The sequence below is a fragment of the Pleurodeles waltl genome, chromosome 12, assembly GCF_031143425.1.
Source record: "Pleurodeles waltl isolate 20211129_DDA chromosome 12, aPleWal1.hap1.20221129, whole genome shotgun sequence".
NCBI lineage: Eukaryota > Metazoa > Chordata > Amphibia > Caudata > Salamandridae > Pleurodeles > Pleurodeles waltl.
Genome location: NC_090451.1, coordinates 418,448,262 through 418,520,350, shown reverse-complemented (window position 1 = coordinate 418,520,350; position 72,089 = coordinate 418,448,262).

Below are 72,089 nucleotides of genomic sequence, written 5' to 3'. Positions count from 1 at the left end.
AGCCCAGCAGAGACTACTGAGACACCAACTGACTTGGCCCCAGCCCTACTAGCCTGTCTCAAGACTCAAAGAACCTGCACAGTGACGCATCCATTGGGACCAGCAACCTCTGAGGACTCAGAGGACTGCACTGCACCTAAAGGACCAAGAAGCTCCAGAGAACAGCGGCACTGTTCAGAAACTGCAACAACTTTGCAACTTTTAAGCAACTTTTAAAGAGACTCTCCCTTCCCGCCGGAAGCGTGAGACTTCACACTCTGCACCCGACGCCCCCAGCTTGAGTTCAGGAGAACCAACACTGCAGAGAGGACTCCCAGGCAACTCCAGTGAAGTGGACACCCTGAGTCGACCTCCCTGCATCCCCACAGCGACGCCTGCTGAGAGGATCCAGAGGCTCCCCCTGACTGCAACTGCATGGTAACAAAGGAACCCGACGCCTGGACCAAGCACTGCACCCACAGCCCCCAGGACCGAGAGGAACCACCTACCAGTGCAGGAGTGACCTGCAGGTGGCTCTCATCCTAGCCAAGTTGGTGGCTGGCCCGAGAAGCACCCCTGTGCCCTGCCTGCATCGCTTAAGTGACCCCTGGGTCCCTCCATTGCTTTCAGTAGCAAACCTGACGCCTACTTTGCCTACTGCAACCGGCCACCCCTGTGCCTCTGAGAGTGTGTTTTGTGGGCTTGTGTGTGCCCCCCCCAGTGCTCTACAAAACCCCCTGGTCTATTCCCTGAGGATGCAGGTACTTACCTATAAGCAGACTAGGACCGGAGCACCCCTGTTCTTCATAGGCGCCTATGTGTTTTAGGCCCTCCTTTGACCTCTGCACCTGACCGGCCCCGTGTTGCTGGTGCTGTGGCTTTGCGATTGCCTTGAACCCCCAACGGTGGGCTGCCTATGCCCAGGAGACTGACTGTGTAAGTGCTTTACTTGCCTGAGAAGCCTAACCGAACTTACCTCCCCCAGGAACTGTTGATTTTTGCACTGTGTCCTCTTTCAAAATAGCTTATTGCCATTTTAACCAAAACTGTGTGTACTACTGTTTTAAATCAAGGTTCTATACTTACCTGTGTGAAGTACCTTGCATTTTATATAAACAAACTATGGGCCTGGAGTTAAGTCTTTGAGTGTGTGTGCCTCATTTATTGCCTGTGTGTGTACAACAGATGCTTAACACTACCCTCTGATAAGCCTACTGCTCGACCACACTACCACAAAATACAGCATTAGTATTATCTAATTTTGCCACTATCAACCTGTAAGGGGAATGCTTGGACTCTGTGTACACTATCACTCACTTTGAGATAGTATATACAGAGCCAACTTCCTACAGTTATGTAGTTAGGGGAACATTTCAGTGACAGTGTAACTTCTTAACCTCAAAGACCAACTAGAATTCACCAGTTAAATGTTGCAGTGATATGTTCAATGTTGGCATGGAACATGTTATGAGTGTCGTAATATATGCATTAATTAGCTGTGCATGGCGAAGGTCTGGATTATAATTACATTAGGGCATGAGTTATAATTCCTAGAGATAACTCTAAACAGTGACTTCCAGTGTTTTTTTTTGTCTAAAACATTACTTTGTCACTGAGAGTTTCAACTAATTATAATGCCACTGTGTTTTCTGTGAATTTATAGGATTTTTTAAAGATAAAGTACTATTTTATTACCATATATAAGCCTTCATACAGGCAGCCAACCCCATCCTGCGAATGACCTTTTGGCTGTGTGCAGTGTGCTGCATATAGTTTGCTCCAGGGCCTGGCCTGTGACCAGGCCCTACTTCCAGCCCATTGGCCCAGTGTCTATCTCCCCAAAGCAACTTCAGGCCATTGGGACCCCATCCTCTGGGGGCCTTTTGTGTTTGGGATGGGGGCCTGCCGCCTCCTCCTGGATACACTTTGGGCCCTGAGCACCCCATCCTCTAGGATTTCTTTTTTTCTGTAAGGGGAGCAGATACACCTCAACCCTTCCTAAGCCACTTTGTCCATAGGGACCCCATCTTCTGGGGCCTTTGTGTCTTTATTAAGGGAAAGGGAGAATGCAGCTCCCCTCCCCAGGGTACAAAGGGTACAAACCTCAATGAGGCGCCTGGACCCCATACCCTGAGGCCAAGATTTTATTAAAGTGGTGGGGGCTGCATGGAGCCCCTTCATGAGCCTCTTCATGACCTGAGGACCTCATCTGCTACAGCTAATGTTTTAAAAACTGCAGAAGTTGCACTGCCCCATAATTGAACCCTAGTGAGGCTCTGGGGACTTCAACCCCTAGGGCCAATATTTTATTAAAAGGAAAAGGTGCCACTTAGGAGCATTGACAGGGAAACAAACATCTGCTCCACAGGAGCTCAAATATTTTTTTAGCTCTCACAGGGTGGTAGCAGACCAGTCCCTCTCCGTGCTCCTGCAAGCAGGGCAACCATATCCTGGAGAAGGGCTCTGTAGGGCACAGTTAGTGGAGCCAGGGCGCAGAAGATGGGGACTCTAGGGTCTTCAGTGGCCTGAGGAGCACTGCCTGCTCTGAAAAAATGGAAAAAAATGAAACAAAAACATTTCATTTTTTATTTTTGACATGCATCTCAGTTAAGGAAAACGGGCTGCATTTAAAATGTTTTTTTTTTAAACTGCTTTATTTAAAAGCAGTCACAGACATGGTGGTCTGTTGTCTCCAGCAGGCCACCATCCCTATGAGGGCGGACATTCCCAAGGGGGCGCAAAGTGCAACCTACCTCATGAATATTCATGAGGTGGGCATTTGCGACCCCCTTGCAAATCGCAAATAGTGTCATTGACACTGTGCAACATAAGGTTTTGCGACTCGCAAAACCAAACTTTCGTACATGTAGCCCTAAGCCTCCAAGACCTAAATCAGATGCCAGGAACATTGTTCTTCGTGTTGCTGGCAGCTAATCAGCGTGCTCACTCCCACACTAGAGTCCCTCAAACCCAACCTCAAGATATACAAATACATTTGTTCCCTAATACCTCAAAAACTACAGGTATTGGCCATGTAAGAGCATGGTGGCTATGGAAAAGAGTCAGCCTTAATTCAGGAAAAACAAATCAAGGCAGCCAGAAGCATTGCTACATTCAGCCCTCAGAAGTGGCACACATTCCATCTACAAATATTTGCTTGGTTTCAGGTTGTAGAGTTCCCCTACATATTACATTTTACAATATCCTCAATTTTTTTGTTTTATTGCATGACATTGAGCACAGGTCCCATATCAAACCCCATATTCTTGGGTACTGGAAGAAGGGTTACAGAGTCATACAGGGGAAACCCATACACTGCCTGGTTGTGCACAACTTGTAATTCCCAGCTGTAAGAGCTGCATCCAGAGTTCAGAAAAGGTCCTGCGGGGTCCTTATGTGTGCTCTTTGTATGTGTGTGCCACATCACTTTTCTCTCACATTTTCTGACCTCCTTCTCTTTTAGTGTCTGTATTCTCTTGCCTTAACATCCAATCTTTGGGCTGTACTATATGTCCCAACTAGAAATGATCACAATGACTGCTCCTCACTCTCTAACAGAGAGCAATTCCATTGGTGAGAGGAGGAGCGGATCATTAGAGGATGGGGAGGCATGACATAAAGACAGCGAATGTTTAATTATAACTATATAGAAAGCAGAAGAAGAAAATCCTAAAGTCATGTGGAGTAGTGCCACAATACCGAACCAACTTTAGGTCTTTTTTCTTTCCTTCCCACATTCCTGTGAAATATGTACATCAACTGATATCTTATCCGTTGTTCCTAAAGTTGGTTGCGTATTGTGGCGGCACACTTTAAATGTACATGTAGAAAGCGCTGGAGGGTGTGAAGTATAGAAGAACAAGTACAATCAAGGAGCTCCCTTTCTGTATGGCTCGCTCCTAACTCTTCTCTCCTGGAAAGCTGTTCACTTGAGTTAGCTTGGAGGTGGAGGGATGCACAATATAAAATTGTAGATAATCAACTATTTTCTTTCTACAAGTATGTCTGATGCTTCTTGGCTGTTTTCTAATTAGTTTTCACTGTATCTGACACTAACAACGACAAGAGATTTGACACATAATGCAGCAATTAGACAAAATCAAACTACCGAAGGAAATCATTTGTTATAATCAAAATGATTAGGTATCCAAATAATGGTTGCGCTTGTAAAGAAGTCACTGCGGTTGTGATGAACAAAATTGATAACAAAACATTTTGTGGTGGGTTTGTATTATGGTTACATTTTTCTGATAAAGTTTTTATATTTTTTTTGTTAATCACTCAATAAGTGATTTGTGCAGAAAATATAATAACATAGAAAATAATGCACGCCTTTGAAAATGTGATTACGAAGAGAGGCCGTCATTATTCACAAAGTGTACTTACTAGTGAATTAATATTGTGACAAGTTGAATATATGTAGTAGTATTTCATATGAAGGGTTATGCATTATGCTCTAGCTTTATTAACTGTGGGCCTTAACTTAGCGAATGTCTTGGCCTAGTTTGCCAGACCTCATGTCAATGCTGTATTTCTTAACGTGTACTTAATGGCTGTCCTAGAGAGTTAAACTGTGATTTCATTTTGCCTTTTTAAATGTTCTCACAACTGAAGTTTTCTCAGTGGAACCGGCTGTTAGATGATGCTGTTCTTTTTAATGTAACATTTTGTGTGTAATGCGTGTGAGACTGACTTTCTCAGGAGAAGAACGATGGAGATACTGACTAGAGTGGAAGCTGCAACAACATTGTTACCTGACAAGCCAGATGATGAGGACATTTGAGGACACACCAAACAACGACATGTAAACGGAGTAATGGTAGAATTCATAGATTTGGAGTTTTAGTATTATTGGATAAAGTGTGAACATAGGATTAACTGACCAATAGGGATTTGGGAAGTAGTTTTAGGAGTTTTGATTTAACAACACTGCACTGAGAAGAACCCATCATTCTGCATTTTGCCATTAGATTAATTGCCCATTTTCCTGCTGGCCAAAAGGTCAATAATTCCTTATGCATCTTGACAAGAGACGTGTTTAACTTTAATGCTTAAAGACTTTGCATTTTCTTAACTTTGATGCTGAATCCTGATGCCTTGCTGATCGACTGATGTCCTGAGGATGAAGACTGACTCTGCTTGCTGATCCACACTGAGGATAGGTATTATGAATTAGACTGTTAATTATTATGCACATTTGCTTTTTCTTTTCAGATACCAACTGCATTGTTTTGATAGAACCATAGTTAGATGTTTTTCCAAATTTGTGTTACTAAATTGTTTTGCATGAAGCCCAACATGCTGATGCTAATCAGATGTTAATTAAGGATTCTCACTAATGAAATTGTGCTAATAGAGAAATAATGCTTGATGAATTTCTTTGCTGAACTTAAATGTACGTAATTACTTTGACGCAGTTGACTCTTTCATTAATTTGCACTGTAACTGTAGAATGTGTTCTAGTTCAAGCTTTGATTAGATTACGTTTCTTACGCCGCTTTGGAGAGACAGTATTGTTTCTATATGTGTTCCATTTGATTTTGAGATTAATCTACATGACCTTAGTATTGTTAACATAGGGAAATAAATATTCTAACTTTTACTAAAAGGTGTGGTTATTCATGACTGAAAGGTCATGGTGAGTGACAATTACTGTCTCCATTGTTTATTAGTGTTATTGATGGTTGTTGATTATTGCTATTGTGTATTGATTATTGATTATGTACCGGAGCTATGTTAAGAACATCTTAGTTGCGAGTCAAAAGGTTTATCAACCGATTCACGTCCCCTTGTATGTTTACTTATTAAGGTCAGACGCGCTAATCCAAGAACCTAGTTTTATTTGTCAAGCAAGAATAGGTTATTGTATAGAGAAAGTACATAGAATATATGAAATAATGAAAAAGAGTGTCTGAATGCTGGTTGGTAGTGGAGTAAATCAGGTAACTGAATTGAGGGAAAGAGATGAGAAGAGTTAGGGATCATGATAGAATGACATGAATGTTAACATTGTTTATCACCAACAAGAATTTCCAGTCCACCGTTTTATTGCAACAACAAAAATTACAAACTGATTCCACACCTGAAGCCCACCTAACGGTTTACTCAGCCGTTCCACAACTTCCTATTCCACTGATGCTAATCCAGTGGCTGATCAATATTAATTTTAATCACCGCAGTCCTTTTTCTTAGGTTCCCGGTTAAATTCCTTACGTGTTACTAATGGTTATAAGCAAATACGATCTTTCTGACAAAACTCAAAAGGCTCTTCCCACCTATTGACATATCCTCACTACCTCAGTCAACTCTTGTCGCTTCATACAACAGCATCTGATACCTGAGAGCACTGGCAAACCCTAAACTCTCACTCATTCTATCAGATTAGTACCCGATCGTTGATTTGGTTAATTCTTAAATTTTCGTGTCTCTTCTTCTCACCGTTCTAGATCACTGGTTCTGGTGAATGTCTAGTGAGAATGAAATATTTAATAAGTGGAAGATTATTAAAGTACTTGCTAAGCGTTGTGTTATTAGCACTACAGCTGCAAGGAGCTGTCGAAAGTGTCTTCCGAAAACTTTTTCCAAACGCGCACTATTAGTGTGATAATTTGTGAGCCACGCGTATTGTTTTCACATTATTTCTGTTGCTGTGTGATAAAATAAGAGTTTCGGTTTGGAAAAATTGATTTGAAAAATACTGAAAACTGCATTAGTCTTACAAATGCCAATATTTTCTCAGAAAACATGCCATAAGTTCTTATTCAGCAGGAAAACACATTCTAATAATAATTCCTAACGTTCCAAAGAGGAAATTAGAATTGGAGGTATTTAAAAACACCAAGTAAATTCCACACCACAAAGTGTTGGTTGCTACTTGTTGCGATGAATATCTCAGCCTTTCCAGGCCTGAAATCCGAGCCTAACCAGTCATGAAAATCGTTAAAGAGAAATATAAGCGGGAAGGAAACTAAGCATAATAAGTAAACTGGAGAAAAAAGCGGGGAGGTGGTGCTACTGAATAATAAACAGGAAACAGAATAAGTACCATTTTGCAAATCTGCTGAGCAGTGTATCTTGAAATCCCATCCTTCTCTGTGTTCTTTTTCCCAACCCTGTTTGTATAATCTTTTTGTTGCGTTTTATTATCAATCTAACACCTTACTGATCTTGTTCATATATTCCGGACACAATCTTTTTTGAAGTCGTGGGTATTGCAAGCAAAGATGTGCATTCCTTGGGCAGCCATTCACATACATTGCATGTGTCTGAGCTACTATCTCTCTGTCAGCATTTTAAAGATGCCATAAATCTCATGTACCCAAGACAGTGGCCCTGTTTTCCTGTTTGTAATACAATAAATATTACAATGGAAATCACCAAGCCACAAAAGCCGGAACATAAAGAATGGACATATAGCAGGCAGCAGAGAGGATCCCTCTGGCTACAGAGACTAGCTGATGTAGTTAATGCATTTCTGAGCAAACTTTAGGCTCTTACTCAGTGTGCAGGTTTGTTTATGTTACGGAGGAACAAGCAAGAAAAAACAAAGAAGTGATATTAACTGACCAGTATGCAGTGTTTAATTTGAGCTGTGGTTGAATGTGGGTCCCACGAGCACTAATTTGTGGGGACTGGTATTTATTTATACTCATAGCAAGAGAGAGAAAATCACAAAAGAGGGAAAGTAGAAAAAAAGAAGGAAAAATATTAACACAGGGAGAAAGCTTAGATGAAAAAAAGAACATGCAGGACTAAGATAGAGTCAAAAAGTGTTTGGTGGTTGACTAAAGATACATGATGTGCAATTAATTATATACAGCCTTAGGATTCAGCACACTGACATACAATACCTCTCGCCATGAGCTTCTGAAAAAAAAAACCTTTGGGCCCCAGGACTGAGGGACACATTTAAGAAAAGTGGCACTGCACCTAGTTCAGTGCCACTGTCCTTGCACCCCATAGTGCACCACTCTTGCCACCATGTGTGCGCCATGTGTAAAATAGAATGTTTGACGCTATTGATGTACTGTTCAGGTTTACCCCCAACATTTTGGCACTAACCCTGAACAGTACTTAACGGCCCAATGTAGCCAATGGTGTGCCTCTTTTTAAAGCCTTCTCTGAGCAGGCATTAAAAATGCCGAAAAAAATGGCACAAAGAGATCTTTTAGATTTCTGTGCACCGTTTTTGCAGCCCCCGTAAAGGGGGAATGCCCCCCTTGCATACATTATGCCTGGTGCAGGCATAATGTGACACAAGGAATTACAAAGTGGCGCAATGCATGCATTGCCCCACTTTGTAAATATGGCACAGTGAATTTGACCTCGGCGGGCCACATTAGTGTAAACAATTTGATGCTAATGTGGTGTAAGGAGGCGCTAGGCCATCTTAAATCAAGGAAGAATTTGATTACAAATTATTTTACAAATTAAGCACTGCCATTATATAATTGTCACATTTGCAACCTCCTTTCAATTCCAGGAACCACACAATGTATTTGAAATATGACATTATAATGGATCTTCAGGATTACACAACATAAATGTTGCTCTCAGTGCCTTATCATGAAAATTCAGCCATGCTGTGTTTCGGTTAATGTACTTTACTGCAAATTCAACTTAACAGTTTAAGATTTACAAATATATGTTTTGGAGAATATTAATAAACTTAATCATGTAGGCCCATATTTACGGAATTGTGACGCAGGGCAGTGCAGCAAGTTACCTTGCTGCATTTCCCATGAGTCAAAGGGAAAGGGCAGGTGTACACCATATCTATGGCATTCCTGTGCTTAACCACTGTGCTAGTGTCATTTTGGCAGCCTAGCGCCAATGCAAGCACCCTTGCAACATGGTGCAATGGTGCCTGTGTTGCATGAAGGGGCACCTTCCTGCACAAAAACAATCCTGGGAGTCTTTTTCCTATTTCTATGTGTAATGCAGAATGCAGGTTTACAAGCTCTTCCAAATCTGGGGATGAGTCAAAATCCATGGGTGCTGTGTGGTAACACTTACTGCAATGCCCATGGAACATCTCCCTTGCGCAGAGTAAGGCAACACAGCGATTTACGCTGCCTTGCCTTACTCGATATCTATGAGACCATTCAAAGCCACGCAAAGTGGCTTTGCTTGGCCTCATACATATGAGTTCAAGGTTTGCACTGCTTTTGTGTCACAAACAGTGATGCATCAGTGGCACCAGGGGTCATTAATAAGCCCTGTAGTGTTTTTTATACATATTTGTGATGCATATTGTTAGATATGGGGTCTTTGGTTGACAGTCAGGTCACCCCCTGTTAAAGCAAGGACCATCAGTCTAGTCAGGGTAAAAAAGAGTCACCCTCAGCTAACCCCTGCTTATCCCCTTGGTAGCTTGGAAGAGCAGTAGGCTTAACTTTGGAGTGCTAGGTGTAAAGTATTTGTACCAACACACACAGTAAATTAATGAAAACACTACAAAATGACACAACACAGGTTTAGAAAAATAGGAAATATTTATCTAAACAAAACAAGACCAAAATGACAAAAATCCACAATACACAAGTCAGGTTATCAATAAAAATGCAAAAAAAAGTCTTTAAGTAGTTTTAAACACACACTAATGCTGTTAGCGTGAAAAAGTACCTTGGGTGTGTCAAAAATAACCCCGCACGGGCGAGGGCCCGTCAAAAAGGGCTAGCAATGCATTGATTCCACTCACGAGCGGGACCTTGCATTGTTTCTCCTTTCGCCCGGGTTGGGCGCGTTGTTTCTTCTCTCTGCAGGAAAGCGATGCATCGATCCGGTCGCACTCTCGGGTCCGGGCAGGTCTTGTGTTGTTTTTTCACACCCAGCAATACTTGAGTCGGAAATCCAGCCACACACTATGATCTGAAAACCCCACAGCACCGGTTTTGATCTCCCAGTCTCCGTCAGCGATGCTGCGTGTCGTTTCTCCCTCTCCGTGCGTTGATTCTTTGGTCACGTTTCCTGCGAGCATTAATTCTAACTGCGAAGCCAGCGGCGTGTCGTTTCTTCAGCCGCAGATCAGAGTCGCCTCAATCTTTTCCCCTCATGGTGCTCTGTGAGTGGATTTCCTTGTCTTCAGGCTGCCAGCTTCTCCTTTCAGGGTCCCTGGAACCAGATGGGCACCAAAGGGCAGAGTAGGAGCCTCTCCAGAGACTCCAGGTGCTGGCAGAGAGAAGTCTTTGCTGTCCTTGAGACTTCAAACAACAGGAGGCAAGCTCTAAATCAAGCCCTGGATATTTCTTCTCAAGATAGAAGGCACACAAAGTCCAGTCTTGGCCCTCTTACCTTGGCAGAAGCAGCAACTGCAGGATAGCTCTACAAAGCACAGGCAGGGCAGCTCTTCTTCCTCAGCTCTTCAGCTCTTTTCCAGGCAGAGGTTCCTCTTCTTTCCAGAAGTGTTTCTCAAGTCTGTGGTTATGGGTGACCTTCTTATACCCAATTTCTCCTTTGAAGTAGGCCTACTTCAAAGCAAAGTCTCTCTTGAATGTGAACTCCTGCCATGCCCAGGCCTGACCCCAGACACTCACCAGGGGGTCAGAGACTGCATTGTGTGAGGACAGGCACAGCTTTTTCAGGTGTAAGTGACCACTCCTCCCCTCCCTCCTAGCACAGATGGCTCATCAGGATATGCAGGCTACACCCCAGCTCCCTTTGTGTCACTGTCTAGTGTGAGGTGCAACCAGCCCAACTGTCAAACTGACCCAGACAGGGAATCCACAAACAGGCAGAGTCACAGAAATGGTATAAGCAAGAAAATGCTCACTTTCTAAAAGTGGCATTTTCAAACACACAATCTTAAAATCAACTTTACTAAAAGATGTATTTTTAAATTGTGAGTTCAGAGACCCCAACCTCCACATGTCCATCCGCTCCCAAAGGGAATCTACACTTTAATTATATTTAAAGGTAGCCCCCATGTTAACCTATGAGAAGAACAGGCCTTGCAACAGTGAAAAACGAATTTAGCAATATTTAACTGTCAGGACATATAAAACACATTATTATATGTCCTACCTTAACCATACACTGCACCCTGCCCTTGGGGCTACCTAGGGCCTACCTTAGGGGTGTCTGACATGTACGAAAAGGGAAGGTTTAGGTCTGCCAAGTTGGTACACTTGCCAAGTCGAATTTACAGTTAAAACTGCACACCCAGGCACTGCAGTGGCAGGTCTGAGACATGATTACAGAGCTACGTATGTGGGAGGCACAACCAGTGCTGCAGGCCCACCGGTAGCATTTAATTTACAGGCCCTGGGTACCTCTAGTGCACTGTACTAGGGACTTACTAATAAACCAAATATGCCAATCATGGATAAGCCAATTACATACACATTTTGTAAAGGAGCACTTGCACTTTAGCACTGGTTAGCAGTGGTAAAGTGCCCAGAGTAACAAAAACAGTAAAATCAGAGTCCAGCACACATCAACAACCTGGGGAACAGAGGCAAAAAGTTGAGGGAGACCACGCCAAGGATGAAAAGTCTAACAGTTATATTATTAATATTGTCTTCTGACATGCTAGATAGTGATTTCCAGTCTGTACAGACACCGTGTGGACACAATACCAGGGATGGAAGTGGCTCCAAAGGGTGAGGCATTCTACATGGAACTCTAAAGTTGCTTGGCAACACAGATGTAGGTCCTGCCATTTTTTAGCTTTATTCTTTTACTTAACTCAGCTTTAAATAGCCTCAAGACTCAGGAATCACTTTTGCAGCCCTCAAGACTCCAAACTATTATTTGTTTGGAGAACGGATTAAAGTACGAAATGTGTGCGGCAATAGCATGACCATAAATAATTTGCAATCAGTTTCCCTCTGGATACATTATTTATCACTTTTTTTGTCATTAAACTTCTTCTACTTTCCTAACCTCTAAATTGGAATTATGCTGTGGGAATTGTCGCAGCTGAGGAATCATGCAATAGTTCCTTCACATTACACAAATACAGACAAAAGAAAGCACGCACACACACCCACACACACATACCCATACACACATATAAACATAGATATTCTCCAAAACCTTAATGTATTTATGTAAGATTGGACACCAATCTTTAGGATGCACAATGTCAAAGCTTTTCTCAATCAACTAGTTCTTGGCTTCAACTGTATCATCTGGCGTTGATAAAGCTGTGACCGACCACGATCTATCCAATAGAAACACATTAGTGTACTGCCCCCTAAAGATTGTTGTTCATTTGTGTATAAAAGCATTAAGATTTTAGCTGCCCTGGGAGTGGGAGTCTTCAGAATAGTAACATGATATATATTAATTATGTATCTGTATCGATATCTATATTTACATATATATATCAATATCACTATCTATCTCTATCTATCAGTATGCACATTTCTATCTATATTATCCTTGTTAAACCTGGTGGGACCATGATTTTCAAAAAAAGACAGAGCCACGGCTCTACAATTGTAATAAACAGCATACTATTTAGTGCACATCTGCATGCATGGTTCATGCAATGCTGCACTGTAATGGGTAGTATATATACATACATTTATTTACCCATATTAAATAAATTGTAGGTTAAAAGCATGCGCCTAAAACATCACACTGAGTAGGGTTAGTGACTTGTAGTAAACTTGTTCCTCCATGGAATCACTATAAATGACAATCATTTAGATGTCAAATAGTTTTTTCTGAAATCAGTTACTTGTGAATGTGGTAATCACACAAAGCTCCAGCCCCCCCCCCCTCAGCACAGTACCCTGTGCATGGGTGGCAGGCCACTGACTGGGTCCAAGGGGAAGGGGGCCTCCTACAGGTACTTTGCAGGGGAGCCTCTTTAAGTTTTGTTATGCCACTGCCTGTCACCCCCATGCTGTTTCTAGGCACTATGCTAACTTTACCTAAAGCAGAAAACAGCAAGTCTGTTCTTAAGTTTCAGATATGGTTCACACAGCAAGTTAGTTGTTTTGTTGCGGAAGAGCAAGTTAGTTATTTTGTAATCACAGCTCGTTTGCGGAGGCTGGAACATAAACAGTGACGGCTGAATGCAAACTTTCAGCTGTCGTTTCCATCTAAGGTTGATGGTTTTAATGGTGTGACCCGTGCCTCGATACCCTTGCGCAAAGTCCTTCTCTGACCTATAGCCTGATACCAGAGTTTTTATAGGAACTGATTATCAATATTATCTTGTATTTCAAATACAATTATGGTACTAGCATCTACTTACTCAGCAATAAGAAAATCATGATGACAAATGCTGCAGCTTGATTATCATATTGGTAAGCTATATTTGGAATTTATAAACAATGTTTTAAAGTAGCTCCATAGAGAAAAAGAATTTGTAGCATTTACTTTAGGCCTGGGCTGAGTTCATGGAGTTCTGCTATGCGGAACTACGTGAAGGGCCAAAAAAAACTCTGCCGTGCTACGCGGAGTTCCGTGAGCAGCAGAGTTTTGGGTAAGACATGCTGTTCACACTGATTGTTAGTGCAGGACTTTTTCCCTCACTGTAAAATCAGCATGAGTGGCATCATGCGGACTCTGCGCAGAGTGCGGAGTGGGGAAAACTCCTTAAACTCCACTGGTGGAAGGGAATTCTTCACCCACCCCTAATTTAGATGCATGTCTAACATGAAATGAAGAAAATAAGTCTGAATGGGAATGGTCACAGTGTCCTTGACAATAGGAATAAATGGATTCTACTGTATTTTTGTTTGTGGTGACTGACTTTGGGAAGCAGATCTATGTGACAAGAACTGAGTTACCTTCCTGATAACCTTGGGAGGAGAAAGCATTGGATTTTTTGTTTGATACCCTTAAGCCAGAGAGACTCTGAAATCACAATCGTATTTCACGCTTTAAAATGATCCCCTTGTGCAACACCCATCAGAGACATAACTAGAACGAAAGAATGTATTGTAATGGAGGAGTTTAAAAACACAAAATGAAGAAAATATTTCTGAAAGGGAACAGTCAAAGTGTTTATGACAGTAGTAATAAATGGATTCTACAGAATTTTTGTTTGTGGTGACCAGTGGTGGCTGCCACAGAATGTGGGTGGCGGGGATTTAAAAAATATATATATATATATATTTTTTAAACCCACTTACCTGATCAAGTCGGGAGACACGTTTGCCTCCTCTTCACCTGGAAGCACACAGGCTTTCAGACTCCTTTCAGTAAATCATGACGCTGTTGTCACCAGCATGACAGCAGTGCCGTAATGGGTGTGAGCAGCCTGGTTCAGAACTCACAGAGGGAGTGGCACCCGTTGCATTTTCTCCTCCCAGCTGTGAAATACAGCCAGGTGGAGAATTGCAAACTGTGCATGGCTGTTTGGCTGACCCAACAATGCTGGCCAAACAGACATACCCACTTAAGGTGCACATACTACCACTCCTCCCTTCAGCCCTACCCTGGCTCAGCAAAAAATAAAATGATAATAACAATCCTTTATCTTCATTTCATTTTTCTTCTGCTGAAAGCAGTGGGGTGACACTCCTCCGCCTTAGCGGAGGAGCTGCCCTGACTTTGGGAAGCATATCTATGTAACAAGAACTGAATTACTTTCCTGACAACCTTGGGAGCAGAAAGCATAGGATTTGTTTTGTGATACCCTCAATTCAGAGGGCCTCTGAAATCACAGTCTGGTTTTACCTTTTGAATTGAACCCTTTGTGCTACACTCATGAGAGACATAGCTAGACTAAAATAAGTTGTTTCTTGAGATCTACCTATCTGCCAGATAGGGGTATGTGGAGAAAAAACACTGTCTCTAGCTTTCCCTTGAATGCTGATACTTAAAGGCTGTTTTAGGGCCCAAGAATTTGGCCCCTCGCTCACTTATTAGGACACATGAGTCCCAGTTGTGTCAGAGAAGGTTTATGTTCCATTGGAAGACCTGTAGCTTTTATACGCTTTTCATTGCTGCCACAAAACATGTGCATCAGCTGAAAACAGACATTTTGAATACCTGTCCCTGTGAAATGTCTTGTCTGTGCCTGGGGAGTGATGAACATTCAATGGACAAAAGGAATTTGCTGCATGTACCCCAGATGTGTATGCTATGGACATGCTCATGAGTCATGGCAATCTATTGGAAGGAGGCACTCACTGCAACACAAACTAAATTGAATGCTTAATCATTTTTGGAAATACAGAAAATAATTAGCAGAATGTTTCCTAAATGTTGGTACTTACAAAAGTCTGTCTTTTGAAGACTGGGACAAGTTACTGTGGTTCCTTGAAAAAGATGCAAGGTTGAAGCTACATTTGACAGGTTATTTACCTTAGAGCTTTCGATTACAGAGATTGCTAGTACAATGGGACTGCAAAAAAGTATGCAGCCTTATTGAGCTGTTTTCTTCTATACTCTGTGACTTACCTCACTGAGGATTTTCAACCTATATAAAATGCGTATTTGTCAAGGCTACTTTTTAACCAGAAAGAACCATAATTATTTGCCCATCTCCACTTTATGAAGGGACAGCCATGAAGAACACCAAGGTCCTAGTCTATTCCACACCACAGATCAACTTATTTTAGTTTTCTACATTTTGTTTTCTATTTCTTAATATCATTTTGTTAAGGTGCTGTTGTGCACAACCCACATAGATTGCTCTGTGGAAATTCTTATAGCTTTAGCATGTTGCCAAGGATGAGCCAGGTTTTCCTCACTGTCACCAGTTTACCTATGAGGAGTCAGGTTGATGGGGTTTTGTGGGAGCTCAATCACAGCCCACATCAATGCTCATGTGGTCAGTTCTTGAAATGGGGAGTATTGAACTCCATGGTGTACCATGTGCAGTGTAGAGTGATCTTTATGAGCCACCAAGAATTCAAGAGAAATCATGGCACCATGCTAAGCTATAGCTTTATACCATATGCTGTATTTGTCCCACAGCTATAATGTTTCAGGAAGATAAAGTGGAGTTTTTAAGGAGCACAATAAGATTCTGATACCAGAGCTTTCCTTGGGGCTGGTTGGCAGTCCCAACAGTGGTAACAGAGGTGACCTTTCCGATTATGGTTTTACATGGAGAGGATAGTCAATAACTTTAAGTAGATAGTCATGGATCATTTAAAATGGCTTTTAGATAATACTCATCTGTTGGGCATATCCTGAGTCATGGTAGTGGAGATCAAGGCTTTCCTGAAACATAAATTTGAAACTGCTGACATCAAAACAGTAGATGATGGTCAAAGTAGTGGTCTTAGACCCAATGGTGAGGATAAGAAAGATAATGCTAACAGTTCCTTATAAGCAGAAGATTGATAGAAAAAAAGAAAGAATGCGAGGTCTATGAGGAGAGGTTAAATTTTATCAGCAGAAATTAGCATTCAGGAGCAGAAATTACAAGATTACTTGAGATGATCCTGAGGAATTAGGATCATAGTCATCTATGATCCTCTTCTTTTTTAGATTTTCTTAAAATCTGGGCAATACCTCCAAGGTTTTGGAGCAGAGTCATATACCAGCCTGGGGTCTGCAATGGCAAGCAGGTATGGACATTAATCAGAAATGGGTATTTATGTGAACCTGCTGGAAAGAGGGAAGCAGGGTTAGCTATATTTGTAAGGGAAATATGGGGAAGAGACTGAATGAGTATGTTTAAACTTTTCCACATGAAGACAGTTTGCCTCTTAGGGAGGAATGCCATGTTTGGAGAACACATGAGAAGGGAAGTGTAAGGGTCAATAATGCATTTAAAGAGGGAAAGGAGTAAAGCAGGTTGAATCTTGGAACAAGGAGAGGTATTGATTTATTATCAGCTGGGTAGATCAAAAAGGATGGACTATGGATACAGTGCTCCACTGCCTTTTGGCTAGGTTTATATTACACACATGGTACATATTTGTACATACATGCAAAGGGTGCAAGTAGAGTTGAGATGTGTCGGGACGGTAGGGATATTGGTACAATTGAGTGTAAGAGGGTGAGCATTGAAAATTTAAGTTACATGGCAAATGTTAAGAACTGTGTGTGGCTGTAGGTAAGCACATGGGTGACAGTAAATTGAAAGCAACTTTGAGATGATATGTTTTAAGGTGTCAAGAGACACAGGAATAGCATTTTCTGTAGGTGATATGGATGCAAGAGTGATAGGACCAGATAACCTCAAATAAGAAACAGGTGAGTGTGGCAAAGGTACTAAATGGAAGGAATTTCACTCTAGTGGTAGCATGACCTTGCAAAATAGGCAGTACACTCAAGAATATCCAGGTACAAGGTGGGATTGGTAAACAGATGTCAGCAGGATGGAGGGGTTGTTGGATGTGCCCACATGCACAACACCATGAAGGTTGAGCAGAACAGCAAAGTTGAGTAGGTCCTTCTCAAACTTCTCTATAAATGACCTACATGCAATCCTGACATCTCTGGAAGACTCATCTGATGCCCGGTAACAGTTGAGCCACTGTCCAAGATTTCAACTTCATCTTCCCGATGAACCCATCTAAAAAAAATCATGTTTAATAAATAGTGACCATTTTTAGTTTAATACAGCCATGAGTTTGTCAACAGCAAATATCCCAATAGATACCCAGGAAAGAATTGTTGGCAATAATAGTTGTCAGTTAGGGGCATATTTATGTAGAAATCATGCAGCATAAAAAGTCGCCTGCTGTGCTGCACTGCTTGATAGGGAAAGTGCAGGAGTGTGCTGCATGTAAAATAATACTGCACATTCCTGCCTTTTTTCCAGTGATAGCGCACAATGTCCTGCCTACTGCAACACAGGCCCCCTTGTAACATGGGGAAATGGCACCTGCATTGTTAACAGGATTGCTTTTTTGCAGGAAAAGGCACAACATAATATCATGAGGCACATTCCTCTTTTTATGTGTGCTGCAGAATGTGAGGAGAATTAAACATATTTCTCCTCTTTATGCCTCATCTGGAGAGGATTAGCATTTTTACACATTCCCAGGTAATCTCGGAATGCACATTGTCTTCAAAGCAGACAGTGTGCATTCTGACAGTTCTTGGCAGGGGCTTCTGCACTGTCCATGCCATGGGCATGGGCAGTGCAGGGCCCACCCGTGACCCCAGCACTGGCTTTCCACCAGTATTTTCATGGTTTGTTTCCTGCCCCGAAAAGGCTGGCAGAAATAAGGGTTGTAGCTAGCCAGGCAGTGCTGAATTCAGCGCCACCATGTCTGGTTACAAGCCCAAATGCTGTCTCCCCATCAGGATCTTTGATCCTGGCGGGGACGGTGGTCTTTAGGCGAGTCCGGCCACCGATCTTGTAATGTGGTGGGCGGACCCCCACAACCACAGTGGTCCGACCACCACCACGGAACTGGCTCATAATGAGGGCAATAGTTTGAAACCCACTCCAATGAAAAGTAAACAGACATCAAAAGGTTATTCAGGATCCTGATCAGTCAGACACACTAACAGAGACACAACATTTCAACACCGGTGATCCTTATGATAATTATGTGTGGGTGAACTTTTAACTATGTTCATTATACTAAAGTTTGCAGATTTCAATTTAAGCTATATTTTACTTACGAAATTTTACATAGTATTCACCTTTGTTTGACTGATTTTAGCAAAAAATATCTCATAGAAATAGTAAAAATGCAGTCTAGCATAATTTTCTATTCAAACTAGTCTCCTACTTGTATCTGGCATGATTTTGGTAAGCAAGGTACGCTCTAATGTACAAATGTTACACAACTACCACAAATCACTCTTTAGGTTTGTATAATTTCACATAATTGCCCAATTTTCTACTTCAGAACGTGACAATTGCAATTCATTGTTCCTGCGTTTTTTGTTTCAAATGCTCAAAACCCGAATTGAATATGTGGAGGTATCAGATGTTTTACATTTCTACGTAGTTATAAGATGGGCTGATAAGGACCTTGTAAGATACATTTATCTGTAATGTGATTAAGGGAAGTAATCACATTATTTTGTTTAATTGTTGCTGCTTCCCTTCCCCACATCAATTACTCCACATTCTCTTCTGCATCTCTCCTCGGCCTCAAGCCCAACCAAGGATCGACATACAGCTTGTATAATCAACAATAAGATGGTTACCTACCCATTTGATAAACATACGCCAGGGCCAGAATTCTGAACAGTCTCTATTCCAACAACAACGTTATGGCCATCTGCCCATGACCGTAAGTCTAGAGAAGAATGTAAGGCCCATATTTATACCTTTTTAGCGCCGCATTTGCGCCACTTTTTGACGCAAAACTAAGGGCCAGATGCAGGAATCAAATAGCGAGTCGCAAACGGCAAAAATTGCCGTTTGCGACTCGCTATTCGCATTTCCCAATGCAGAAATGCATATTGCGAGTCAGTACCGACTCGCAATATGCATTTCAGAATCGCAAATAGGAAGGTGTGTTCCCTTCCTATTTGCGATTCTGAGTGGTATGCAATACCATTTGCGACTGCATATGCGGTCGCAAATGGTGTCGCAGTTACCATCCACTTCAAGTGGATGGTAACCCACTCGCAAATTGGAAGGGGTCCCCATGGGACCCCTTCCACTTTGTGAATGGACCCACAAATATTTTTTCAGGGTAAATAGTGGTCCAAGGGACCACTACCTGCCCTGAAAAAAAAACGAAACTAAAGGTTTCGGGTTTTTTTTTTAAGTGCGGCTCGTTTTCCTTTAAGGAAAACGGGCTACACTTAAAAAAAAAAAAACTACTTTATTTAAAGCAGTCACGAACATGGAGGTCTGCTGACGACAGCAGGCCTCCATGTTTGCGAGTGCCTAGACTCGCTATGGGGCCGCAATTAGCGACCTACCTCATGAATATTAATGAGGTGGGTCATTGCGACCCCATAGCGAGTCGCAGTCGGTGTCTGAGACACCGTACTGCATACCAATTTGCGAGTTGCAAATTGCGAGTCGCAGGGACTCGCAATTTGCAAGTCGCAAATTAGCATTTTGCTACATCTGGCCCTAAGTTTGCGCCGTTTTTGCGTCAAAAAACGGCGCTAAAAAAGTATAAATATGGGCCTAAGTATCTTGCTATATTGTTACCTACAGATGATTACACTGGATCTGCTTTGTGTGTTTGAGGGGAATCTTACAATGATGCTAAAATCCTGGACCTGTTTTGGGTTTTTATGAAACACTTTTCACTATACTAATGCTAATACTTTTGGCTTTGTCATTTTTGTTTTGTTCAGATCGCTGACACCCTTTTATTAGCTATCTGAAGATTTGGATGAACTGAGTTTTCACTAACCCCTCAAGATTCTTTCAGAAAGTCGCATAATGTACTGCTATTTCTTCAAAGCCTTTTTTCTACAAGCCCCACGTGCTTTGACTTTGGACTTTTTAAAGGTATGGTCGTCCTAGATTCGAGAGTGGATTAGCACAAGGCTTAATGCCCTCAAAATAAATTGCACTGCCAATATCATACCAAGGGTCACACTTTCCCCTCCCCATCATGCAGCCACGAAATGTAAGCAAGTAAAAACTTGACAAAGGCATTGACTTGAGCTTTTCTCTTGATTGTTTCATGGCTGAGAGAGCCCAATATTGATCTGAAATTCATTCTGCCCTTGTACCCAGTGGTACATATTTTGCTATTCAAAAGCATTTGCTTTTTGACAGGGTATGAAAGGGGCAGCTATGAAAGTACTGCTATTAAATAACTGTTTCTTTTTCGTTTGTAAGTTATTACTTTTGCTGTTGTCAGGATATCCATTTAGAGGTTTTTGTTGCCTTAATGGAGACGGCAGCGTGTGCAGAGGTTGACGTTTGCCTCTGTTTTTTCCACGCTCATCGCTTGAATAAAAAGCCATGGAGACAAAGTATTTGCAGCGCGAGGGCTGAGTGCAAATCCCCCTCAGCAAGCCCAACAAAGCTCAACAAAAGGCTCATTACGAAATGGTGGTGTTTGCTAGTCGCAGCCTTGAACAGAAGGTTAAAGGTCCTTCGTTAAGCAGAGACTATTCTAAACAGGGCCTGTGCTGAATTATAGAAATAAAAGGCAAATATTTGCTCTTAATTCTCGAGTTAGTTTATCCCAAGTGGCTGCCGGGGAAGTGTTGTGAATGATTAAAAGGCTGGATGGAAGCTACAAATTGCCGCTTCTTCCTCGCAGAACTGCACTTGTTGCAGCTGAGTGATGGCGCCCATCAGAGCATTGTGTGCACAGTAGAGCCGTCCTGCCATGACAGATAGACTGAGGTGAAGAGATCTTCCATCACTGCTGAAGGGCCTGTCTCACTGGGGGCTGAGAAGGAGCACGGAGCATGCGCTGAACAAGCTTGGCTGCTCCGCACACACAGTTGTTCCTGCTTTACCCCGTAAAGCAAACAATCTAAAATTTACAATAGAAAGTCAAAACAATAATCGAGTAAAACATGCAGTGTGCAGCTATCATGAACGTGGGACAGCTCACTTTATATTTAAATATATGAATGAATATACACACGTGAATGCACATACCCAAACACCTCTAGCCCTCCACACACACACACACACACACACACACTGATAAAGAAGTGACAGTATAGTTAGGTGTTGGAATGAAACTCGAGCTAACATTAAACAAAATTGAAATTCGCCAGTTATAGTTTAGTCAATTTAAAACTGAGACGAAATCCTGCATTGCTAATTCCCTTGCATTGTACATCACTCATGACATGTTCAAAGACATAATTGATGACATCATTGATCACATTTCTAAAGACATCACTTATGACATCACTGATGACATCCCTGATAATATCATCCATTGAGTGTGTCAGTGTGCCGCAGGCTTTGTGGACAGGAGAATCTCAACAAGCTAAACTTGCGCCCAATCTTCTGTCATCAATCAACAGATTGATCATAATCTCTGTCAATATGTAGGGCACGATACATGTTTGTCAACTCACCCACATTTACGGTATGCAACCATCTTTTAGAGGGATTCACCAGTCAAAAACACACAATTCCTCTAAAGACTTCAATTGGGTCACCCACTTTTAAAATTTCAACACCCTCCAAAAATGTTTGCACTTCAATCACCCTAATCGGATCACCTTCCTAAACACCTCACGTGACCCGCTAAGTTGAGACAAGAGGTTGACAGGCACACATTAGCTGCTGATCATTCACCTTTGGGCAGGCTCTATGGGCAACCCTCTGAAATTTAGTAAAATGCACTGCACACATTTTATAATTAGAAGAATGATGTACAATCTTACTGCGATGCTCTCGGCCACACTATGATTTAAACCATCTCTAAGTGAGTCACCTATACATAGTACAGTCTTCAACGATGTTGAATGTCTAAATCTTCAGGCACATTTTACGAATAAATGGCCACACCTTACACAAATGTGTAACTTTATATATAATAATTTGTCTATCGTACTGTCTAACAACTATTTAACATGTCAAAACCAAAAGGGGAAGTAAAAGCTGATGTTATTAGCAGACTAATTCCATTGTAACTGTAACAAAACAAAAATGAGAGTAGGCCCACTACTTAATTAGTTTCTAGTGTCTCTATACAGTCAGCAATGACATTGAGGGGCAGATTTATGGAAAGTTATGCTGCATAAAGTGCAGCGCCACTTTCCCTGCGCCCCTTAGCACCCTCCTACCTCCCCCATGTGTGCCCCGTATTTAAAATACGGCGCACCATGGCACAGGGCGCACCATGGCACAGAGTAGGGGGCAATAGCATAATTTCTCATGACGCTATTGATGTACTCTGCAGGAGTGGCGGCAAAATATTGGCACTACTCCTGCAGGGTACATATGACCCCATTCTAAAGAATGGAAGACCCCTTTTAATGCCTGCTCTTGAGCAGGCGTTAAAAGTGCCGTAAAATATTGTGCAAGGAGATCTTATAGATTTCTTAATCCATTTTTCAAGCGGCTTTAGCGGGGGAACGCCCCCTTTGCATACATTATACCTGGCACAGGCATAATGTAGCGCAAAGTTTACAGAGTGGCGCAATCCATGAATTTGCCACCCTGTAAATATGACCTAGGGATTTCAGGTCTCGTTGGGCCACATTAAGGTAAAAAATTATGACAGTAATGTGGTGCAAGGTGGTGCTAGGGCATTATAAATATGCCTCTAGGGGCCTTATTACAAGGCTGGCGGTCCAAAGACTGCCAGCCTCGCAGTGTCAGACCACTGTGACTGTGGCAGTCTGACTGCCACATTATGAGGTTGACGAGCAGACCTGCCAACCTACCACCATCCCCAACATGATCAAGTACAGGAGGCCACAGGGGGCTCATGGCATGGGATGGGCAGTGCAGTGGTCCCCCTGCCCAGCACCCCTGAAATGTGTGCAGACAGTGCATATTTCAAGGGTGCTGGTGTACTCTGCGTGCAGCAGCATTTCCGGTTATGAGCAACAAACAATGCCGCCGCACCTTTCCCATTGGACTGATGGGTGAGAACCTTGGTTCCTGCCCATCAGCCCTGTGGCAAAGTTGTAATAGGGCCAGGTTTCTGACTGTCAAACTCGTAATCAGTCCGACATCTTTATAAAAGGGACTATCTCCCACAAAAACGTTGTAGCATGCCTTATCATTGAGTCCTCACCATGAATGTAAGTACTTGTGTTATGCAGAGAGCCATTTAGATCATGTTCCCAAAGAGGGGATGTAGGAAGTTGGCTCTGTATGTACTATTTCAAAGTAAGAAATAGCATGCACAGAGTCCAAGGGTTCCCCTTAGAGTTAAGATAGTGTCAAAAAGAGATAATTCTAATGCTCTATTTTGTGGCAGTGTGGTCGAGCAGTAGGCTTATCAGAGGGTAGTGTTAAGCATTTGTTGTGCACACACAGGCAATAAATGAGGAACACACACTCAAAGACAATTCCAGGCCAATAGGTTTTTAGATAGAAAAATATATTTTCTTAGTTTATTTTAAGAACCACAGGTTCAAGATTTACAAACAATACTTTAAATGAAAGGTATTTCACTTAGGAACTTTAGGAACTTTGAATTAGCAAAATAGCATATACAGTTTTGACACAAATGGCAATAAGCTATTTTAAAACTGGACACAGTGCAATTTTCAACAGTTCCTGAGGGAGGTAAGTGTTTGTTAGTTTTGCAGGTAAGTAAACCACCTACAGGGTTCAAAGTTGGGTCCAAGGTAGCCCATCGTTGGGGGTTCAGGGCAACCCCAAAGTTACCACACCAGCAGCTCAGGGCCGGTCAGGTGCAGAGGTCAAAGTGGTGCCCAAAACACATAGGCTTCAATCGAGAAGGGGGTGCCCCGGTTCCAGTCTGCCAGCAGGTAAGTACCCGTGTCTTCGGAGGGCAGACCAGGAGGGTTTTGTAGGGCACCAGGGGGACACAAGTCAGCACAAAAAGTACACCCTCAGCGGCACGGGGCGGCCGGGTGCAGTGTGCAAACAGGCGTAGGGTTTGCAATGGAGTTCAATGGGAGACCAAGGGGTCCCTTCAGCGATGCAGGCAGGCAAGGGGGGGCTCCTCGGGGTAGCCACCACCTGGGCAAGGGAGATGGCCACCTAGGGGTTGCTCCTGCACTGGAGGGCGGATCCTTCAGGTCCTGGGGACTGCGGGTGCAGTGTCCTTACCAGGCGTCGGGTCTTTGAAGCAGGCAGTCACGGTCAGGGGGAGCCTCTGGATTGCCTCTGCAGGCATCGCTGTGGGGGATTCCGGGGGTCAACTCTGGCTACTCACGGGCTCGCAGTCACCGGGGAGTCCTCCCTGTAGCGTTGTTTCTCCACAAGTCGAGCCGGGGGCGTCGGGTGCAGAGTGCAAAGTCTCATGCTTCCGGCGGGAAACGTGTGTTCTTTCAAAGTTGCTTCTTTGTTGAAAAGATGCTTCTTTCTTGGAGCAGAACCGCTGTCCTCAGGAGTTCTTGGTCCTTTTAGATGCAGGGTAGTCCTCTGAGGCTCCAGAGGTTGCTGTACCCTGTGAAACGCATCGCTGGAGCAGTTCTTTTGAAGGGGGAGACAGGCCGGTAGAGCTGGGGCCAAAGCAGTTGGTGTCTCCGTCTTCTCTGCAGGTTTTTCAGCTCAGCAGTCCTTCTTCGTCTTAGGTTGCAGGAATCTATCTTTGCTGGGTTCTGGGAGCCCCTAAATACTCGATTTAGGGGTGTGTTTAGATCTGGGGGGGTTAGTAGCCAATGGCTACTAGCCCTGAGGGTGGCTACACCCTCTTTGTGCCTCCTCCCTGAGGGGAGGGGGGCACATCCCTAATCTTATTGGGGGAATCCTCCATCTGCAAGATGGAGGATTTCTAAAAGTCAGAGTCACCTCAGCTCAGGACACCTTAGGGGCTGTCCTGACTGGCCAGTGACTCCTCCTTGTTTTTCTCATTATCTCCTCCTGCCTTGCCTCCAAAAGTGGGGCCGTGGCCGGAGGGGGCGGGCAACTCCACTAGCTGGAGTGCCCTGGGGTGCTGTAACAAAGGGGGTGAGCCTTTGAGGCTCACCGCCCGGTGTTACAGTTCCTGCAGGGGGAGGTGAGAAGCACCTCCACCCAGTACAGGCTTTGTTACTAGCCACAGAGTGACAAAGGCACTCTCCCCATGTGGCCAGCAACATGTCTGGTGTGTGGCAGGCTGCTAAAACTAGTCAGCCCACACTGGAAGTCGGGTATGGTTTCAGGGGGCATCTCTAAGATGTCCTCTGGAGTGTATTTTACAATAAAATGTACACTGGCATCAGTGTGCATTTATTGTGCTGAGAAGTTTGATACCAAACTTCACAGTTTTCAGTGTAGCCATTATGGTGCAGTGGAGTTCGTGTATGACAGACTCCCAGACCATATACTCTTATGGCTACCCAGCACTTACAATGTCTAAGGTTTTGCTTAGACACTGTAGGGGCATAGTGCTCATGCATTTATGCCCTCACCTATGGTATAGTGAACCCTGCCTTAGGGCTGTAAGGCCTGCTAGAGGGGTGACTTATCTATACCTATAGGCAGTGTGAGTTTGGCATCGCACCCTGAGGAGAGTGCCATGTGGACTTAGTCATTTTATCCCCACCAGCACACACAAGCTGGCAAGCAGTGTGTCTGTGCTGAGTGAGGGGTCCCCAGGGTGGCATAAGACATGCTGCAGCCCTTGGAGACCTTCCCTGGCATCAGGGCCCTTGGTACCGGGGTACCAGTTACAAGGGACTTACCTGGATGCCAGGGTGTGCCAATTGTGGAAACAAATGTACAGGTTAGGGAAAGAACACTGGTGCTGGGGCCTGGTTAGCAGGCCTCAGCACACTTTCAAATCATAACTTGGCATCAACACAGGCAAAAAGTCAGGGGGTAACCATGCCAAGGAGGCATTTCCTTACAGGGGATATCCATAGTTAAAATTGATTAAAGCAGTACCCAGTGTTTTAGAATTTATTTCTCGAGTTCTTTGGCAAGAGATCAAAACAAGCATTAGATGTCAATGGGGACAATTAGCTCTTCCACATCTATCAAAAGTCTACATGTTTCAATCTGACACTTATTTGCACATATGGGTGTCAGCAAGTCTGGTGAGGACTCGTGGTAAGATTGACAAAGTCAGTAGTTTATTTGGTATTGTCTATGATCGCACAGTGAGTCAGAGGAGAAAATGGCTCCAATGGAGAAGCTTTGCACAAGGAAACAAGAACGTCAAAGCAGAGAAAGATCAGGCCTGTTGCGTTCAGAATAACTAACACCCAGGATAGGCAAGACAGGCATAAAGGAACAATAACCATAAAGGGAATATGATATAAAACACTCAGGAGCTCCACACATTAAGAGTCAGTACGTGTCTGATCCACAATTACTGTTAAAATCCTGACAACAAATACCCACATGAACTCAGGGTCTGTAAAGGTGACACATTTGATGATATTATAAAAGTAACATGAAGACAATACTTACAGTGGACTAGAAACAACACTTAGGTTGTCAGCTGGACAAACAAATCATGGCAATCAAAGTGGAACACGCAAGGTGGTAATAGCAAGGTCAGAGAACTAAAATACACAGCCACAATAAAGAAGGAGCTAGCAAGGAGGAGCATTTAACAGGAAAGAAGGAAAAACAAAGGGCACACTTGGCAGAATGAAAGTAACATACCTGTGAAGGGAAATTGACACTAGACAGCAGGAATGGGAAAGTAGCAAGCTGGAAACTGGAACAAAGGTAAAAAGGATGAAAGGTAGGGACTGGGAAAAGGGTACGTATAGAATGAGAGAATGTGCAAGGACCAAGGATGCAGTGAAATAGTGGCTGCTCAGGAACCAAGGTAACACTGTAGGCAATGCTAGCTCAAGAAATTAGCTCCAGCTCAGCACTCAGGAGTTTGCAGGAAATAGGAGTGACAATAGTTCAGAAACTCTGGAAACAAGGGGGCAGTCAAACAAGAACAATGCTACAATGGCCAGCGCTGGACTGAAGGAAACTGGGGCTTAAAAGAGTTCAATATGATCACATGCCTCAGGTGTGAGCAGGATAATACTTGCAAGCCACATGTGTGTTGAATTCCTCCACCCATGGGTGGAGATGAGGCAGTGAGCAGGCAATTCTAGGTATTACAGATTTTAGTAAGTGCAGACTGGCTCCCACAAAACCCAGGATGGATCCAGAATGAACTGAATTTTCAGAACAGTTCCAAGAAACTGGAAGTCAAATTATGCATACAAGTGAAGGTCTTGAAGCTTATTTGAACACCAGAAAGTCTCCCAGGTGGTGGGCATAACAGTGCATGGAGTGAACCATGGCAATAGGTCACCTGGCTTTCTTCAAGACCAAAAAAGAGATCAGTGAATTGTATAGTATGATATATGAAACACTGTCCAATTTGTTATCAGTCAGAATGCAGTCTGTAACATCCACTCATTTTTGTAATTCATATAAACCACACTGGAATTCACAGGTTAGTAATTCATCTCAGGACAGAAATCAGGGCCAGCAATGGTTGACCACAGAGCCTGCACCCAAACCCCCATGGAGTGGCCAACGTCCACTTTGTACGGCCTTCGGCTATGAACAGCGGGGGCTGGGTGCCAGATCTGGCCTGAGCCAGGCCCTGCATCCAGCCTGCTGCTTGGCCGGCAAATCCAGCTGTGCATGGGGTTTTACCACGCATAATGGGAGTTTGCAGCTGGGCCTGTGCCTAATCCACAGAGAGGTTGCAATTCTCCTAATTTTTTTATTATCATTTTTTATACAGTGATACTACTGCTGTATTAACAGTGCTGCAAGAGTACTGTGGTACCTCTCAGGGGCCTGCTCTGAAACCCATGGTAAAACCACAGTACAGTCATAAACAAAAACATATTTAAATAAAACCTTTAAATATTCGGGTATCTGTATGCCTCACTGACAATGTTCTGGGTTTTAGGGTGTGCTCACCCTTTCACCTTACATAGCCATTAATTTATTTTTAATACTCAGTGATACGGTCAGGTTTGATTTTTAAAAAATCAATGATCCCCAGGAATACTGAGTTACCTCACCATGTGAGCACTGTAGGACCAACAATCAATCTATCTCTAACTTTTTCTGAGGGTTAACTTCTTCACACCGTACCAAGCCCCTCTTTAAACACCTAGGCCCCCATTACAACATTGGTGGTAAAAGCCGCTTACCGCCGTGCAGAAGACCGGCAACACACCGATGCGGCCGCGGAAAACCGCCACAGCTATTATGACCCACATTTCGGAATCTGCCAAAATTCAGACACCCACACTAGTCCGCCACACCAAAGGTCGGTGATAAACTGCCAAAAACAAAACCTCCACCGTCACGCCAACAGAAATACGCCCACACTATCACGACACACAAATCCACACGGTGGTCTTTCAACCGCAGTATTCCATTGGCGGTACACACCGCTGCGCTCAAAATACACACACTCTTACAAAACACAGCCACATTGGACAATTCAAAATACACACACCTGATACACATACACACACCACTCCCACACACCCTTTACAATATAAAACACACACCCACATCACCGAAAAACCCCTACGACAAAATTTCACGAACGAAGGCCAGAGAGAGACACCACCAGCAAGAACAACAGCATCCACAGGCACACAACACCATCACCCACAGAACTTCCACGCACCTCACATAACACACCACTACATACCAGCACACTTATCACCACACAATCCACCCCACACATCACCTACACCATCCCATCACACGGCAAAGACACCCCAGGTTCTCGGAGGAGGAGCTCAGGGTCATGGTGGAGGAAATCGTCCACGTAGAGCCGCAGCTATTCGGATCACAGATGCAGCACACCTCCATTGCAAGGAAGATGGAGCTATGGCGAAAAATAGTGGACAGGGTCAACGTAGTGGGACAGCACCCAAGAAATCGGGAGGACATCAGGAAGAGGTGGAACGACCTACGGGGGAAGGTGCGTTCTGTGGTCTCAATACACCACCAGGCAGTTCAGCTGACTGGCGGCAGACCCCCACCTCCTCACCCACAACTAACAACATGGGAGGAGCAGGTCTTGGTGATTCTGCATCCTGAGGGCCTCGCAGGAGTAGGTGTAGGAATGGACTCTGGTAAGTCAAATCTTAACTATTACATCCCCCACCCTACCTGCATGCTATCACATACCCCCACCCTCACCCCCAGCACCCCAACTCCTCACATATGTCCCAACATCAAAAACCACCCATCCCAACACCAAGCCCTGCATGCAACAACAGAGCATGGACACCCATCACTAAAGCATGCACACTGCACATACCTATATAACCCCCTAAACCACCATCACACAAGCTCCCACACAGGAATGCAAGCACTGAGGTACACGCTCACCCACCCATTGCACAATATGACACATACAGATGTAATAACCATCCTTTTATACCCCTGCAGGACCCCTACCCAACATCACCGGACAGGAGGGTCCACACATGTCCACACCACCAACAGAAGAGGCCCACAGTGATGACAGCACCTCTGTTCAACTGGATCTAGATGACCAGCCTGGCCCGTGGGGATCTCTGGACAGTCGGTTCCCCTCACACTGGCACAGGCCATCACAGACCTTCCCCCCTCTGGAAACACCAGCACAGCACCCAGCGGGCCCATACCTCCGTCCCCAGGACACGTCAATCAGCTGTGTGCCCACCACTACAGGGAACCTAGGCTAACCCACCACCCCAACAACAACAGGGACCTGGGGGCAGTGGTAGTGGGCACACAGTCCAGGGGCAGAGGCCCAGGAACATAGGGGAACTGGGAGGGCTGCTGTACGACAGGGGGCGGACAGGCCAAGGGAACCCACTCTCCACGAGGCCCTCTCCTCCATCATGGGAGCCTACCACCATTCCCAGGAGACGATGGCAATGGTACTGGCCAAGTTTCAGGAGACCCAGCGCCTGCAGGAGGAACAGTATATGGGCTTCACGGAGGAACTCAGAACCATCAGCTCTACCCTGGGCACTATCGTAGGGGTGCTGAAGGTACTCGTGAACACCAGATGAGACACTGTGGCACTACAAGGGGCCCCTGACACTAGCATGGACGATGAACTGCCCACCGCCTCCGCCGATGCTAGTGGACAGGACGCCCCGCCACAGGACCACCACACCAGCACCCCACCCCCGGCAGCGGGAGAACCACCCCGCAAACGGTCCCTGAGATCCAGGACAAAGACAGAGCACGATGCCAAGACCCCCACCAAGAAATGAGACCACCCTGATTGTCATCCTACTGTCCCACTTTGTCACCCTGTCCATACTTAAACTGCCCAACCTCCACTTCCTATGCCCATTTGGGCAAGGCACCTGTGAGACTAATAGACTGGACTCTGCCATGGACATTCCTCCACCATCACCCCTCACCATTTCACTACCCCCTCCAATATTGAGCACTTAAATAAATACACTCAAAACACAAAACAATCTGCAGTCTGTCTGTTATTTCAAAATAGTGTATTAGCAATTACAGTGCCAAAATGCTCTTTCAATTGTAATGTCAACATACCTATGTCACACAGCTCAAGTCCATGAGGAATCAAAGCAGATGTCACACAGTGGGACCTACATCTGTGAAATCGTAAGGGAAAGTGACAACTCAGTGACCATACACTGGGTGAAAACGACAGACAGTAGAGAGGTAGTAGTGTTTATGTACATGCAGTAGGCAGGTCTGTACTCTTACCTGTGTCTCACTGGAAATATTGCTGGATCACTGAGTCCCTGTTGTTCATGTCTTCTTCCTCTGCTTCCTCGTCTTCCCTATCCACAGGCTCCACAGCTGCAACAACACCGCCATCTGGACCATCCTCCTGCAGAAAAGGCACCTGTCGTCGCAATGCCAAGTTATGAAGCATACAGCTGGCCACGATGATCTGGCACACCTTCTTTGGTGAGTAGAATAGGGATCCACCTGTCATATGGATGCACCGGAACCTGGCTTTCAGGAGGCCGAAGGTCCGCTCGATCACCTTCCTAGTTCGCACATGGGCCTCATTGTAGCGTTCCTCTGCCCTTGTCCTGGGATTCCTCACTGGGGTCAGTAGCCATGACAGGTTGGGGTAATCAGAGTCACCTGCAGATGGCGAGGGACAAGTATTAGACACACACTAACTTGTATGGTAACTCCAGATCCATACAACCATTCCCACTGTATTGCTTCCAGGTGCTCACCTAATAGCCACACATGGTGCCTCTGGAGTTGACCCATCACATAAGGGATGCTGCTATTCCGCAGGATGTAGGCATCATGCACTGAGCCGGGGAACTTGGCATTCACATGGGAGATGTACTGGTCTGCCAAACATACCATCTGTACATTCATAGAATGATAACTCTTCCGGTTTCTGTACACCTGTTCACTCCTGTGGGGGGGACCAAAGCCACATGTGTCCCATCAATGGCACCTATAATGTTGGGGATATGTCCCAGGGCATAGAAATCACCTTTCACTGTAGGCAAATCCTCCACCTGAGGGAACACGATGTAGCTCCGCATGTGTTTCAGAAGGGCAGACAAAAATCTGGACAATACGTTGGAAAACATAGACTGGGACATCCCTTATGCTATGGCCACTGTTGTTTAAAATGACCCACTTGCTAGGAAATGGAGCACTGACAGCACATGCACTTGAAGGGGGAGTCCTGTGGGATGGCTGATTGCTGACATCAGGTCTGGCTCCAACTGGGTACACAGTTCCTGGATTGTGGCACGGTCAAGCCTGTAAGTGATTATGACATGTCGCTCCTCCATTGTCGACAGGTCCATCAACGGTCGGTACACCGGAGGATGCCGCCATCTCCTCACATGTCCCAGCGGACGGTGCCTATGAAGGACAACAGCGAACACAGAGTCAAACAACTCAGAGGTACGTACCCACAGTTTACACAGAACACCAATCATACACAAAAGGTGGCCTGTATGTGTGTTGAGTCTAGGCCTAGGTATGTGTGACGCAGTTGGAAATGAAGCCATGTGGGCCCCTGAAATGGCGGCTGCCTGACCTCTAAAGTGGGACAATGGGATGTGAGGTAACTGCGCTGGCGTTGTACACCGTCGCGGTAGGCGGTCGTAGACCGCGGCGCAATGCTGCATTGTTTAACATTGGACCCTATGGGTCCCAGGAGCCAATGAACAGGTGCGCCGGTGGAGATGATGCGCACCGCCGCGGACGTCACCGCCGTGGACGTCACCGCCATTTTCTATCTGTTCAATCACTAGATACCTGACCTTCGACAGGAGAGGACCTACACTGCAAGTGCTGCTGTGACCTCGGTCTGGAGGAGACAATGGCTCGAGTGTCTGGGGAAAGGGCCCCTGCCTTCACATCGGAGGAGTTGGAGAAGCTCGTGGATGGGGTCCTCCCCCCGTACATGCTACTCTACGGTCCTCCAGACAAACAGGTAAATACACTGTGAGCTTGCTGTATGGGCTATGACTGTGTGGAGTGGGGTGGATGAAAGATGGGGGGATTGAGGCGTGCATGAAACGACAGTGAGGGCATGTGCATCATGGCAAGGGTAGGGATGGGGGCCAATCACTTTGAAGGTGCAGTTGGTAATAACTACTCTTTTTCCCCTGTACATTTCATGTAGGTCAGCGCCCACCAGAAAAAATATATTTGACGTGCCATCGCCAAGGACGTACGGACCCTGGGGGTCTACCACAGACGGAGCACCCACTGCCATAAAAGATGGGAGGACATTCGCCGCTGGAGCAAGAAGATGGCAGAGGCTCAGCTGGGGATGGCCTCCCAACGTGGGAGGGGTGCCCATCGCACCATGACCCCCCTGATGTTCCGGATCCTGGTGGTGGCGTACCCGGAGTTGGATGGGCGCTTGAGGGCATAACAGCAGACACAAGGGGGGGAGTACACTCTCCTTCTGCTGACGTTTCGCGCAGTGGAATTGTCTGGGTGGGGGAGGTGGGCTGTGGGTTCCCCTAGGCCAGGGCGAGTTCCATAGGCAAGGCCCCTCTGTAAGGCAGGCCATGTGGCACCCCAGCCCACCTCTGTAGAGTGCCAAGTACACCTAGTCATGCCCCTGTGTCATCTCTGTGTGCAGATGTCGTCCATAGCCTTGTAGGCCATTTCCCAGGAATTAAACAGTGGAGCCCAAGAGCGCGGCGTAGTGCAGGGGGCTTCTGTGTCTGTCGTGTCCGCCAACGGTAGCGGTAATGCATGCAATCAACATGTCTCTCTTCTGTCTCCCCCCCCTTTTTGTGGTCTCTCTGTTCTTGTGTGCATTAGCATCATCAGGCGGAGGAGCAGTGGCACCGGAGCAGGAGGGAGCTGCATCCCACATTGCCCTGGAGGGTGACACTACTGAGTCTGAATTCACCAGTGGGACGGAGGGCAAGGGGAGCTCCACGGCGGGGACAGGAGGTGAGACCAGCGACACGGACTCGTCCTCTGATGGGAGCTCCCTTGTGGTGGCGTCAACTTCTGTGTCCCCCGCATCTACAGGTACAGCTGCCACCCCCCTACCAGCACCGCCTTCCCAGCAGCCCCTCAGGCTTTGCCCCGATGCCCGCTCACCCAGGAGGGTGGGCATCACCTTCGCCCCAGGCACCTCGGCCCTGCCCCAGTCACCCCTGCTGCCCTCAGTGAGGAGGCCATTGACCTCCTCAGGTCCCTCACTGTTGGGCAGTCTACCATTTTGAATGCCATCCAGGGTGTAGAGAGGCAGTTGCAACAAACTAATGCATTCCTGGAGGGCATTCATTCTGGTCAGGCGGCCCTTCACCGAGCCTTTCAGACTCTGGCCTCAGCACTGATGGCAGCCATTGTCCCCGTCTCTGGCCTCCCCCCTCCAACTTCCTCCACCCAGACCCAATCCCCTCTACCTCAGCCCATCCCAAGCACACCTACAGACCAACATGCACACACGTCAACACCCAAGGGTAGTTCAGGCAAACATAAGCACCACACATCCCACCTGTATGCATTACCTCTACAGCCACTACGTCCATCTCCAGCACACCCCCCACCACACCCCGCTCACGTGCAGTCACCACCCCCACTACCATTCAAACGTCCCCTGTGTCCTCTCCCAGTGTGTCTGTGACGCCCCCTCCCAAGATACACAAACGCAGGCACACACCCACCCAACAGCCATCCACCTCACGACAGCCTCCAGCGCATGCACCTTCACCCAAAGTCACCAAACGTACACCTCCTACAACCACCACCTCTTCCTCCACTCCCAAACCCCCTCCAGCTACCCGTCCCAGTGTGTCCAAAAAAAATGTCCTGTCCACCCTTGACCTCTTTCCCACACCTCCCCCACCTCGTCCATCTCATAGGTCCAGAACTAGCACCTCAGCCACAACATCTTCGGGACCAGTGATGCCTGTAGTCACCGGAATCTGGAGTGCACCGGCCACCAGGGCAGCCAGTGTGGCTCAGAGCCACAGCACAGACAGTCCCCCACCTGTGAAGCATCAGAAGTTGGCCAGTGCCCGGTGGGATAGGGGGAAGACTCCAGCCACCAAAGCCGCTCCCAGGGGTCCTGGTGGAAGTGTGGAGTCAGCTGTGACACCTTCCAAGGTGGGGAAGGGCCACAAGAAACCTGGCAAGTCTGGGAAGAGCAGCAGGGCTGAGAAGACCGCCATCATCCCCGCTGCCCAGGAGGCCACCGCCAGACCCAGCCCAGCTGCCGAGGAGGCCACCGCCAGCACCAGCCCAGCTGCCCAAGAAGCCACCGTCAGCACCAGCCCAGCTGCCCAGGAGACCACCGCCAGCACCAGTCCTGCTGCCCAGGAGGCTACCGCCAGCACCAGCCCAGCTGCCCAGGAGGCCACCGCCAGCACCAGCCCAGCTGCCCAGGAAGCCACCGCCAGCACCAGCCCAGCTGCCCAGGAGGCCACCGCCAGCCCAAGCCCTGCTGCCCAGGAGGCCAGCACCAGCCCAGCTGCCCACGAGGCCACCGCCAGCACCAGCCCAGCTGCCAAGGAGGCAACCGCCAGCACCGGCCCTGCTACCCAGGAGGCCACGACCAGCACCAGCCCAGCTGCCCAGGAGGCCACCGCCAGCAAAAGCCCCGTTGGGCCATGAAGGACCGCCAGCAAAAGCCCCGTTGGGCCATGAAGGACCACCAGCAAAAGCCCCAATGGACCATGAAGGACCGCCAGCAAAAGCCCCGTTGGACCATGAAGGACCGCCAGCAAAAGCCCCGTTGGGCCATGAAGGACCGCCAGCAGCTGAGACCCTGCAATGGAGACCGCCATCTCAAGCACCGCTGAACAGGGCACCGCCATCTCAAGCACTGCTGCACAGGGCACCGCCATCTCAAGCACCGCTGAACAGGGCACCGCCACCTCAAGCACTGCTGCACAGGGCACCGCCATCTCAAGCACCGCTGCACAGGGCACCGCCGTCTCAAGCACCGCTGCACAGGGCACCGCCATCTCAAGCACCGCTGAACAGGGCACCGCCGTCTCAAGCACCGCTGGCCCATGAGCGGCAAGGGCACTGACGCAACTGAGTCTGTCACGGTGTGAATGATGCACTCTGGGCACCATGCCCCCTCCACAACCATTGGAGACTGTTATCCACTTGAGAGACTGTGGCTTTGCACTCCCCAGGATTGAACAGTGGGCAGCCCACCCACTGCAGAGACTTGAGAGACTGTGGCTTTGCACTCCCCAGGATATGGCAGTGGGTAACCCACCCACTGTAGAGACTTGAGAGACTGTGGTTTGCACTCCCCAGGATTTGGCAGTGGGCAAACATCCCACTGTAGAGACTTGAGAGACTGTGGCTTTGCACTCCCCAGGATATGGCAGTGGGCAAACCACCCACTGTAGAGACTTTAGAGACTGTGGCTTTGCACTCCCCAGGATTGAACAGTGGGCAACCCACCCACTTGTTAGACTTGAGAGACTGTGGCTTTGCACTCCCCAGGATATGGCAGTGGGCAAACCACCCACTGTACAGACTTGAGAGACTGTGGCTTTGCACTCCCCAGGATATGGCAGTGGGCAAACCACCCACTGTAGAGTCTTGAGAGACTGTGGCTTTGCACTCCCCAGGATTGAACAGTGGGCAACCCACCCACTGTAGACACTTGAGAGACTGTGGCTTTGCACTCCCCAGGATATGGCAGTGGGCAACCCACCCACTGTAGAGACTTAAGAGACTGTGGCTTTGCACTCCCCAGGATTGAACAGTGGGCAGCCCACCCACTGTAGAGACATGAGAGACTGTGGCTTTCCACTCCCCATGATTGAACAGTGGGCATGTGGCCCCCTCGTGGATTTCTCGTCGTGCACTCAAGCGGCTGAGGTGCCCCCCTTTCCCTCCCCCTGAGGTGCCTGTTTAGTTTCTGACTGATGCCCCTGCAGTGTTCTCTCTGTCATGGTCGGAGATCTTGTGTGGGCCTTGCCCATACCGTGTGGTCCCGGTGTTCCACGGACTTTCTTAGAACACTACCTGGACTACTATGCTTGATATATATTGTGTACATGGTGTATATATCTATTTCTGCCTACTTGCTTTTAATATATTACAATGGTTACGCTCATTTTCTATTGTCTTTGCATTCTTCCAGGGGGTTTGGGGGGGTGTAACTGTGATGTATTACTACGCATTAGTGTGTGTGTTGTAGTGGGTGAGGGTGTGGGTGGGGGTGTTGCGTGTGTGTGTCCCTGTTTTTTCCCTCCCCCCTTCCCTGTGTTGTAGGTGCAGTACTCACTGTGGTCTTCGCCGCCGGCGTTCGTACTCCTGGTAGAGGAGCAAGAAGATGAGAGCTGGAAAAATGTGAAGCTCTGGTTCCATGGCGTCCTCGTTCCTCGTGGAGTGTGTAGAGGTGAGCGTTTTTCCTTCGGGATTCCTGTTTCGGCCATGTTTTTTTCCGTGGTGAATCCGCCCCGGAAAAGGTGGTGGATTGGCCTGTTATAATAGTGTGGGCGGTACATTGTCTCCCGCCTGTCTGTTGGCGGTGACCGCCGCGCTGTTTGTTTGTACCGCCGTAGCGGTCGGAGTGTTAAAGTGGCTGTCTTTGTTGGCGGTTTCCGCCACAGTCGTGATTCTTAATTTTTTACCGCCGGCCTGTTGGCGGTCTTACCGCCGCTTTAACTCTGACCGCCAGGGTTGTAATGACCACCATATTTCTCAAAAATGGCTGAACAGATTTCTTCGAAATCACTGAGGGCACAGTACTGTAGTAATTTATGGTAACAGAAAGTTCCTGTTGCTTGACCTAGCAGAATGTTAAAAGGCCATTCAGAGCACAACAACAAAACCCACTTAAATAATTACTTAAATTAATGAATGTTAGCTGAGCCAAATTATGTGAACGTGCATTCTCTAAAAGGTCAACGCCATTATCTTAAAAGCAGACATTTGTTGTATAGCATTATATTCTACTGTGCTTCAACAGAATGCAAAAACGTATGTGCATGTTATTAGATATGTAGAGGTGGATTGACCAACAACTCAGTAGGGTGAATACTAACCATCCATGCTGAATTAAAGATAAAAAGGAATTTCCAATGCTACCAGCAGCAGGGAAAGTGCCATCTAGGTCACCATGTAGAAAATGCAAAGCCCTAACAGCCACCTTCTCACACTATGAGTAGGGAGATGAGGAATGAGGTCCTCTGGGACCTGAGTTGGTTTCTCTTATTTTTAACTTTGTTTTATATTTCATATTTTACACTTTTTAGCTGCATTACTTTTATCAGTTACATTTTACACACTTTCCTTCAATGATATTACTCTAGGAATATGTTGTATGAGTTGTTTGTTTAAGTTAGTCTTTTTTCAACATATCAATACATTCTGTTCAAGGCTAGGAATACAGTACTCAATATCCTAGTGCTTGTGTTGCCCATTCAGTAGACAGCTTCTAACATCTATACCTAGCATTGCATCAGAGCTGTGATTCTAACACAGTGTGAATTATTATATAAATGTTGCACTGACCCAGAAGGGGCAGAAAAGCACTCCTGCCAAGGTTGTCCCTGGACTAATGCTATGTTCAACATGCAGCTTTGCTAGTGCTAATCTTTCAGCCTCCCATAAGGGTTGCCAGGCTGGCTCTTGACACCATTTCCAGGTATGGGGCAAAGGCAGATCTGTTAGATCTGGCCAGGCAGAAGAGTACAGCCTCCGTGATCTCAGTATAGACGTAGGGTTATGTACAAATCTCTAGAAATCATTCACCATTGTTGAACGGTTCATTGTCATTACCATGTTCATAATGCTGCTAACTTTGCTCCATTTCATCTACCTAATTATCGCAGCTCATGCTCTCTACGCAAGATTATGATTGTTTCAATCAACGTATTAAAAACATATTTCATTCTCTCTTGTGTTTTAGCCTGGGCATGCATCCTCAGCCCTGAAGAATGCCACAGACCCACTAGGGCTAATGATCAAGAGCAGAAACTTGTTGGCCTAATTGATGTGATAGTGTGAGTCATATTTCGCAACAACCATCCCACTTGTTTTTAGTCTTACATGCCGTCCCCTCATAATAAAGGTGATTCACCGGGGAACTGTAAGGTTATTTTTAATCGACTGACCTGGATCCAATTCTCATCCATTAGTGTTTTATGTAATAACTCACTCCTGCTCTGACTCCAATAGAAGATTGAGTCCACCCTTGTGGTATTTTCCCACCAGGTTGGGGAGAGGTTGCCAATGATGAAGCATGACACTGTTAGGTGTATGATGCTTCCTCTTCTATAAGCATGATCTTTCCTGTATAAGTGCTCCTGGACAAGAATTTTGGAAACACCCCATTTGGGTTTATTTCCATTTGCTCTGAAGGAAGAATACTGGAACTTGTATTCTACCCGTAGCGGTCACACTATTTTGTGATATTTAGAGGTCACAATAGCTCACCAGAATCTTACAGAGGTTCTGGATGGGAAAGCGACTAACAACTACATAGAAGTTGAAAACCAAGATCAACAGGTTGTCCCTTCGGACACACCGTGCAAATTGAATATACAGATTGAGATGAACATAAGGCGCACAATCGAAGTAATATTCTGGGAAAATTTAACACTCACCTTTGACCTCTTAGCTGAAAAGGATTGGCCTCCACAGTTTGTTAGAACCCTCCCTCAAGGAGAAGATGCAATGTTACCATCTTTCCTGGTCCTTGTTCTTGAAGAAGTAAAACAAGCCTACTCTGCAGAATGGGCTCTTGCATAAGCTCCTGTACTATTCTGCAATCATGAGACTGGGGATAAAGACTCATCTTATCAGGTAGTTCCTATAAGGTCCAGCCTGCAAGTGCAACTATGATAACCAATGAAACATAAAGCAAAAGCTCCAGTCATAGAGATTCTCTCACAGCTCGAATACCAGAGAGTACTTGAACCCTTTGTGTCTTCCATGAACAACCTCTTGTTTCCAGTAGCTAAGCCGGATCACTCCTATAGAATATTCTTAGATAACAAACACACAAAAACACATACACACACATTTGCAATACAAAATTCACACAGTACAGCTTTAATGAACAATATTGTCTGTAAAAAAGACAAAACAACCCTGCATATTTCCAATGGGTATTTATTTGAAACATGGAACCTGAAATCAGGAATCTAACTGCTTTTTCAGTACTCAGCTCTTAATGGTGCTTTTGTCGGCTCCCTCAAGGTTATAAGTGCAGTCCAGGACTGTTTGTAGCCCCTGTAACATCCATATTACGTCATGTTGATCCAGAAGCATTGTCCTATGTTGATGACACATATCTCATGGATGATGACTTAAACACTCATCTAGCCAGAGTAGATTGCATTGTTTTGGGTTTTACTGAACATGGCTACACATTTAACTTTAAAAAAAAAAAGTTTTTTCTAGTGGCATGTTTTTAGAATATGAGTTATCAAATAAGGCAAATAACCTGGCACCACACTTCCTAGAGAAGTGTGCCCAATACAAGCCCCATAAAAAACTACAATCCTTATTAGGATTTTTCAATTTTGGTGGAACATATATCCCAGACTATGCACAACACATAATACCACTGTATGATTTAATTTGCCCAGATTTCATTAGTAAACATTTGACAGCAGAACATACAATGATTCTCAGATCATTGCAGACTGACAAGGTTGCAGCACGGCACGTACATACATGAGTCAACAAAACAAATGTGGTCATCCGGCTAACACCAGTAGATGCCATTGGATTTACCTGTGTCACATTTAATGAAGATGACACAGTGCCGATAGTATATAAATCACATTTAAATTATAATGCAGAAATGTGCTTTGTCTCCCCTCAAAAAATACTGACTACAATTCAGATGGCTGTCATAAAGGAAAGACGACTGGTTCAAGAGAAACACATATTTGTAGTTACTTCCTTACTAGCCTTAGAGGCCTCTTAAAGGCTTGTATCATGAACATGAAGTCTTTACATCCTCAATGGGTACAATGTTCCACTTCTTTGACTGCCAGTGATGTAGATTATGTCTTTGACCCTATGCTACAAATTCAAGAATTTCTCCAGTATAAATAAGAATATCCCATGCCCACTAATGCATTGCCTCTTAAAAGGTATAAATACATTATATATACTGATGGTTCAGCTCAGCCTGCTATAGGCACCAAGCACCAATACTCCACAGCTTGCACAGCTGTAAATGGAGTAATGAGGGATGAGAGTTCCACCCTCAACAAACCTTAACACAGTCCCTAGGGGATTGCACTGCACAACTGGCTGAACTCAAAGCATTGTTTCTGGCACTGGAGCATACAGATCCTGTATTCCCCACTATTATGGTTGTGATTAGTACTATGTGTCCAGTCTTTTCATTTAATCTTTCATTATTGGTGCCTAAATGCATTTAGCGACCCAAAAGGCAATAGTATAAAACATAAAGTGCTTTGAGGAAAGGTGACAACACTCATAGGCAGTCTGCCACGGGCTCATGTAATTCATGCAATGAGTGACCAACGTCTTTGAGTTCAGGTTGTAGGAAATCACTGACTGATGAAGCAGCCAAATCTGCAGTTAAGATGGCTACAGTAGTTGAGAATACTCATTCTCACATGAGGGTAGATGAAGAAATTAGGGTTGCTGTTAATGCTTTGAGGAAAGACACCCCATTACCAGAACATATTCAGCAAAACATTCTTACTATTTAAGTGCCCAAAACATTCCTTATGCAACCACTCCAGTTGTGGGTGATCAAGTGATACCCAACCAAGACCACAAGGCTAAAATTAATTAAAGCTGCACATGAGGGGGTATCATCTGCTCATGCTGATGTGACAGACACAGTCTCTCTGATGCAAAAACCCTATTGGTGGCATGGTCTGTAAATTCAGATACAGCAGTATGTCTGTAGTTGTCACATTTGTCAATAAATGAAAGGTTTCACCATCTAGCATCAACCACAGACACCCCTCTTAGTTTCAAACAAACTGTTACAATGTGCGTTTCTAGACCATTGTAGCCCATTCAATTTGTATGGTGTATTTAAATATATTCTACGTACTGGAGATTCTTGCTCCAGATTTCTCTGGGTATTGCCACAGCAATCGACTGACCCTCACTCTGTTTTTAAAGATGTGCAAGCTTTATTGGGACATATCCAGTAGTTGCATTACACTCAGAACAGGGCCCTGCTTTTGCCTCTAAGGCTTACAGAGACACCATGTGAACCCTGGACATAGCTGTGCCGTATTCCTCCCCATATCATCCTGAGAGAAACTTGCTTGTGAAGAGTGAAAACCCAGACATAAAGCAATTCTTAACAACTAGAGTATTAGGTTCAGGTCACAGTTAGATCCATCACTGTATGGAGTCTAGAGAGCATTAAATATTATGCCTTGCTGAACTTTGGGTGGCCAGACCCCATATGAAGTCCTGCTTGGCATCCAGATTCATGTTTGGTCTCAATGCAGTGGTGACAGGTACATCTCTTGACATAAATGAATGTTTTGCTGTCTTACCCGACCTCGGAAACTTCTAGAATGAAAGTTCAAACACACATGCTGCCAAGGAAGCAGTGGAGTAGCAACCAGCACCTACCGACTGGATTCCAAAGACTGAGGACCTAGTTCAAGAAAAGATTGCAGTGAACAAAGAATGTGGCTCATCAGAATGTGCATCAGTGCCAGTCCTTGGAATTCAATGTACCAGAACTGTAATTTTCGCCCGCTTATTGGTTGTAAAGACAAACGCTTTGTCTCCATTGATCAAGTAAAATTGCATCATATGGCCGATCCTTCACAGTAGGCCACAAGTACTCCTGGGTAGTTCCCTAACCCCTGTCACTACCATACAAGACATTCTTCTTCAAGTGTTGAACAACACCAATGTTGTCTCCCAAGGATGGGGAGGGCAGAGAATGAACTTTTGTTAATTAGAGTTACCTACACTACTAACCCTTAGGAATCCCTCAACCCACGTTCTCATTGAAGAAAGGGAAGATCTTACGCAACCATTTGGTCAGAACTACAAGACCTACAGAAAATAAAACTAATTTAAGTGAAATGTTGGGGTTGCCCATACTTGCAGGACACTATTAGTGCAATAATTGTATGACATGCCAATGTACTACTAACAACAAGAATAATACCATTAATGGTAAGATACACAAACAAGTACAATTTTCAAATTGCAATACCAAACATTTTATCTATTGCATCCAATGACCCTGTGATCCTACATACATAGATCAAACTACCAGTCTGTTCAAACCAGGATACTACAGCACAGATCAAGGATAAGGTGTACAGTAGCAGGAGCCCCCTGGGTCAGGATAAGGAGTACAGTAGCAGGAGCCCCCTCGGTTGAACATTATAAGAATAACAACCATAATGAAAATTATTTTCAGTGAACAGTCTTGTATGTAATGGAGAGAAATAAAGGAACTTAAGTGTCCAACATTGTGAATAAAATAGAAGCAAGAATGATTGAAAAGTACAACACTGCGACCCAAGGCCTTAATGACCTTGATGAAATGTGGGCCATGATATAACAAATGGGATCTGCCATGTGTAACCTTGTTCCAGCTCATCTTTAGAATATAGATATAGATGATAACACATGCAGGAAGTTTCATAATTAACCTGTACGTCCTTTTTTGCATAATGCTCATTATGTAAAACTGTGTTCATATGTATTTTGTCCATGATGCTAACCTATATGTTGCATTTTTGGTTAACACCAAGGTATCAACTTGTTGGTACTGTGGAGCGCTACCAGAAATGATGTAAACCAGCCAGCGTTTTATGAAGTTTTATTTCCAGAATGAGCAGTGTTCACTATATGATATGGATTAGATAACTGTGGGCCTCATTACGAGGCGGTGGTAATGCAACCGCCAACAGGCTGGCGGAGAAGACCACCAAATTATGACATTGGAGGTGGTGCACACAGAAGAATGCCAAAGCATCACTTGCATCACCAGGCAAGATAAACTGCTGCAGTTGAATGGAGCCACAAACAGTCTGGCAGAGACCATGTTTCCACCTGACTCATAATGAGGTTGCACACCACCAACATAACCGCTACAGTAAAATGTAAAAATGTAAATTAGCACTTGTATAGCGCACTACTCACCCGTTAGGGTCTCAAGGCGCTGTACTCATGCCGCTATGGAACCCCTCCTGGCTTTTCCCTGTGAGGCGCCCACTCCTGAGCACCCCCAGGGTGAAGCCAGGCATCCAAGCGCTGTTGGGGCCGTTGTGGAGATTAAGCAAGCTATTGCCCAGAGTTGCAGAGTGGGACCCATGAATTAGATTAGGCACCGAGGCGAGAATTATCTGGTCAAGGGGAATTGAGCCCAAGACCTGCCGAAGCAGGACTTGAACCCTGGTCTTGAGCCAGATCTCTGCTTCAGGGTCTGCCGCTCTAACCATTGAGCCACACTTCTCCTAAAAGGGACAGTTGAACCACCACAGAACACCATGTAGAAACGAACAGTATAAAAGGAGACACTCACCTCCAGGAAGATATACATGTCTGGAGCCGCCACTGAACCACAACTAGACATTATCCCGTTGCTTCTGCTCTCCGAAAGACAACGGAATCATCAATGACGAGGATGACAACAACCCTAAGTACACACACTCATGTGTTACACTTGTAAATTGTCAAATACTGTACAGTTATTTAACAGGCCATATGGAGGTGGGTGCGAGGCATGCTCCCACACGTAACAGTACAGTGGCACACTCTCACATACCGCAACAAAGACACCCACACATACACAGCATGCATACTGCAGCCAGTACACACACACTATGGGGGTCATTCTGACCTTGGCGGACGGCGGAGGCCGTCCGCCAAGGTACCGCCGTCAGAACACCGGCGGTGATTCTGACATTTGCCCTGGGCTGGCGGGCGGCCGCCAAAAGACCGCCCGCCAGCCCAGGGCAAATCAACCTTCCCACTAGGATGCCGGCTCAGAATTGAGCCGGTGGAGTGGGAAGGTGCGACGGGTGCAGTTGCACCCGTCGCGTATTTCAGTGTCTGCTGGGCAGACACTGAAATACTTTTTGGGGCCCTCTTACGGGGGCCCCTGCCGTGCCCATGCCATTGGCATGGGCACAGCAGGGGCCCCCAGGGGCCCCGCGGCACCCCCTACCGCCATCCTGTTCATGGCGGGAGAGCCGCCATGAACAGGATGGCGGTAGGGGGTGTCAGAATCCCCATGGCGGCGGAGCGCGCTCCGCCGCCATGGAGGATTCAGACGGGCAGCGGAAAGTCGGCGGTACACCGCCGACTTTCCGTTTCTGGCCGCGGCTGAACCGCCGCGGTCAGAATGCCCAGCGGTGCACCGCCAGCCTGTTGGCGGTGCTACCGCCGACCTCCGCCATGGCGGTAATTACCGCCATGGTCAGAATGACCCCCTATATGTCAATAACACACTGTGACACATGGCAACACATCACAGGCCCAGCAACACACATTCCCAGACAACATACCAAAACGTCACAACAGCACTGCAACTGCAAAAATATGAAAGCATGTCACAAACTCACAACCAACACTGGCCAGGGACTTGAGACACATACAACACAATAACCAACCATCTGTGATGAAATACACACAATTACACCATCAAACTAGCAATCGACATACACATCTTACACACACACAGCACATCAAAACCATTATGCCATGCACAATAAATGCAGATTCAGGCAAAACACACAAAACCACACAGCACAACAAACACATATCAACACAAACACAACACAATACCATGACATCAACATATTGTTCCACATCTACATAACCAATCACACAACAAACACCCTATCTCTACAAAAGCACAGCACACATCCTCACATACAGCTCTAACAATACATGAAGCATAAGCAGCACACACAAACAGATACAGGGACACTATCAGTGATAGCCAGGAACAACACAAACCTAGGAAAGGAAATGCAGGACAAAAATGTAACCAAAAAAGCCAACAAATGAGTGTAAATTGAAATAAATATGAATGTCCAAAGCCATATGCCAGTCCAATAGTTTATCATAGGTACTAAAGGCACAAAATGGTGGCCCAACTTGACTCCTGACTGCCATGTAACCTCCACAGGTAGGGGTATCAAGGGGACAGGTAGGCACCTCAGGGATTCTAGGGGGGGTGGGTAAGGGAGGGTTGGGCTTTTGAGGGGGCTTTAGGCTTTGGTTTGGAAGGGGTTTGGACCATTTTGGGAGGAGTGGACTTCTTTTTGGCAGTGGGAGGGACATGGGTGCTGACAGGTGGGGTGGGGAGGCCTTGGAGGTAGAAGTGATGGATTTAGTTCTTTTAGGGGTGTCACGGGGGAGGAGTAGGGAAAAGGTCAAATTCAGAACTTTTTTTGACACAATGGGACGGTCATTAGAAGGCAGTACACAGCAGCTCAGGTCATGGAGGTCTTGCTGACAGCAATGTCAGGAGTCAAGTGAGAAATGAAGTATGAGATGGCAGTCTTGTCCACCATGTGAGAGACCATCACCACTGGCGGACATTGCCATTGGCCATAGACCACCATAGACAGGAATGTTCCAATGGCAATGTCCACCACAATAGTATCTGCCTACTGCCATGACAGCTCCCGCTGGCGGTTGCAGGTCATTTACTATTGTCCAGTACAATAGGTCAGGCAGTTGCCATTTTAAGGCCCTTAGATGGTGGGAAAAGTTAATTTCATGATGCGTCACACATTCGGAAACGTATATACCGTATTGCCTTGAGTGCTGGCATTGGATAACCTTGTATGAATCTCCAGATTGAAATGACATGTTCTCATGGTGATAAGATGAAAGTAAGGTATTGTTAGTGGCAAAGTCAACACCCTCTTGGCACTTGGATAGATAGTATTTTTTTACTTTTTTATGCAATGCCTTGTTGGATATTTGTATAACAGAGGCTCGCTGATTCATGTGTTTACATTTCCATGTCATAATTGAGGGAAGGGGATGAGATTCCGCTAAGTTTACAACATTAACATTGGTCTGTGCTCTATACCATGTTCCTACTGTATCATTTGCCATGTCACATTATGATATGAGACATATGTTTAGAAACTTATAAGGGACACAATGAGTGATGGACATGCCTTCTCATTTTCCCTCACATAGTTACCCTGGAATGAAGATTGTCAGACAACCTCCAGTGTACCATTCACTAGCAGACCTGCACACCGTGAAGGATCAACATGTCATTCAGATCTACCTCCTGGATAGGCAGACAAATATGGATCTCTGCCGCCAGTTGGAGCAAGATCTGATGCCTGCCTTTCGTCATCCAAATAGCATGCCACCTATTCTACACATCATGTCAGTACTGAATTTCCTAGCCACAGGGTACTTTCATAATACCATGGCCCTAACTGCAGGCATGCCCCAGCCTATGTTCAGTCTGGTCTTGAAGGATCTACTCTCTGCATTGTTAAAACACCCGGACCGCTACATCAGATTTCCACAACGTGGGAATTTGGCCTACGTGAATGCAGATTTATGGATTGGCACCCATCCCCCATGTAGTGGGAGCCATTGATGGTACCCATGTAGCCTTAGTTCCCTCACATGGCAATGTGCAGGTGTATTGGAACAGGAATAACTTCTACTCCATTAATGTCCAAGTTGTCTGTTTGGCAGACCTCTACATTTCCCAAGTGTGTGCATGGTACCCGGGTTCAGTCCATGACGCCTTCATCATGACAAACAGTGCCATCCCAGAGCTGATGACACAACACTACCCAGAGACCTGGCTGGTTGTTAAGTCACGTATGCCATGTGTGCTAGTATCCTAAGTCTGCTGCTATATGTAAGGATGTCCAAAATTTATGTTTGAACACATATAGGGGGTGATTCTAACTTCGGCGGGCGGCGGAGGCCGCCCGCCAAAGTTCCCCCACCAAAATACCGCTCTGCGGTCGAAAGACCGCTGAGGGTATTTTGGGATTTGCCCTGGGCTGGCGGGCGGCCGCCAAAAGGCCGCCCACCAGCCCAGGGCAAATCAACCTTCCCACGAGGACGCCGGCTCAGAATTGAGCCGGCGTAGTGCGAAGGTGCGACGGGTGCAGTGGCACCCGTCGCGTATTTCAGTGTCTGCATAGCAGACACTGAAATACTTTGTGGGGCCCTCTTACGGGGGCCCCTGCAGTGCCCATGCCATTGGCATGGGCACTGCAGGGGCCCCCAGGGGCCCCACGGCACCCCCTACCGCCATCCTGTTGCTGGCGGGAGACCCGCCAGGAACAGGATGGCGGTAGGGGGTGTCAGAATCCCCATGGCGGCAGAGCGCGCTCCGCCGCCATGGAGGATTCTGCAGGGCAGCGGAAAACCGGCGGGAAACCGGCGGGAGACCGCCGGTTTCCCGCATCTGACCGCGGCCGAACCGCTGCGGTCAGAATGCCCTGCGGGGCACCGCCGGTCTGTCGGCGGTGCTCCCGCCGACCCTGGCCCCGGCGGTCTCAGACCGCCGGGGTCAGAATGACCCCCATAATGATTCCGCATAGGAGATTCTGGCTACCCAATCATTCCCTGGCTGTTGACATCCGTAAGGTGCCCAACCACGCCAGGGGAAGTCTGCTTCAATGAGGCCCATGGACTTTTGGGCTCCTGAAGGTGAGATTCCTTAGCATTGATAAGTCTGGTGGAGCCATCCTCTACTCACCAGCCAAATGTGTGTCAGATCATTGTGGCCTGCAGCATGCTCCACAACCTTGCCCTGAGGCCTCAGATCCCATGCATCTCTGATGAGGAGAAGCCAGCAGTTCCACGAGGTGAGAATTTCAGAAATGTCAAGTGAGGATGACAGTGATGAGGATGAAGGTGGACACATCCCAGCAGATCTCATCAATCAGTACTTCACCTGACTATAGGTATGTGTTGTTCTGTAATTTGATTGACTCAATAGGGTAGTGGTGGGGTTATGAATGTTTGAGAAGAGTCTTTCTATGACCATCAGACATGTTAGTCATTGCTTTGCAATACATAGCCCAGCTTTTACTGAAAAATACTAAATTGAGTTTAAACAATTGTGATGTTCTTTTTTGTTACTTTTTGTCACAATGTCACAATGCACATTTTAAGTTACCATTGTATTTAGGACACATATTTCTAGTTCATGTTGACCCTTACCTGCCTAAACACCTTGTTTAAGATTGGTATTTTCCAGATCTCTTCACAATGCCATCCTCATGTGGACATTTCTGAATTGTGTCATCGGCATGTGGGTTTAGCTGGTATAACATGTGAGTTGGCCATGATTGATCATGACACTGTCTGACACTATATTGGTGGTGTATGAGTCCCAGGCTGTCAGGGCAGTGGGATGGCAGTGTTCTGTTCCACACAATAGACCTGTTTGACATAGTATGTGTGTGCAATGGTGTCATGTGTGTGATCATGTGTTTATGACAAATGTCTTCCTGTGCAATCCATTCACTCAACCTTCTCATTGGTGCGATAATGGTATTCTCTTACTTTTACATAGTTTTCACTGTGTTTCCTGATTGTAGGAGACTCTGCATGTGTGTCAAGACTGACATAGGTGAGTATCATGCCTACAGATACCTGACCATGTTAAGTGGAAGGTTGCCTGACTTGGGACAGTTGTATAGACCGCTGTCTGTATAATGGGGTATGTTCATTTGGTAGGTATGGGTATGTGACAAGGGTTTAGTTCGTGACAAATTTCACCAATCCACTTGCCAATTTGGATAGACAAAGTCTGACATGTCCTTTACTTCAGTGGTCTCCAGGATGTTAGTTACTAACACCTATGCTGATGCACCAAATTGTGAAGATGTACTTCTTTGTGTGATCATTGGCATGTGGTCAGACTATGAGTTGCACAGTGCTATAAATGGGGATTGATGGTTGTCCACGTGTATCATTGTGTATGCAAGGAACCCAGAATTATCCTTACATGTGACCTGTCTATTCCCACATTTGCCACATTTGAGTGTAGTATGTGTATTCAAGAACATTCACAATTAACTGTTCAAAATAGTTGAAATATGACTCTCAAACATGTATTGTGATTTAGTTGTGTTTATTTATAAGTGCACAGAAAAATAAAATGAATGGGATCAAAGCAATAATGTTGAAACTGTGAAGGCTTCATAGTGGATGTTATCATCAGGGTAACTGCTACAACATTTTGAGTCTCAAGTCAAGTGTCCTACTCTCTGTGAAAAATGGAGAGTATTCATAGAAGAGTCAACAAGGTGTATCAGTGGCACACAAGGGAAACCAGTCATTAGAGGATCACTTCCTGGCAGTGGCTGTAGTTTTGGCACCTTCTGGTTGTTTTGGTGGATGTGAACATTTGTGGCCGGGTTCTTCATCTACAGAGGAAGGAGTGTCTGAGGCATGTCCTACCCCTTACAGAGCCTCCAGCCACTGGCTTCTACAGTTGTAGAAGAGGCTGATGTTACATTGCCAGTGGAAGGGGTTTGGTGTGGTAGACAGACCCTGCTCAGGGGGACATTGATGTATCTCAGCACCCCTGTTAGGGAGACCATGTTGGAATTGAGGGCCTCCTACTGTTGCATTACTTTCTGGTGGTTAACCCTCTGCAGCTGCTTGAGTAGGTCGCTTCCCCCGCCGCTGCAGCTCCACCTTCCAAGGCCCCTGCCACCGGTGTATTGATCTCTGACTCACCTCTGCGCCTGCCACTGAGTCGCCTTCTTATTCTCTCCTGTTGCTTCCTTCTTTTTGCTGCGTAAAGCTCCCTGACCTCTCTCGCTCCTCTGCCTTTCTCCCTCTTCCTGCCCCCATTGCGCCCTCTGCCTCTATTGCTCTGTTTCCGTGACCGCTCTCTGCCTTTCTCGCTCTTTCTGCCCCCATTGCGCTCTTCGACTTTATTGCTCTATTTCCGTCTCTGTCTCCGTGACCGCTCTCTGCCTTTCTCGCTCTTTCTGCCCCCATTGCGCTCTTTGACTTTATTACTCTATTTCCGTCTCTGTTTCCGTGACCACTCTCTGCCTTTCCCTCTCTTTAAACTTGACCGCTCTTCGGCATTCTTTCTCCCCCGCCCTCCCACCTTCCCGATCCCCCCGCATCCCACTTTCCTGCTGCTGCCCCCTTGCGGCCCGCCCCCCCGTTCCCATTCGCTGTCCCCCTCCCGCCTCCTGCCTCCCACCTCCAGCCTCCCAGCTGACCCCTCCTCCGTCCAATCCCTCTTAAGCCTGTCTGCACCCATCCGTGCCTGGACCGCGCCCAGTGCCAGAACCCCTGGCCCCCACCGAACCCAAAACCCACGTTTCAGATACGACGACGCCTCCCTCAACGCACTCAATCCCAGACAAACTGCCAACTGCTACCAAGCCAGCCACACTCATGGACCCTTCGCCTGTCAAGCCTGCAAGCACACCTTCCACCGAGCCGGCAGTCCTTCCACCGGCCCACGCACCAACAACCACCTCAAGTGCATCCTCCTCAACACACGCTCCGTCCACAAGCACGCCATCAAATTATGGGACCTTCTGGACACAATAGCACCTGACGTCGCCTTCATCACAGAGACCTGAATGAACGCCGCATCGGCTCCCGACATCGCCATAGCCATCCCCGATGGCTACAAGATCGCCCGGAAAGACCGCACCAACAAAATCGGGGGAGGAATCGCCATCATCCACAAGAACTCCATCAACATCACGACCTCCACCAAAGACACCCCCCTCGCTGCCGAACACATGCACTTCCAGATCCACACCGACCCCAGGACCACCCTCAGAGGTACACTCGTCTACAGACCCCCTGACCCACGCGCCCCATTCAGCGAATCCATCACTGACTTCATCTCCTCGCACGCCCTAGCCTCGCCAGACTACATCCTCCTCGGGGACCAGAATTTCCACCTGGAGAAGAACAACGACACCAACACCGCCCCCCTGCTGGACAACCTCGCCAACCTTGGACTCAAGCAACTAGTGGACACCCCCACCCACACCGCCGGCCACACGCTCGACCCCATCTTCTCCGCCAGTAACCATATATCCTTCAGCCACTCCTCTGAGCTACACTGGACCGACCACAGATGTGTTCATTTCACCTTCAAACGTGAGACCCACCACCTTCGCACACAACAAATCCCCTGCAGACCCTGGAACAAAATCTCCACTGAGCAGCTACTCTCAACTCTAATCCACAACCAACCAGCCGTCACCTTCGACGCCAACAACGCCGCCCTCAGCCTCACACAATGGATTACCAAAAGTGCTGCAACCTCGCCCCTCTCAGAAGCCACCCAAGAGAAACCAACATCAAGAAACCCCAGTGGCTCACAGACGGCATCAAAGAATCCAAGAAATCCTGCCGTACCCTCGAAAAAACCTGGCGCAAAGAACACACAGCAGAAAACATGTCAGCCCTCAAGATCGCCACTCATAAACATCACCAGCTGATCCGCTCCACCAAAAGGGCATCTTTCAAAGAGAGACTTGACAATAACACCCACAACAGCAAAGAACTCTTCAACATCGTCAAAGAGCTCTCCAACGCCAGCTCCAACACCATCACATCCTCACAAGAACTCTGCAACTCCCTTGCTACTTTCTTCCATCGAAAGATCACCAACCTTCACGACAGCTTCGGACCCCAAACCCCGCCGCCCACCATTGAACCTACAGCCCCAGCCACTATCCTCAACGCCTGGACCCCCATCAGCTCCGAAGAGACCAGAACCACCATGAACACCATCCACTCCGGCTCCCTTCGCACCCTTGCCCCCACCATATCTTCAACAAGGCTGACGCCATCATTGCCCCCTATCTCCATAGCATCATCAACAGCTCGTTCGCATCTGCCACTTTCCCCGAGAACTGGAAACATGCAGAAGTCAACGTTCACCTGAAGAAACCCACGGCCGACCCCAACGACCTGAAGAACTTCCGCCCCATCTCTCTTCTCCCCTTCCCGGCCAAGGTCATCGAGAAGGCCGCCAACAAGCAACTGACCACCTTCCTTGAAGATAACAACCTGCTCGACCCCTCCCAATCAGGCTTCCGGGCCAACCACAGCACAGAAACTGCCCTCATCGTAGTCACCGACGACATCAGAACCCTGATGGACAACGGAGAAACAACCGCCCTCATCCTCCTGGACCTCTCGACGGCCTTCGACACTGTGTGCCACCGCACCCTAATAACCCGCCTCCGCTCCACTGGAATCCAAGGACAGGCCCTGAACTGGATCATCTCGTTCCTCTCTGACCGAACACAAAGAGTCTACCTCCCGCCCTTCCGCTCAGAACCCTCCGAGATCATCTGCGGCGTTCCACAAGGCTCTTCGCTCAGCCCTACCCTCTTCAATATCTACATGAGCCCCCTCACCAGCATTGCTCGCAAACACAACATCAACATCATCTCCCACGCCGACGACACCCAGCTGATACTCTCCCTCACCAAAGACCCAGCCACTGCCAAAGCCAACCTGCAGGATGGAATGAAAGATGTTGCAGAATGGATGAAGCTCAGCCGCCTAAAGCTGAACTCTGACAAGACGGAGGTCCTCATCCTCGGACAATCCCCGTCCGCCTGGAACAACTCTTGGTGGCCCACGGCCCTGGGCACCGCCCCAACCTCTTCAGACCACGCACGCAACCTCCGATTCATCCTGGATCCCCTCCTCACCATGACCAAGCAAGTCAATGCCGTCTCGTCTTCTTGCTTCCACACCCTTCGCATGCTCCGAAAAATCTTCCGCTGGATCCCCACCGAAACTAGAAAAACTGTTACCCACGCCCTCATCACAAGCCACCTGGACTACGGAAATACCCTATATGCAGGAACCACCGCCAAGCTACAGAATCGTCTTCAGCGCATACAGAGCGCATCAGCTCGCCTCATCCTCGACATACCACACCACAGCCACATATCCGCCCACCTGAAACACCTGCACTGGCTCCCCGTCAACAAATGGATCACCTTCAGGCTCCTCACCCACGCACACAAAGCCATCCACTAAAAGGGCCCCGAATATCTCAACAGTCTCCTCTCGTTCTACCCGCCCACCCATCAACTTCGCTCAGCCAGCCTCGCTCTCGCCACCATCCCTCGCATCCGCAGATCCACCGCTGGAGATAAATCCTTCTCTTACCTGGCAGCCAAGACATGGAACTCCCTTACCGTCCACCTAAGAAACACCCAGGACCACCTCGCCCTCAGGAGGAGCCTCAAGACTTGGCTCTTCGAGCAGCAGCAGCCCCCCCCCAGCGCCTTGAGACCCTCACGGGTGAGTAGCGCGCTCTATAAATGCCTTGATTGATTGATCTCCCCCATCATGACAAGGATCTGGCTCATCACTCCTTGGGACTGTTGGTAAGTTCCCAAGACTTTGGAGATGGTGTCCTGGCCAGAAGTATCCCTAGCAGCCTCAGTCCACTTGCCCACAGCATCCCTCAAATGCACCTTACCCTCGTAAGCCTGTGCCTTTGGCAAGTTTACCCACTATCAGTGGTGGCAAGTCCTTCATTGTCAGGGTTTTCTACCTGTGCCTCCGGTACCTGTACTGGGGTGGGGGCACATGATGGTAGAAACTGTCCTAGGGACATAGATTTTGGGGTGAATGGTTGCATGGGATGTCGAGGCAACAGTGCTGGGAGGAGTCCATGTGGGGACGGTGAGGCTGACAGTGGTGGACTGACCAGATATCCCAAATGGGCCAGAGTAGTCCTCATTGTCCAGCCATCACCACTAAGAGCTTTATCCAGGAGGGAAGTGGCTCTCTCAGCTGTCCTCTCCATTGTCCGAATGGCAAGTACACCTGTTGAAGAAGTAGAACAGACAGTTACAGACTGTAATGCAACATGTGGTTCCAAACATTGCCAGGAAGATATGCTTTGAGCCATGTACAGAAGGGCTTTGCTTGATCCCCTGATATGACAGTGACACCTGCTTTCAAATATGGGGTACAGCTATGTGTAATATAGACAATTCATATATCATACACCTTGCTACAGAATGTTAGAGTATCTGGGCAGTTAGATGTCTGTTTATGGACTCATATCTTGGCAGCTGTGTAGCTTTATATTTTTCATGTTACCTCCCAGTTAGCAGTAGCTCAGTAGTGAGTCACCAGACAACTGTACAATGCAATGTGGAAAATTCTGTGTCCATCAAATAAGGAGTAGCTATTCTACCTGGCAATATGTGTTAGGTTACACCAAGTACAGCACACTGCATAGATAGAAGGAGCAGTTTAGCAGAGGACACAGCTGTTGCTGTGTATTGGTGATATTGTACTGGAAGATGCCTATAGTATTGCTCTCATTGCCATAGACAGTACAATTGTGGAGCATTCAGTTGGGTTTAGTTGATTGTTTGGTTAACATGCAAATCTATAGAAAAATCACATTTGGTTGGATTCTCTTTAAAATATTTTTTTAATTTTAAATTTCTTACAAATTTGAATAAATCAACATGTACATCAATAAAATTGCATTTTTCACATGGACAAAAACATAGACCTTTGCTTAGGACTATTGTTTCTTCCTCTGTCAAGGCCCTGGATGACAGATTTACAATCCTTAAACCATTTAGTGCATGGTCATTAGACTTGTCAATTATATTATCTTTTTGCTTATCAACATTACACGGTTTTATTTCCAAATGTATTTCTTCTCCTGTAAATTCGTAAATTCTTGCACTGTAATATTCCCTCATCTTCTAATCCTACTTCTTTTGCTTTGACAGCCCCCTTTCTGTTGCCCAATCTGAATCTTTGTACCTCGCATAACAAACCTGATTTGACATTAATCGTGTCATTGTTGCTGGTCCCTTCTCCAGGATCACTGTCCTGTGAAGATAAGGATATACTGCTGGATGAAGAGCTCATCTGTCTATTGTGATCCGGATATACCGGACCTGATCTAACTCCGACATCATACATTTTTTTTGCAAAAGTGAAAATGCGACCTCTTTCATAGTCAGTATCATCACGTCTAATTTTTCTTTGCTTTTTGACCTTTATATATAGTTGATAACTAGCCAACTCGTTCTTCAAAATCTCATAATTCCTCTGCGTTGCTTCGAGTAAATTAATTTCCTTACTCTCCTTCTCAAGTTGGCTGATTTCTTCCCTCAATTTCTTTACTCTACTCTCTGAATTTGTAACTAAGATACCCATCATTTTATAGGATGCCTCACATAAACCTTCTTCCCATTCTTGTATAAGATCTGCTTCCAGATCTTCAAAACTTGGAAAGATAAAAATTCGTAGTTCTCTTGTTTTTTTTTTTATTTTCTACAAATTTCTTATGGGTGGCAACATTCCACCTTTTTGCCAAGCAAGAAAAGCCCTACTGACTCTGGAAGAGAGTGACAGGGAGGGATACTCCACTATAAAGAACACACACTGATTGAGAAGTATGGTTTTACCACTGAGGAATACAGAAAGAGGTTCAGGGGCTGTAAGAAACTGTTCCACCAGTCTTAGGAGGAGTTTGCGGAGGATTGCTGCATTGCACTAGATGGATGGATGAAGGGTAGCACAGTAAACAATTTTGAAGGGATGTTTAAACTGATAGTCAGTGAGCACTTGCTTCGGTGTTGTTTTTCAGGGTTATGCCAACTTAGTGTGTGAGTTCTCTGACCCCAGGGCACATGCCAAGGAGGCGGACCTCTGGTTGCGTACCAGAGGGTCTGTTGTGGCATTAGGGACTGTTCCTAATGAGAGTTCCCATGTCTTGTCTCAGAGGAGAAGGAGTGGGGGTGGCTGTGTCCCAGGATGTGCGAGACCAGGTCTCATAGCCTGGATGGTTCCATGAGTGGATGCCAGGAGGGGAGCCTAGGCTGCACCAGAGGGCCAGCTACTCAGAAGGATCAAATTCTGCCAGTAGGGCTTGGGCGGGTGGCTGGTGATAGCGTTCTGCCGGTCCTGTTGTCTGGTAGTCTCACTCCAGAGTGAAGGAGGTGGAAATCCAGACGTAGAGTTGAGAAGGGGCCGCGGGCCCCAGTGCAGAACCTGAAGCGTCAGGGGTCAGCTCTGAGAGCAGAGACCTCCAGAAATGACCTTGGTGAGACCATTTCTGCGTTGGGGGGAATCCAGACTCTGCCAGATGGGTTAGGATGCCAGTGCCAGCCAGACTCTTGTGTGGCCCTTAGGGAAGGTCTTTTCCTTGTGGGGGGTAGATGTGGCCCCCAGGAAGTCCTGGAGTGCCAGGCAGTAGTTCAACCACAGGGTAGTGACCCTGGATTGGATTATCAGGTTCAGGGGTAAACTCTGACCTGATTGGGAGTAGGTGTGCTCCAGAGGAAGTCCTGGTGCACCAGGCAATGGTTCAACCACAGGGTGGTGACCCTGGGTTGGATGGTCAGGTTCAGGGGGTAAACTCTGACCTGATAGGGAGTAGGTGTGCTCCCACGGACGTCCTGGTGCGCCAACCAATTGTTCAACCGTAGGATGGTGACTCTGGTTGGATTATCAGGTTCAGGGAGTAAGCTCTGACCTAGCGGGGGTAGGTGTGCTCCCAAGGAAGTCCTGGTTTGCTGGGCAATGGTCCAGTCTCAGGGTGTTGACTCTGGACTGGTTAGCCAGGTTCAGGGAGTAAACTCTGACCTGGTTGGGGGGGCTGTTGGTGTGGTCACCCCGTGTGTAACCTCTGGTGGCCTCTCCCAAGGTGGGGAGATGCAGAACTCTGAAAGTGGGGTCCAGGGAGGGGGAAGCTCACCACGGACCCCGGTGCAACCCAAGGGTAGTGTCCCTGGGTTGGGTGGTCAGTAGCCAGGTAGTGATCCTGGGCTGGTGAAAGAGTTGTGCAGGACGGCTGCATCCAGTGCCCTGGCAGCTATGGATTCTGGTGATATCCCTCCTAGGAGAAAAGGGCGGGATCCAAGAAGGAGGGGTAGAGGGAGGAGAGCTTCCCTCTAGCCCCTGTGGGACCTATGGGTTCCAGACCCTAGGTTGGTGGATCAGTGGCAGGGTAGACCCCCTGAACTGATTGTAAGTTGAGTGGAGACAGGTTGCTTTGCACCTGGGGCTACCACCCCCCACTCATTGTGGTTTCAGAGACCAGAGGCTACTAGATGGCCTGGGGCCTGGTTCTGGACATTGGGAGCTAGGGAGCCCCCGTGAGTTAGTCTAGGTTGCCTGGGAAGCATTGATGGAGAGACTCAACTGAGATCAGGTTAGGGAAGAACTGGAGCGAGCCCCTAAAGTAGCGGGCCAGGGTCCATGTTCTAGAGCCCCAACCGGGGAAGCCCATCAAGGTATTGATTGTTCTCCCCTGGCTTTAGGCTGGTGGGGGTTGTGTTGGACTTGGCCTTTGTGGCAGGTTAATCCCCTGACTTTTTGCCTCCTTCCTCCTATTTTGTTCTCACCTCTCGCTGTTGGTTTTAGGACTTTGAGCACTTTATGACTGATGATTAGTGCTAAAGCGCAGGGGCTCTCCCTTCTAAAGTTGGTATGATTGGCTTATACCTAATTGGCATATTTAATTTACCTGTAAATCCCTTGTACAGTGGCATGTCTATGCCCAGGGCCAGAAAATTAAATGCTACTAATAGGCCTGCAGTGCTGTTTGCTCCACCCACTGAAGTAGCCTTTCAAACCTGTCTCAGGCCTCCTAGCGCAAGGTCTATGTGCACCGTTTTCTGCTACAGGGACCTGGCATCTAAATTTACTTGCCAGGCACAGAACTCCCCTTTTACTATATGTAAGTCACCCCTAAGGTAGGCCCTAGCTAGCCTTATGGGCAGGATCCTATGTATGTAGAAGGCAGGGAATGTGCCTAGTAGCGTGGCCTGTCCTGGAACTGACAAACAGCCTATTTGGTTTCTCACTGCTTTGAGTGCTGCCTTCTCATAGGATTGCATTGGAAATGCCCTGCCTCATGTGTAGGGGATATTGTCTGATTTATGAGGGGTAGCGTAGGCATGTTTGGTATGGTTGTAATGGTGGTGAGAAATGCTTCTTACTGGTGTAAGTGGATTTTTTATTACTATTACAGAAATGCCACTTCTAGAAAGTGAGCCTTTCTCTGTGCTTATGACTCTGCTGTTTTGAAGCTTGCCTCCAATTCACGTCTGGGCAGAGTGACAGTTGGGCTTTGTGCATACCTTTCAGTTAGCCTGTACATATGGAGGGTGGAGGTGTCACACAGGTGCATCTGCATACTGAATAGTCTTTCTGGGATGAGAGAAGGAAGAGGTGGGGCACACCTGCATTTGTAAAGGCTGTGCCCTGGCCTCACACAATAGGGTCATTTACCCCCAACTGATGTTTGGAGCCTGTGCTGGAAGGGATAGGGGGCACTCCCAAAACCAGTTGTAACTGGTTGGAACCTCCTCTCCCCTTCCCTTGTGGACATACTGTAGAACTGAGTATAAGTACATGGACATTTTCCCCCACAGTTTGGTGACACATGGAACTGGACACGGATGCTGGAGGAACTCACCAGGAACCTCCTTGGACTGCTGCTGTTGTGCTGACCTGTGACTTGCTGGGTCACTAGGAGGAAATGCCAACTGTTTGCATTCATCTTGTGCTGGCCTGCTTCTGGACCCTGCCATTCTGTGCCCCCTTTTTGCTGTTGTCCCCCAGGGACAGGGTGCCATGGCCCTTGACCCCTGCACCGGTCGGTTTCAAGCATTTTCTCCCTCATCTAGTCCCTGGAGCAGCACTTTCCCATCAAGGATCCAGCGCCTTGTGGAGCGTTCCTCTGACGATTTGCAGCGCGCTCCAAAAGCACAGCCTAGTGGCAAAGGAAATGCACCCCAGCATTCAAGAGCGCTTTCTGTTGCCACGAATCACTGCTGCGACTCGGGCTGAAGTAATGCCCGTGGCTCTCTGAAAAGTACAATGCTGCTGTGGGGAATTCACAGTTGCAGCCTGGCTTGGTTTTAAAAGTGCGCTAGAGTTGTGCTGTCCCCGGGGCCCCCAGGGGAGCACTAAAACAAAAGAAAGGAGTGAGCCTGCTCCTCTCGTGTCCCTGGGATGAAGCACGCTCTGAGGAGCGCCCCTGGGGCACAGGCAGTCACCTCCTCTTGTGCCTGTCCTCTACTGAGGCCAGGTAGGCTCCGAGCTCCCGGAGAAGGAGATGGGTGGGGAAGGAAGCCTCATCGGAGGCTCCCCGTTCCACCAGACCCCCTGGTGTGTTGTGGACAGGCAGTGGGGAAAGGAAGCCTCATCGGAGTCTCCCCCTGCCCCAACAAAGTCCTGATCTTGATTGTGGAGACTGCGGGTGGAGCAGAAGCCTCAACAGAGGCCCCCGCACTGCTGGTCCCCCTTTTGCAGCCCGCACTGTGGTCCTTGCTGTTGGTTGGCTTTTGTGCCCCCCCTCGTTGGAGGGTCAGTTGAAGCCCACAAGGGGCCCTCAGAGATTGCAGGCCCCAGGAGGGGCCCATTATAAAACCAGAGGTGGTGTGTGTCGCCCCCCCTCCAACTCCAATCTTCAGAGTGGCCCACAGAACGAGGGCACAGAGCACCGGGGACCCCATTTTGTTACTCGAGGCACTAGGAGTGCCTTTTCAACAGGACAAACAGTTACTTTAAAAGGCATCCCTATTTATTATGTTCCTAATATGGACTTTAAGGATTTATATGCTAACCTGTTTGCTTTATGATGTGCTACATATATGTATTTGCCAATGTTTTCCTGACTTGCCATATGTTTGATAATGTTCCTGATATGGGCGTTTATGATATTTCTATGAGAAGTAGTGCAGTTGTGTAATAATGTGATTCCTGACTACCGCTTATGTTGCAGTATATATGTAACCTGTGTGTTATATGTGACTACTTCTGGTTCTGCAGTTTAACTAATGTGTAACGTTCTGACATCTGTTGGGTAGCAGGATATTACTGACATGTTGTGATTGGTCTAATAATTGTGTTGTGTACAATACAGTATAATTTCATATAACTTGTTGTTGTGTTTCCTTTGTGATGGAAGTAGTGCATCACATGTGTTGTGTGTGCTGTGCAAATGCTTTACACATTGCCTCTGGGACAGGCCTGACTGCTCATGCCAAGCTACCAAGGGGGTGAACAGGGGTTATCTTGGAGACCTTGCCCTGACTAGAGTGGATGGGTTCTGCCTGGCTTAGGTGCATACCCTAGCCAACCAGAAACTCAATTTCTAACAGATGGTGATTGGATTGGCAGTTAAGGTATCAAAAGGTCATCAGTGAAAATGCAAGACAAAACTTTTGGGTGACATCATAGGTGTTGTGACTTACCCACCTCTACTCCCCCAGGTATTCCTGTCACGCCATCAGGATGCAGGGTGGCCAAGACTTTCTCCTCCTATGATGTGAAATGTGGGGTAGGAGGTGGGGGACCACCGCCAGTCTTTCTGACTGCCAGCTGGTGCCTAGCGGCCATGGAATAGACCTTCTCCCTGAGGTCATTCCACCTCTTCCCGATGGCCTCACTTGTGCATGGATGCCTGCCTGCAGAATTCACCCTGTCAACTATTATTTGCTACATCTTTATTTTCCTGGTGATAGTAGTTTGCTGGACTTGGGCTCCAAGTAGGTGTGGCTCTACTCTGATGATTTCATCCACCATGACCCTCAACTCATCATCAGTGAAATAGGGATTTTATTATGGGGGCATTGTGGTGTTGGACAACACGGAACAGTGATGAAAACAGGTGATGAGGTGTTGGTGCTGTGTTTTTAGTGCGTGCGGGAGGTGCCTGATGTGTAGGATACTAATTTGTGTGTTGGGACTGTTGTGGAGGTGTGGGTAAAGTGGTATTTGAAGTGTGGAGGGGTGCCTGATCTATGGTTTGTAAATTGTAGTTGTGATCTCTATTTTGCTGTGTGTGGCATTCTGGTTGTAAAGGACTGTGGGGTGTGAAGGGGTGTGTATTATAGTGCAGTTTGTAGGTGTGTTGGGTGTGTGGATGTGTGTCAGGTGTGTGGAATTCAAACTATCCAATGTGGTGTTGTGTATTACTGTGGTGCTGCCGACCACTGCAGTTCACTCCTCCATTGGTTTTCTGCCATGGAGGAACCACTAGTATGATTTGTGGCTTGTAATAGATTGGGTTGATGTTTGATGGGCTGGCGGTGCTGGTGGATGAACAACCTCTTTCCCACCCTCCGGAGTCCTGGCAGTGACAGCATTTTAGTTGGCTTTTGGCAGACTTGGCTGTGTAACTCGGAATATGATGGTCTGTATGACCGCCAACATGGCGTTCTTTTGGTGACCACCACCTCAGCGGTCTTACCATCAGACCCCCAAACTCATAATGAGGCCCTATGTATCTTGTTCCATGTGGCAGTCTGACTTACTAGTCTTACCAATGCCTTATGGGAATTTCTTTCTTCTACAACTATCACAAACACACTATGGTTGGGTTTTATTTTTTATACACATGTTGAAGGTTGTTTCACTTTACCTCTCCGTCCTCCCAGGTTCGACAATGTATTAAATTTAGAAGCACTCTAGTTTTTATTTTTCTATGGACTAAAATACTTCTGCTTCCGGATTCCAGTCTCCTTAAGCACCACCCCTGTACCTCTGCATGTGTTGAACAGACTTACGGGATTGAGCAGGAGCCGCCCTCTCAGCAAGACAATTAGTTGTGGTGAGAAAAAGTGACTTGTGAGCACCCCCGTTTTCTTATTGTGTGGGCATACACTCACCGGCTTTTCGCTTTAAGCGTGGACAGCCTTCTCCACATTGGAGCCCCCTAGATGGCACACTCACATTGGATGCAACACATACAAATAAGTAAGTGGGTCCCACCCGCTGTGTTACTGTTGTTGTTATATAGTGCTGGAACAGTTTAATAAGCACGCTTTTATTCCAGGGTCTGGTTCAGCAATGCAAAAGCATTTCAATGTGAGATTTAATTATTCAAGGAAGGTTAAAAAATGAGGAGGCATATCTCAACTTGGCTTTTCCTGGACAATTTTTGTCATAGGTACATGTTCATGTTACCAGAAGATTTTGATTTAGCTTGCACACTTGGTGATTAAGTTAATCCACTGCTTCGGCTTGTCATTAAACATAGTGGTGGGGTGTCTCTTTATTCACTCACTTGTGATACGTTTGCAACATGCTCTATCCCCAGAGAGATTGTAGCAATGAGTTTGATTTTGGTCAGTGAGGTGGATGCTAGTTTGAGTAATCATCCCAAGCTGTGCCAGCATGACACATATGCGTTTTATAATATGATGTGCCTGAAAGTTGCATTCAATGTATTGAAACACATCTGTATTTTACTGCCCATTTTTGCATTTCATCCTTAGTTCTGAAGAGGTCCATAGTCAAGAGGGCCGAAATGCGCCGACATCTTGTGGAGGAGTCCACACAAAGTTGTAAAAAATATTGGAAATTGTTAAAGTAGACTATGAAATTACACGGAAGACATACACAAAATAATAGAAGCAGATATGCCTTTTTATTTATTTGGTTAAGTATGATTTGAATTATGCTGTGGTGTCTATGAATTTTTATGTTCTTTGTAAAGTGCAAACACATGGAGTCCTCAATGATAAGTGGCAAAAGTACAGGACTTTGAGCTTGTGCATAGAAATTGTAAAATAAATGTGTTTGATGATTTATATCTTCATTCTACCAGTGATTAATTTAAGTTTTCACCTGGTTGAATTTTTTGTTGATCAGGCCCCAGACTGCCTACTCGTGTTGTTCTATATGAGATTACAGTTACCGCTCAGATGTAAGGGATACCTCAAACATAAGTCTACAGTTATCTATTCCTTCTCAAAGCAACAGAAATGTTTATGATGAACTACCTTTGGAGGTGTCTACCAGTTCTCTTTAACCTGCCGAGGCTCCTGACTTCACACAGACTGCTTCTGTATACTCTGTCGACATTGACAATTTATCTTCTGATTCTTTGCACATTTCACTTCATGTTGTACGTGAATTTATTCATTGGTTGAAATTCACTTATTTGATCCATCCATGTTTCTATTTGTGGATTATACTTATTTTCTTGCTCTCTCCTTGTGGATTGGATTTGTGACTGTTTCTTGTTTATAAATGGGCATTATCTTCCAGAACGTTCTGCTGTCGAACATGTAGTTACGATATTGAAGCCTCATTCGTCTTCTCACAAAGTGCAATGAGATCTGACTCTTGTGAACATTTCTGCTGCTCCAGTTCCTGATGGAATTGTTTGGGATAAGGTGCCTTATGATATTTTTGGTCCTACAGAGACTGTCCAAAATCCCTTATGTTTTCAAAGTCGCAATGGATGATGTGATAAACCTTGGTGCTATGTTTGATGACTGGGATGTTAAAACAGGTAATTCAATTTCGCCTGAACTTAAATAGCATACTGCATTTGAAAGTGAGGACATGTATATTAATTCCACCTATTATGGTAAAATGTTTTGTTGTCATCACTATGCACATCATTGCCTACACAGAGCTGGTAATCCACAAACAGTTTTCAATTATACACAGTGGGAACATTGCTCGACTCCACCAGTGGGAAATTTAAACAGATATGTTGGCAAATGTATATATTTTTCCTTGCATGATACATCAGATCCTGTGTCTTATTATTTCAAATTAACACATTCAAAAGAAAGAAAAAACATGCTGACCAATAAGAAATCAAATTATTCAAATTAATTAATTTATCAAGTAGCAATCAAAGGTTATGATTATTGGAAAGAACAATTGATTTAAAATCAGTTTGGTGAACAAAAAGCAGGCAAGTGCAAGGCATGAATGCCTTACTGAAAGCATGTCTAATTCTACTACAGATGATTTTACTGACAGACACAATGCAGCAGACCACTTGCTTAGGTCTAGCAAAAATTAAAGAAATGAATGCGCCCAAAATCCCCTCAATTGCATGTTTTGACAATTGGCAACATTTATAAAATTACTATGAAGAACAGATAAATGATATGGTACAGAATGGTACATTTAACTCTACACTTTCAGGTCCTACAGGTGGTTGTTGGGGCCAGTGGACACTAATGGTTGTCATGCATATTTTTAAACTCCTCCCAGGGTTTTAAAGCAAGTAGGCCAGACCCTCATTATGGGGCTATTTATACTCCGTTTGCGCTGAATTTGCGTCGTTTTTTTCGACGCAAATTCGACGCAAAACTAACTCCATATTTATACTTTGGCGTTAGACGCGTCTAGCGCCAACGTTCATGGAGTTAGCGTCATTTTTTTGCGTGAACACCTTCCTTGCGTTAATGATATGCAAGGTAGGCGTTCCCGTCTTAAAAAATGACTGCGATGCATATGCGTCGTATTTATACTCCCGGGCAAAAATGACGCCCGGGAGTGGGCGGGTCTAAAAAACCTGCATTAGCGCTGGATTTTAGCGCCTGGGTCAGGGCAGGGGTTAAGGGACCTGTGGGCTCAGAATGAGCCCAGAGGTGCCCTCCCCTGCCCCCAGGGACATCCCCTGCCACCCTTGCCCACCCCAGGAGGACACCCAAGGATGGAGGGACCCACCCCAGGGACATTAAGGTAAGTCCAGGTAAGTATTTTTTTTTATTTTTTTTTGTGGCATGGGGGGCCTGATTTGTGCCCCCCTACATGCCACTATGCCCAATGACCATGCCCAGGGGACAGAAGTCCCCTGGGCATGGCCATTGGGCAAGGGGGCATGACTCCTGTCTTTGCTAAGACAGGAGTCATTTCAATGGGGGATGGGCGTCGTAAAAAAATGGCGCAAATCGGGTTGTGGCGATTTTTTTGCCTCAGCCTGACTTGCACCATTTGTGGACGCCCATATGCCATTTTCCCCCTACGCCGGTGCTGCCTGGTGTACGTCGTTTTTTTTAACGCACACCAGACAGCGCCGGCAGCTAACGCCGGCTAACGTCATTGAATAAATACGGCGCCCGCATGGTGCTTCAGAATGGCGTTAGCCGGCGCTAATTTTTTTGACGCAAAACTGCGCTGGCGCAGTTTTGCGTCAAAAAGTATAAATATGGGCCTATATTCTGTCATAACACTCAGGGATTGTCACTTCTTACAGTGTGGGAAAGCAATGCCCAGTCAACAATGGTTGAAACATTCTACTTCATCAGTTCTAAAGAAACACCTCTCTCTCTCCTCTCTGATTACATCAATTTGCAGGATTTCTTGTTAGGTTCTAGGTCGCCACATTCCAAAAGATTCCTTTATGCCATTTGCAATGAAATTTGGAACCTTCTACAAATGGAACCTGCTGCTTGCTTAAGGCAAGTAGACCAGGCTAAGTTGGAAAAAGCATTGGTTGTTGTTGATAACGGAATTAATACATTGTTCGCTCATACTTACATGTTTAATAACATTGTGTCTTCTGCAGTTTATATTATACAAAAAGACAAGTCTTTTTTTACAGCATGAACAAAGTTGACTAGTTGAGCTGGTCATTTTATGTTCTAAAATCGAATCACATGCCATGGAAGCACATGATGCAACAAAATTGTTCTTGCCTTTTCATCAATCATGTAAACAAAAATAATGGCAAAGAAAGATACTACATACACAATGCTTAATATAGAAAAGTTAGAAAAATTGCCTTTCACCGTAGCTGGAACACTATCAGCAGTATAGCTAAGGCAGAGTTATTTCATTGCCTATCTCTACGTTTCAGTTTACATCATGATTGAAACAATTTCCAGTAGGCATATATGAAGTTTAGGGGAGATTTAGACACGAGGAGTGAGAATTACCCTTTTATTACAAATGTGTTATTGGGAAAAAGGAGGCTTTCATTAGTGGAAACTAGTTTGAAACCTCCCTAAACCACTCCATGGACTTCATTAAAACACATTGTGGCGGTCCGACTGCCGCACTCCTGGTGGTCCGACCTGCAGATTATGATTCTGGTGGTCAGACCTCCAGGAGACCACCGCCACCACAAGGATCATGGATCCCGATGGGTTGTCAATGTTTGAAGTCGTGGTCAGCTATGGCAGTGCTGAGTTTGGCACCTCCATGCTGATCATGACTTCACTTTCCACCAGCCTTTTCATGGCGGGGTCCCACCCATCAAAAGGCTGGTGGAAAATTAGTGCAGGGTGTCACAGGGGGGGCCCTGCACTGGCCCACAACCTTGGAATAGGCAGTGCAGGGGCCCCATGCCAGCACCCTCGGAATTCACACTGTCTGCTATTGAAGATAGTGCACATTCCGAGGGTGCTTGTGTGCGACAGCGTTGACCTCGGCTCTCTTACGGAGCCAAAGCCAATGCTGCTGCACTGTTTCCATCGGGCTGACCAATGAAAACGTTGTAATCTGATGTTTCCGCCAGTGAGCCTGGTGGAAACATCATGTTACGATGGGGGGGAGGCCGTCAGGTTGACAGCAACCTCACCCCGCTGTATTGGTGGTCTCAATGGCAATGCAGCTGAGATCATTATCAGGCCATATGATTTGTGTAGGAAGTTGGCTCTGTATGTACTATTTCAAAGTAAGAAATAGAATGCACAGAGTCCAAGGGTTCCCCTTAGAGGTAAGATAGTGGCAAAAAGAGATAATTCTAATGCTCTATTTTGTGGTAATGTGGACGACCAGTAGACTTATCAGAGGGTAGTGTTAAGCATTTGTTGTACACACACAAGCAATAAATGAGTAACACACACTCAAAGACAATTCCAGGCCAATAGGTTTTTATGTAGAAAAATATATTTTCTTAGTTTATTTTAAGAACCACAGGTTCAAGATTTACAAGTAATACTTCAAATGAAAGGTATTTCACTCAGGTATCTTGGGAACTTTGAATCAACACAATATCATGTACTGTTTTAGCAAAAATGGCAATAAGCTATTTTAAAACTAGACACAGAACAATTTTCAACAGTTCCTGGGGGAAGTAAGTATTTGTTAGGTTCACAGGTAAGTAAAGCACTTACAGGGTTCAAAGTTGGGTCCAAGGTAGCCCACCGTTCGGGGTTCAGGGCAACCCCAAAGTTACCACACCAGCAGCTCAGGGCGGGTCAGGTGCAGAGGTCAAAGTGGTGCCCAAAACACATAGGCTTCAAAGGAAATAGGGGTGCCCCGGTTCCAGTCTGCCAGCATGTAAGTACCCGTGACTTCAGAGGGCAGACCAGGGGGGTTTTGTAGGGCACCGGGGGGGACACAAGTTAGCACAGAAAGTACACCCTCAATGGTACGGGGGCGGACGGGTGCAGAGTGCAAACAGGCGTCAGGTTTGCTATAGGTTTCAATGGGAGAGCCAGGGGTCTCTTCAGCGGTGCAGGCAGGCAAGGGGGGGCTCCTCGGGGTAGCCACCACCTGGACTAGGGAGAGGGCCACCTGGGGGTCGCTCCTGCACTGGAGGTCGGATCCTTCAGGTCCTGGGGGCTGCGGGTGCAGTGTGTTTCCCAGGCGTCGGGTTCTTTGAAGCAGGCAGTCGCGGTCAGGGGGAGCCTCTGGATTTCCTCTGCAGGCGTCGTTGTGGGTGCTCAGGGGGGTCATCTCTGGCTATTCACTGGCTTGCAGTCGCCGGGGAGTCCTCCCTGTAGTGTTAGTTTTCCGCAGGTCGAGCCCGGTGCGTCGGGTGCAGAGTGGAAAGTCTCACGCTTCCGGCGGGAAACGTGTGGTCTTTTAAAATTGCTTATTTGTTGCAAAGTAGCAGTTTCTTTGGAACAGGGCCGCTGTCCTCAGGAGTTCTTGGTGCTTTTAGATGCAGGGTAGTCCTCTGAGGCTTCAGAAGTCGCTGGACCCTGGGGGATGCGTTGCTGTTGCACTTTTTCTTGAAGTGGGGAGACAGGCCGGTAGAGCTGGGGCCAAAGCAGTTGGTGTATCCGTCTTCTCTGAAGGGCTTCAGGTCAGCAGTCCTTCTTCATCTTCAGGTTGCAGGAATCCATCTTCCTCGGTTCTGGGAGCCCCTAAATACTCAATTTAGGGGTGTGTTTAGGTCTGGGGAGTTAGTAGCCAATGGCTACTAGCCCTATGGGTGGCTACACCCTCTTTGTGCCTCCTCCCTGAGGGGAGGGGGGCACCTCCCTAATCCCATTGGGGGAATCCTCCATCTGCAAGATGGAGGATTTCTAAAAGTCAGAGTCACCTCAGCTCAGGACACCTTAGGGGTTGTCCTGACTGGCCAGTGACTCCTCCTTGTTTTTCTCATTATCTCCTCCGGCCTTGCTGCCAATAGTGGGGACGTGTCGGGAGGGGGCGGGCATCTCCACTAGCTGGGATGCCCTGTGGCGCTGTAACAAAGGGGGTGAGCCTTTGAGGCTCACCACGAGGTGTTAAAGTTCCTGCAGGGGGAGGTGAGAAGCACCTCCACCCAATACAGGCTTTGTTACTAGCGACAGAGTGACAAAGGCACTCTCCCCATGTGGCCAGCAACATGTCTGGTGTGTGGCAGGCTGGTAAAACTAGCCAGCCCACACTAGAAGTCGGGTATGTTTTCAGGGGGCATCTCTAAGATGCCCTCTGGATGTATTTCACAATAAAATGTACAATGGCATCGGTGTGCATTTGTTGTGCTGAGAAGTTTGATACTAAACTTCCTAGTTTTCAGTGTAGCCATTATGGTGCTGTGGAGTTTGTGTATGACAGACTCCCAGACCATGTACTCTTATGGCTACCCTGCAATTACAATGTCTAAGGTTTTGCTTAGACACTGTAGGGGCATAGTGCTCATGCACCTATGCCCTCACCTATGGTATAGTGCACCCTGCCTTAGGGCTGTAAGGCCTGCTAGAGGGGTGACTTATCTATGCCATGGGCAGTGTGAGGTTGGCATGGCACCCTGAGGAGAGTGCCATGTCGACTGAGTCATTTTCTCCCCACCAGCACACACAAGCTGGCAAGCAGTGTGTCTGTGCTGAGTGAGGGGTCCCCAGTGTGGCATAAGACATGCTGCAGCCCTTGGAAACCTTCCTTGGCATCAGGGCCCTTGGTACCAGGGGTACCAGTTACAAGGGACTTACCCGGATGCCAGGGTGTGCCAATTGTGAAGACAAAGGTACAGTTTTAGGGAAAGAATACTGGTGCTGGGGCCTGGTTAGCAGGCCTCAGCACACTTTCAAATCATGACTTGGTATTAGCAAAGGCAAGAAGTGAAGGGGTAACAATGCCAAGGAGGCATTTCCTTACAGTGTTCTTGTGGATGATGGTGATATCTCCTCCTGGTTTGTTGGAGCGGTCCCTGTGGGTGATCTTGTAGCCGTACGGGATGGCTTTGGCGATGTCAGACACTGAGAAAGGGTTCATCCAGGTCTCGTTCAGGAAGGCGATGTCTGGGAAGGCTGAGTAGAGTAAATTCCATAGCTCTACTGCATGCTTGTGGACGGAGCGGATGTTGAGGCGGATACATCTGAGATGATTGCGTCCTGCCTAGGTGGGTGGGTTGTTGGCGTGGAGGCTGGTGAAGGTGCAGTTCCGGCAGGAGAAGGGTCCGCAGGTGGTCTCCGGGGACACTTGAAGGCAGGCAGGGGAACGGACGGTGTTGAGGGCGTGGAGGGTGGTGGCGTCGTAGTGAAGACATGCGTGGCAGCAATGGAGGGAACGGGAGCCAGGCGTTCTGGCACTGGGCGCGGTCCAGGTGCAGCCTTTTGGGTGCCAGCTGCACGCATCTGCTACGTGGCCATGCAGCCGCCGCCATTAAGTAGGGAGGTGGGGGGCAGGAGAGGACAACTGGGAGGCGGGAGGGAGCAGAAAAATGGCATGAAAAGGGGCAGAGCTGAAGAGGGGGCGTGGCCATGGGGGCGGCAGAGGAGAGAGAGAGGGGAAGAGCAAAGTGAGAGAGAGAGAGAGAGAGCAGAGTGAGAGAGAAAGGGGAAAAGGAGCACTAAGGCACAGTAGTGGAGCAGAGGGCAAAGCAAAGCAGAGAAAAGGAGGAGAGAGGCAGAAGGTAGCCTAGCAGGAAAACAGAGCTCTCCCACTAGACATCAGGGATGAGGCGCAGGCAGAAGCCTGCGGGTGGAGGAGGGCCTTCAACTCCTGGCAGGGGTCAGGAGTTCAGAGGAGCCAGGGAAAGGGCTCTACTCAGAGGGTGGAGCCACATGAGGCAGAGCAATCCAGTAATTACTAATAAAAAATTAATAAAGAAATCTAAGTCACTCAAAATTAAAAGCTATATTTTAAAAACAATAACATTATTATGAACAATAATGATGCATAAAATTCATATAACAAGTAAAATACAATAAAATAAATAAAAATGCTTTTTTAACCACTATAGTAGTGAAAATGCTATTTAACGTTATATTTTTACAACATTACTTACCTCAAAAAAACAATATTCTTGTCAACTATATTTCTGCGACATAGTATTTGGGTTTAGCGACATTCAATTTCAGATATTTTTGTCTCCCAATATTCTTAAAACAACATTTTGTCTAAACAACCACTGTATGGCCACTCACACAACAGTCTTAAAAAAATGTTTGCCCCTTACCATCCAAGAAAAAGCTTTATGTCCACAAAATATGGCCTTTTGACAACCCTACCATTTGTATATAAGAGATTCACCCCCAGGGTTTCTCTCCATACAATTGCCTGCATCATGTACACGTACTTCATTATGAGTTTGGTGGTCCCACCACAGACCACCAAACTCACCGGGAGGATACCACCAAGGTATCGGTGACGTTCCCCGTGAGCATATTACAATGTTCCCGCTGGGCTGATCCATGCAAACATTGTAATACATGTTCCTGCCAGGATGACCGGTGGGAACAGTGCTAGGATATTTGTCTTGGCCTCTTTAAGAGAGCTAAGGCCAATAGCCAAACAATGCAGCACCTTCAGAATGTGTACTGTCTGCAAAGTAGACAATGTGCATTCTGACAGTACTGGGCAGGGGAGCCCCTGCAAGGCCCCTGCTATGGGCAATGCACAGACCTGCCTGTGGCCCCCAGGACTGGCTTTCTGCCAGCCTTTTCATGTTGAGGTCCCTGCTACAAAAAGGCTGGCTGAAATAGGGGTTGTAATTAGCAAGCTGATGCTGTGTTCAGCGCCTCCCCGGCTGGTTACAAGCCCAACCGTCTTCATGCCGACTGGAAAATGACTACCTAAATTTCAGAAGATAAATAAAGATTTAACTCTTCATTGGTACATTTGTATAACCATTTCCATGAGAATTTTTTCCAGTATGCCATCACCATAAAAATGTTCTCCGGTACCATTCCTAGTTCTGCTCAGTCAGACACCTAACCCTTGCTACAACTTATACAGTCACGCTATCAGGACCTTTGCTCTTTACAAGACTCTGTTCTCATTTTGGGTGAGATAGTAAATTCCAGGCACTTAGCAGCACTCTACTTTCTTGTCATAAGATTGTCTGGTTTCCCATCAATATGTTCCTGTTACTATACTCTATTGTAAGCCACAGCTCCTCTGCATGCACTTCCCAAATAGCTCTGAGGCCATGCAAGGCAGATAGAAGTCTGGG